The sequence below is a fragment of the Galeopterus variegatus genome, unplaced genomic scaffold, assembly GCF_000696425.1.
Source record: "Galeopterus variegatus unplaced genomic scaffold, G_variegatus-3.0.2 Scaffold189, whole genome shotgun sequence".
Classification (NCBI taxonomy): domain Eukaryota; kingdom Metazoa; phylum Chordata; class Mammalia; order Dermoptera; family Cynocephalidae; genus Galeopterus; species Galeopterus variegatus.
In genome coordinates this window covers 786,852-858,940 of record NW_007726300.1, presented here as the reverse complement: position 1 = coordinate 858,940, position 72,089 = coordinate 786,852, and the positions used below count along the sequence as shown (strand labels likewise).

At 36.8% G+C, this 72,089-nt stretch overlaps 3 protein-coding genes across 3 annotated transcripts; 1 reads left to right on the top strand and 2 right to left on the bottom strand.

Moving 5' to 3' along the window:
- Positions 1-14,137: 14,137 nt before the first annotated feature.
- On the bottom strand, positions 14,138-22,877 carry LOC103583328 (chromosome unknown open reading frame, human C2orf47). Its single transcript, XM_008564676.1, has 5 exons — positions 22,437-22,877; positions 18,567-18,638; positions 17,996-18,122; positions 16,567-16,714; positions 14,138-14,538 (listed from the first exon to the last, which is right to left on the bottom strand). Exons 1-5 carry the CDS (start codon positions 22,875-22,877, stop codon positions 14,460-14,462), a joined length of 867 nt encoding a protein of 288 aa, XP_008562898.1. The 3' UTR covers positions 14,138-14,459.
- A 157-nt stretch (positions 22,878-23,034) lies between these two features.
- TYW5 (tRNA-yW synthesizing protein 5) lies at positions 23,035-45,141 on the top strand. The gene is made up of 8 exons (XM_008564669.1): positions 23,035-23,289; positions 28,680-28,834; positions 32,669-32,738; positions 35,692-35,736; positions 36,638-36,775; positions 38,565-38,652; positions 39,117-39,233; positions 41,201-45,141. Exons 1-8 carry the CDS (start codon positions 23,212-23,214, stop codon positions 41,455-41,457), a joined length of 948 nt encoding a protein of 315 aa, XP_008562891.1. The 5' UTR covers positions 23,035-23,211; the 3' UTR covers positions 41,458-45,141.
- A 2,683-nt stretch (positions 45,142-47,824) lies between these two features.
- LOC103583305 (chromosome unknown open reading frame, human C2orf69) lies at positions 47,825-58,533 on the bottom strand. Its single transcript, XM_008564663.1, has 2 exons — positions 58,201-58,533; positions 47,825-48,869 (listed from the first exon to the last, which is right to left on the bottom strand). Exons 1-2 carry the CDS (start codon positions 58,531-58,533, stop codon positions 48,042-48,044), a joined length of 1,161 nt encoding a protein of 386 aa, XP_008562885.1. The 3' UTR covers positions 47,825-48,041.
- Positions 58,534-72,089: the final 13,556 nt, after the last annotated feature.

Below are 72,089 nucleotides of genomic sequence, written 5' to 3'. Positions count from 1 at the left end.
GTCTTCAGGATCGGCTTTCAGCACTTGGAGCCTGGGGCCAGGGGAAAAGGAGGGAGAGGGGAAATTAATTCAGAAGTTACCATCAGGAACTGGATAAGCGTTTTCACATATGCTATTACATTTAATTCCTAAAGATTCCTTATTATCATTATTATTATAAACAGAAGTAACTGAGGCTAGGAGAGGAAAGTTGTCACCTGCCCAGGGTCACTCTGAATGAATGGCTGTGCGGGTTGGGGTGGGTGGGGAACCCATTTGCTGTCCAATCTCTGCCACCAGGGGCAAGGCAATAAGGTTCCCTTGGCAGTGCCCACTCACATTAGTGCAGCGTTCTGCAGCCTAATGTCTGGTTTGAATCCGAGGCTTCACCAGTTACTAACAGTGAACTTAAGCAAGTTCATCAATCATTCTGTGCCTCAGTTTCCCTATCCTTAAAATGAAGATAAAAATAGTGCCTATGGTAAGGGTTGTTGTAAAGATTAAATGTAAAGCCTCTAGGACAAGGCCCAATACCTGTAGGCATTCAATAAATGATAGCTATTATTAATCTAAGACAATATTGCCTCCTGGGAACAAAAGCAGCAACACAGCAGCTGACAGTCTGAACCAGTACTTCTCAATCACATGCAATTTTGTACCTCAGAAGACATTTGGCAATGTCTAGAGACATTTTGTGTCATCTCTCCTCCAGGGTGATGGAGACACACAGGATTACTCAAAGCCCATTTCTTCTGAGCAGTGAGAAGCCCCAAAGGGGTTAATTTTCCAGGAACCCTCAAGAGAGAGGCATTCCTCCTTGGAAAACAACACCAACCTAGGGTCTTCTCTCAGTATTTATTTTCCAGGCCAGAAAGTTACAGAAAAGGAACATAGGTGGTTACAAAGAACAGTAAGATAATTGTCATGGCAACAATCATTAGGTTTAGCTGCACCAAGGACATCTGACCTTAATGCCAGCAAGTTTGCTGTGTTACAATTCTTTCTCTACAACAGAGACTTTAGCCTGGGGAAAGTTTCCTGCCTTTGACAAGCTTAACATCTCTATGTATAATTTTTAAAAGTTAGGCTCGGGCCGGCCCAGTGGTGCACTCAGTAGACTATGGCGCTTGGGAATGCGGCGGTGCTCCTGCTAAGGGTTCAGATCCCGTATAGAGACCGGTCCGCTCACTGGTTGAGCACGGTGCGGGCGCGACACCGAGGGTTGCGATCCCGTTGCCGGTTGCGGTATGGGCGCGACACCGAAGGTTGCGATCCCGTTACCGGTCACGAAAAAAGACAAAAAGGAAAAAAAAAAAAAAAAGTTAGGCTGTACCTGAAACTACAGGGCCTTGGAAGCTAGGCTCTGTGAAATACATTTGCTTTATAAATGTTAGTATACTCCACATTTTGGTTGTCACAATAAGAAAGTCATCTAATGGGTAGAGACCAGAGATGTTGTTAAATGCCGTACAATGCACAGGATAGCCCCCCACAAGAAAGAATTACATGTTTCCAAATGTTAATAGTCTGAGACCGAGAAACCCTGCCCTAAACTGAGCACCAGTGAAGTGGAGAATATTTTGCCAGATAAGATGAGGTGCTAAATTGAAACTCTAATGGCAGGGGGCAGACAATAAACAAATAAACAAACAAGAAGCTATTAGATGATAATAAATACTGTGATAAAAGCAAGACAGGGTAGCAGGATAGAGAGTGATAGGGTGGGCCTGCTTTAGATGTGGTGGTCAGGAAGGCCTTAAAGGAGTTAGCATTTAAACTAGAACCGAATGACAGGAAGTGACCAGCCACTGAAGATCTGAGCAAAGAGCACAGCTGGCAGAGAGAATTGTTCCTACAAAGGTGCCAAGGTAGAGACAATCTTGATATGACCGAGGAACAGAAAATGGGAGGTTAGAGAGCAGCGAGAGGGAGGAAGGGAGGGAGTCAAAATTCTAATAAGGTCTCTTGTGCATGGCTTTCTTTGGACAATGCCACTTCTTGGTGTACTCCCTAAGAAAAAAAAAATTCCTTCAAAGTGATTGAGGATAACTAAAATATGTGGTTTGTTATGTGGTATAATTTTAAATTGGTTTTAAAGTTGTTGGGGTTTTTTGTCTTTCTGTGTTTGTTTTTTTTTTAAGAAGTAATAATAGAAAGTTTCTTTCCTAGCAGTGAATTAGTTAACAAAGTCAATGACTGGATTTGGTTACCTCTGGTTGGAGATAAAAGCACATTGTGTCTTCCTGTTCTCTGGAGTATAGGAGGTTATTATTCAGATGCGGTATCGTAAGAGGAAGTTGAAAAGAAAGGAGACCAGAAAGCAGTCCCATTTTGCTCTGGTGAAGCTTTTCAGCTGCCCCGAGCTGGATGTGATATTGCAATGCATACTTCGAGAATCAGTAAACATAGGATGGGGGTGGTGGGGAGGGCAGGAAGGGTGTTCTCCTGAACCGGTACAGCTTTGCCCATAGCTACTCTACACCCATTAAGCCAGAGGCTAAGGAATGAGCCATAAAAGAAACCGACCATCTAATTCTTCCATTGTTCCTGGTGGATTTCTTTACATGACGGTAAAAAGTATAATTGGATACTTTGCCTACTTCTCACTTAAAATAGTAGTAGTGAGATAGTAGGATAGTAATTATAGGATAACCATGACTAACTCTCACACAAAAGTGAGCTAGAATTGCAATTTATTAAGCAAGTAAATTTTGCTAAAATGTCAAATAGACTGAAATAGGAGGAAGGGAGGAAGAAGTTTCTATTTTTGAAGATGGAATAAACTATATCCAGGGCCCTCCAGGCAGAAACATTTATATAGTGTGAACAACAGGATGTAAGCCATCAGAGATCTGGACATATCATTTGCAGCAATTCTTAAATAGCTCTGGAATCAAAACATTTTCTCTGGGTGTAATGTTTCATTTAAGTTTAAAAATTAGCTGGGCAATATTTAAAACTATCACCAGACCCAGTTAGAAACCACCATGGGGTCTCTAAAAGCTGGCTGTCAGTGAAGCTGGGGAAAGCATTTTGTCAGGGTCTTTTTGTCAGGGTCAGCATTGGTTCATGACTCAAGTAACCCAATCAGGGTCAATTGCTAGTTGCCTATACCCAGTATCCATTCTCCCCCTGCACTTTGGTTTTAGTATCCCTAGTTTTATTTGGGGCAACAAAATGTACTCAGCTAAAATAATATATTTCCCAGCCCCACCAAAAATATTTGTGGCCATATGACTAATTCCTGGTCAGTGAAATTAAGTGGAAGTGTTTTGTGTGACTTCTGAGAAAGCAGCATAGAAGACAGGTGATGTATATACCCTTTGCTCATTCTTTCCTTTCCTCCAGTCTGCTGCCTAGAATATGGATGTGATGGCTGGAGCACTATCAGCCATTTTGTACTATGGGGAAAAGGGTCATACCCTAAAGAAAATGGTTGTAATAAGAAGGAGCCTAGATCCCTGATAACTTTGTGGAGTTGGCATACCAGCCCAAAGCATCATATCTCTGAACTGTTAGTGTAAAAGAAATCAACTACTTCTTTATTATTTAAGCCACCATTTTAAAAAGTTTTTGTTTTATATAGTCACATCTAATGCTAAATGATGTACCAACCATTTGAATAATCTGTGCACATTATAAGAATAAATGGCTAAGATCAAATATTCTCATAAGCTCTTATTTTATCTAAGTTTTTAAAAAATTATTATTTTGAAACAATGAGCAATTTATAAGGTCATTGATATTATATAAGGTCTTATGTGATCAGTTTTGATTTCACCCCCATTAATCTAAAGGGTGTTTTAATGTACCTTGGTAGATCTCATCAAATGAAAATAATAAAATTGAAGTACTCTATAGTCTTTTACATTTAAATCTGGTTTAAGACATTTGCAATCATTGCTGTTCAGAAAGAGTGACTCTCATCTTCAAGGTCCTATAGCAGAGTAGTAAACAGTTCTCAGCTAAAAATATGTAACCAAAAGATCTAGAAAGTTCCTCCTCTCCTGAGCCTCCTGATCTCTTTGATGTAATGGTATGTACAGACTGTCTCTAAGGTAGCCATTCCTAAAATTAGAACAGGAGAAATAGTTGCTTTCTGCATGTGGTAATTATTATTGATAACTTCTCACTCTCTACCTCCCAAGAACATGGTAGAATTATACTCCTGTGGTTGAGTAGGGCCATTCTCTGGCTAATAAATTGTATCACTTCCAAGTTCAGTGTGTAATTGCTCATGTGAGACCCTTCATAGTTGTATTTTTCATTTGCCATACCATTTTGATGTACCAGATAGTGGCTGTCCATCAGCCTATGTCCAGGGAAGAAGATGAGCCACCATTGAGTAAGTACAGTCCCCAGGTGTCACTTACTGGACATGTAGTATAAACAAGAAATAAACCTTTTTTTGTTTCATTCCACTGAGACTGGGGGTCGTTTGTTACTGCAACATAATCTATATTATCCTGACTGATATACCACATGATCCAGAAAAAAACCTCCTGAGGATGGAAGTAATCACAGAGGCACTGAATGATACAAGCTATGGTTCCAGCAACCAAAAAGATGTGGGTGAAAGTCCCCTCCAGTTTGACCCATGCACTTAATCCTTTTAGCATCAACACATTATGTACGTAAAACTTGTGTGAAGTGATTTCCTGTAGTACATCTAACTACAAAAATCTGTGAGTTAAGTAAAGCAATCCTCCCATTCCTCAGTGGCTTAAGGCCCTATTGAATTTACTAATCCTGGCATTTAGATTCCATATGCAATTAGCTCCACCGTGTGGCACTTAGAAAAAATGACATGTGCTATCAGACCATAATAGCAAGGTCATATATCCAATAATACCATATACCCCTTGAGAGGGGGACTGTACAGAACAAAAAAATCACACGCAGCTTGCTGGAGTATCAAATCAAAAGCAAGAGGGAAAATGTTCTTATCATGTGAACTAGGAAGTTCAACAGAAGTGAGGCTCACACAGTTTTTTATTCATTCAACTAATACTGAGCTCCACTATGTACTAGATATTGTTCCAGGCCTTGGGGATATAGCAGGGAACAAGATAGGCAAAGTTTTTGCCTTAGCTGAAAAGACAGACAATGGAACAAATAATCAAAGCAATATATTCTACAATGTCAGATGGTGATAAGTGTTATAAATCAAAATAAAGCAGGATTAGAATATAGACAGTGATGGAGGAGAGATTATTCTAAATAAAGTTGACAAAAATATAGGCAAACTGTCTACATTTAGCTCTCCCAGTGTTCATTTAGATAAATGATCCAAAAATCTCAAAATCTCAAATGATCCAAAATCTCAAATACATAAATGTGAACATTCTCTTACAGACATAAATGTGAAGAGGAAAAAAAAAAAAACCTCAAGATGCTCAGATCCTGGTTCCTAAGCTTTATCACCCCATAAAGAAACAGGGAGTCTCATTTCTTGGAGAAATGGCTGATTCTAGGCTCAGGCAGGAAATGGACAAGAAGATACCGGGAAGTATTAGAGCCCCAAACACAGGAGCACTCAGAGACTGACAAGAGGGTCACGTCAGTCTTGTCATGCAGACAGACTGCAGGGGCTCTCCCTGGCAAAACTGGAGCGTATTTAAGCATCAACAAGAATAATAACTGTAATTGATATTGCATTGGATGAATAAAAATTCATGAGTTTGTAGTGATATTTAAGAAAAATAAAGGTACGGGGGCTTTGTTTTATAGAAGAATTCCACTAGAAGATATCATAGAATTAAAGAATCATCATTTTGCAAACTATGATGTAACACTGATTCATATACGAGGATCGTCTTGGGTATTAATTTCTTGTTGCTGATGTAACAAACTACCACAAATGTAGTGATTTAAAACAACATAGATTCATTACTTTGAAGTTCTGGAGATTAGAAGTCCAAAATGGGTCAGCACAGCTGCATTGCTTCTGGAGGCTCTACGGGGACATCTGTGTCTTGCCTTTCTAGCTTCTAGATGCTGTCCACATTCTGTGGCTCTCACAGCCCCACCTCACTCCAACCTCTGCTTCCATCCTCCCATCTCCTTCTCTCTTACTCTGACCCTCCCGCTTCCCCTTATTAGGACACTCGTGCTAACATTGGGCCCACCAGGATAATCTCCCCGTCACAAGACCTTCAGTTTAATCATACCTGCCTTATATTTTACCATGTAAGGCAACATATTCACAGGTTTCAGGGATTAGGATGTGGACATCTTGGGGTGTGGGTGGAGGCATTATTCAGCCTACGACGATTTGTGAAAGGTTGCTTGTGAGCAGAGCATTTATGAGGCATCAGACTGTCATCTCACAGATTACTAACTGTAAAGGGAAAAAATGACTTTTGTAACTAAGAGTTCTCATAATCACCATATTAAACAATGGGACAATGAGAAATTATATACTGCCTGATGTTGTATAATAGCATTTGTACACAAAACACTTAGAAGATATTCTTGCCAAAAATGTCTAACCTGAATCTAATCAAGCCTTTAGCCCTAAATTCCAGCTTACAAAAATTATACCATAATAAATAATCAAGGACATTTAGGGTATGGCACGTGCTGTATGTCTACTACCCCAGACTCCTCAAAATTGCAATGCTATAAAAAAGGATGAGAGATAGGCCTAAAAATATATAATAACCAATGCCATGTGTAAATCTTAAAAAGTCATTTTAAAGACAATTGGTGGAATTTTAAATTTGGCTTAAATATTAGATGATATTACAAAATTATTACTAATGTTCTTATGGTTATATAGGCCAATGCCCTTATTCTTTTGAAACACATATTAAAATATTTAGGATTGAGGTATATGATATCTGAAGCATACTTTCAAATGGTTTAGATAAAAACAGTGTGTGTGTGTGTGTGCACGCGTGATGTGTGTGTAGGAGAGAAAGAGAGAGAAAGGGCAAAAGACAAAGAGAGAGATGAAACAACATGGCACAATGTTACCATTGTTAGATCTAAGTAGAGAGTATATAGTTATGTATCATACCTGTGATGGTTAATTTTATGTGTCAATTGGCTAGGCCATAGTACTGAGATACTGATCAAACATTATTCTAGATGCTTTAGTGAAAGTATTTTTATGAAATTAACATTTAAATCACTATATAAATGTTAATTATCTCCATATATAATCTATAGCTATATAGAGAAATAATACAGATATATATGTCTCTCTCCATATCTATCTAGATAGATAAACGGATGGACAGATAGATGGATGGATGGAAAGATAGTTTTGTTTCTCTGGGTAACCCTGACTAATACAATACCTTTCTTTCAACTTTCCAGTATGGTTAACACTCAGGAATTTTAGGTGCATTATTCTGGGGTTCATAGCTATGCTTCTAGAAGAGAAAATTAGTCCATATGGAGAATAGTCTGAGGAATCTAGTCAGACTAAAAATATGCATCACCTGTCAGCTTGCAAATATTTTGGAGATTTACTATGTTGGGGACTATGCTCAGTGCTGGAGAGTGGTGAGCTACCCAAAAGTAGACCTTGCCAACTTCCTCTTGTGGCATTGCATGCCCCATGCTTGGCAGGCCAAATTCACTGGGGACAAAATAGAGCACATCCACCAGTTCTTGGTTTTAGGAGAGTATATGGGCTTTCTGATCCAGGAGGTTTATATTGAAGATATACCCACTTCAGCGAACCTGGCTCTGAAAGCCACATCATCAGTGAGTCTCATACTTTAAAAGTCATAGAACTTGTGGCAAATTTACTCCAGTGAACATGATATAAACTCTTCCTCTGTAACCAACACAAAACATGCTTTAAAGGCTTATAAAAAACTTATCAAGTTATCAAGTTCTGCTTTTGGCCATGATAAAGAGGACAATCTTTACCCTGATGCCTTAAACACTAGAAAATTGGACAAATTACTTGAAACTACTGTTCAAACACTGGACAACAGGAAGCACAGCACTGTAATCCATGGAAAAAAGGAAACAAAGAAAGCAGGTTCTATGATTACCCCAGATTTCTGCTTGGGGTACTTTCTGGCCCACACAGCAAGGAAGGAAATTCCAAGCAGAACATGGTAAACCTGCTGAGTTGAGGAGACAGAGATGGGAATCCACAGAGTCTGAAGAGACTGGAAGATGTAAGATTAAGTTTCAGAGAGGAGTAAGCTACGCAGAATAGAACTCCAGAAATTTGTGTAGGGATTCCCTTGAGTTTTTAGTGAATACAAATCATGAAAACATAAGGTGAGACTCTATGAAGTCAAGGAAAGAGTGATGAAGAGCTGTGAGCCGAAAAATTCCCAGATATCTTATAGTGCTGGAAATTTATTTGAGCTTCCTCTAGTCAGCATGGAGGGTCCTGTCTTGCTGGATTGCTCAGGGCATCTGGTAGAGACCCCATAAAAGCTACTCCTTAATTATGAAGCTAAACTTTCCATAGAGTAAAAGCTACTGTAGAGAGACACGAACAAAACTTAACAAAAGCCTCATAAAGATCAAACTGAGCCATAAATGTCTTCACTGCCTACCAGAACAAAGCTCAACATTCTTTTCAAGGAGTACAATACCCAGATATTCAATGACATAAAATTTACAAAGTTCAGCATCCAATAAGTGTTACTAGACCATCCAAGAAACAGAAAAATGTGACTCATAACCAAAAGAAAAAAATCAGTTACTTAAAAAGAGATTTAAAAAATGATAGAAATGGTAGTATTAGCAGAAGAGAGCTTTAAAACGACTATTATAACTATGCTCAGGAAGTTAAAGGAAAACGTGAGCATAGTGGAGAAATGGAAGATATGAGAAAGAGCCAAATGGAAGTTCTGGACACAACAACTACAGCATCTGAAATAAAGCTGACATAAACCCACTCCTGCCTCTTTAGCACAACAAACTCTTCCCCCAAACCCTCTGTAAGACCAGTGGTTCGCTTTGCTCAACAGGAGTGCGTCTGACCATCACAGCCCTCCCTTACTTAAGTAAGCAATAAATTCAAATGGGGTTTAATATTGATTTCAAGTGAGAGTCTCATGTCTTGACAATTATGAAGTTCCATCACGGTTATTTTGAAAACCCTAACTTTAACAATATTCAGGTGGGCTCACCAGGCTCCTTTTCTCCAGATTTCATTTATCTTTTGGATTTGCTCCAAGTGTTTCCATCTCAGTATTGATCGCAGTTCTGACACTTTCCTTGAGCACTCATTGTTGAATTTATTTTGTTATATAAGGATTCCTATCCAAATAGGTGTGTGTATGGGGTATTTAGAATTTTTGGTTTAGAGATAAATTCTTTCATAAGTATTTTGGCCATTAACTTCATGATTCTTTAACTGTGTGCTTATTTTGTTTTTAGTGCATTTGTTTATACAAAGTCTTGGCTCAAGACCTTTTTTTCTGTTGTTTTGTTTTTGATAATCTTTATCTGTTGGATGTATAAGTGGGCTCTCCATAGGGAATGAATGTAAAAATAGGTCCATTAAGTCTCTAATTCAATTCAGCCCAAGAACTATGAGTTGGAGGTCCACTAGACAGTGACAAACTCATGATCAAACTTTGCCTTTTGTTCCCTAAAAAACCTTCATAGGGACACTTCTTCACTTATCATTTAATGAAAGGGCATTTTGTTTAGTCCATATACCAGGATAAAAATCGTCAGGTCATTCATCATACAGTCCCTTCTTAGCCTCTGGTTGGTTGGATAACCTGAGACACCATTCTTTAGGATATATTTTAGATTGACTATAGTGGCTTCTTCCTTGTTTGTCATGAATTTTTCTAAGTCAAAGTCGTAACTTCTTCCTGGCAGAACTTCTGCTTCTTAAGTGAATTCTCACTATAGTACTAACTCATGTGCTCAACTTGGTATGCCAAAAATAGTTTCAGTTTAAAATAGGAATTGTTACTTTGGGGAAACTTGTAACATTCAAAATTAATACTTTTAAACAGAGCTCTAGAAAAATAAGGAACACTAATAATATTCACGATTCAACAGTCAACTTCTTTGGTGTGCAGAGACCTCAAAACAAACACTGAGTCTAAGATAGTCTCTCTCAAAGATTCTCTAGTTCACTATCATTCAAACCTTCTGAAACTACCCTCCATGTATACATATATAGGGAGGGTAGTTAAGTTAACCTAGAGCTGGGTTAAGGGCTGTAACTAAAGAATTCTTTAAGCATCAGAAAGACCAACACAAACTTGCTGCAGAATTTGGGATTTTGTTACATATGTATTATCCTGGACTATCTAATTTATATCATTAGCTTGCTTAATTGCTAGCTTCTCAAAAGGGAAAAATGCTTAAAATCAGCAGGATGGGAAACAGCAGGAAATGTACACAGCTCAGCTATGTATAGATAATGGCTTTGAGAGGAAAAATATATATACAAGGGTACATTAGAAAGTTCATGGAAAAATTGAATTAAAAGATAATACAGATCTTTTCATTAACTTTTTGAAGACTCCTCAGGTGTATATATACAGATGAAATGCACTACATAGGGACAGGTAGTTTTTCCTTTTTTGGTAAGTGAACAAAGATTCAAAATTGTAACTAAAATAAAGATGAACTAATCAAAGACTTTAAAAGTGGACTACAGGAAACCTTCTGTAGACAGTGTGAGTAGACAGTTGGATGCATCCAGCCACCAGGCCATCCCCAGTAAGGTGACAGACACTGAGTAAAGCCATGCTGAATCCTCTACACCTGCTTAGTCTTCAGCTGAATATCCCCACATAACCCCACTCATTGTCACATGGAGCAGAAAAATTGCCAAGTCAGTAAATTCTCAATAGATTCATGAGTAAAATAAATGATTGTTGCTTTAACTACTAAATTCTGGGTTTGTTGTGCAACAATAAGTAACTGAAACAATTTTGTTTATGAAAGGCATGATAAGTGTATGACTTTTAATCCTTATCAATTTTTAGAACAATAAAATGAGTTAATGCCCTGGAGACTTCCAAAGTTCTCCAGTGTTTGTTTGGAGTTTGATTAGTATAGTGGATTGAATTACATCGCCCCCAAACTCCCTGAAGCTTGAATTGTGTCCCCCAAGTTTCATGTATTAGAAACTTAGCCTTTACTGTGACTAAGTTTAAGAGGGTGGGAAATCCTATTATGGTAACTGAAAGGTAGAGCCTTGAAGAGGTGATTGGATTGTAGGACTGTGCTGTGGTGGATTAAAAATGGTGGTCACGGGTGTGGTTCTGAGGGCTTTAAAAGAAGAAGAGAGTCTCTCTCTCTCTCTCTCTCTGCTCTCTCTTGCTTCCTCTCACCATGTGATCCGCTTGTACCCCCAGCTACCTGTACTTTTTGCCATGAGTAGAAGCAGCCTGAGGCCCGTGCCAGATGCAGCTGTCCCAGAATCGTAAGCCAAATAAACCTCTGTTCTTTATAAATCACCCAGTTTCAGGTATTTTGTTAGAAGCAACATAAACAGACTAATACAATTAGGAACTGGCTTTTTAAAATGTCATGTGTTTCAGCTCATGTAGCCATTACTCTTACATTGCTCATATTGGCCCAACTTATCCAGTTGAAGTTCTTTCAAGTTGGGCCCTGTGTCCTTTCAACATACTATATTCCAGTTATCTTTGATAGTGTCCTTTCTTTCTGACCCAAGAATATCTCTCAGGCTAATTTTATTTTCCACACAGACCTGGAATTGCTCCCCAAGCCTAGTTTCTTTTACTGGGAAACCACATGCAAAGACCACAATTTGAGCATCAGATGCTTCCCTTCCCCTCCCACCCCAGCTTTTTTGTGCTACCGTTGTTTTTGGCAGCTGACCAGTATAGGGATCAAACACTGGACCATGGTGTTATCAGCACCATGCTCTAACCAACTTAGCTGACTGGCCAGTCCTCCTTGCCCCAGCTTTATAGACATATAATTCCCAAATAAAAATCTACACTGATTCTAAATTGCACAGTCCCTATTTAAAAATCTTTGGATTGGAGACACATCTTAAAATTGATGGCAAATGATAGTTTGATTGGCTGCATTTTTCTTTTTGGTAATATGTGTCTCAACTATTATCTGTTTCATCTAAGAAGTATTTCATTTAAGATTAGATGGAATTACATAAAGATTAGATCTAAGATTAGATGGAATACAGATTAGCTTTTTTACACTTTATAAAAATAGAATCATTTCAGCTTATTTTTCTGCAACTTTTCTTGCTAAACATGTGCTAAAATTTTATTTAGGTATAATTTGCATAAAATACATACAATATACATATAATTAAATGCTCCCATTTTAAATCCAGTTTGATGAGTCACAACTGTATAAAGCTATGTAGCCACCACTAAAATCAATACATACAATTTTTGTCACGCCCAAAACCTCCTTTGTACGCCTTTGTAGTCAAACCCGTCCACCTCACTCCCATTCCCACTACCCTCTGCCTCAGCCCCAGGCAACCACTGGTTTACTCCCTGCCATTAGAGACTAGCTTTACCTTTTCTAGAATTTCACAGCAATAGAATTATGCAATGAGTGAAATAAGTACTTTTTTATGGCTGGCTTTCTTGACTCATTTGTATATCCACTCATCTACTGAACATTTGGGGTCTTTCCCAAATTAAGAAAAAAAGCTGTTATGGACATTCATGTACAAGTCTTTATGCAGTTGTTTGTTTTCACGTCTTTTGGGTAAATACCTAGGAATAGAATTGCTGGTAAATGTATATTTAAACTGCCAAACTTTCTTCCAAAGTGGCTGCACCATTTTGCATTCCTACGAGCAATGTATGAGAGTTCCAGTTGTTCCATAGCTTTACCAACACTTGGTATTGACAGTTATTGTTCTTATTTAAGCCATTGTAGCAGATTTGTAGTGGTATCTTGTGGTTTTGCATTCTTCTAATGACTAAGGGTGTTGAGCATCCGTGGCAATTTGAATACCTTTTATAAAGAATCTATTCAAGTCTTTTGCCTGACATTTACTGGGCTGTCTTTTCATTATTGAGCTGTAGCATTATTTATATGCTATGGATATAAGTTCTTTGTCAGATAAATGCATTGCAAATATTTTCTCCCAATCTGTGAACTGCCTTTTAATTCTTACTGGTGTCTTTCAAAGAGTTTTAATTTTAATGAATTCCTATTTATAAATTTTTTCCATTATGGTTCATGCTTTCCATGTCCTAACAAGTCTTTGCCTATCCCAAGACAGCAAAGAATTTCTCCTGTTTCTTTCTGGAATTCCTGGTTTTAGCTTTTGTTTAGGTCTATGATTCATTTTGTAATCTAAATTTTAAATTAAAATTGTGTAGTGTGAAGTAAGAGTTGAGGTTCATTTCCCATAGAATATATAGTTATTCCATTTGTTGAAAGACCGTCTTTTCCTCCTTGAAATACCTTAGCAACTTTGTCAAAAATCAATTGTCCATATACGCATGGATCCCTTTCTGAAATTTATTGTTCATTGCTTTGTAACATTTCTTATCAGATCTGTCCATTATTAATTAACCCTCTCATCTTTTCTCTGTCTGAACAAGTCTTTTCTTTTGTTCATTTTTGAAGGATATTTTTGCTGAAAATAGAATTCCAAGTCAATAGATTATTTTTTTCTTTCAGCACTTAAAAGATGCTATGCCAAGGTCTCTAACTTGTATAGTTTGAAGAAAAAATATAGTCATTCTCATCTTGGTTCCTCTGCATGCAATCTTTTTTCTCCAGCTGCTTTTACAATTTTCTGTGGTTTTTAACAATTTCATTATGATGTACCTTGAAGAGATTTTTCTTTAATGTGTTACCTGTTTGTTGAATTTCTTGGATTCATCAATTAGGAAAATTTCCAGCCATTATTTCTTAACATTGTTTTGTCTATCCTACCCCAGTCCAAGTGTGTTAGAACAGTTGATATTATCTATCAAGTGTGTTAGAACAGTTGATATTATCCCACAGGCGGCTGAGGCACTGTTCTATTTTTTTTCTCCTTGTACCTTAGTATGCTTCATTTAGTTCTGCTGCAACCAACTGCTGTAATTCTATCTGTTCCTTCTCATCAAGCTAGTAACCAAAGAGGACCAAATAGCAGCAGTAATTTTTAAAAATAAATCTTACACGTACTTGGATTAATGGTATAAATGTATTGGTCACAGATAAAATACTTCAGGAGTGTTAAGAAATGTGTAAATAATTTTTTCAATACCTTCTTTATTATATTTATAAAATTATAGTTTGTATGTGTGTCTATATATGTAACTCAAAACTGATACTGAATATGACACCAACAATGTGGTGGTGTAGTTTTTTTGCTTTGACCTCTTTAAAGAAGGTAATAACCATTTGTGGAAAATGCTTTATTGTATCATGTCAATATGCTTAAAGTAGTATTTCATAAGAATACAAAAGTAATCTACAGACTTGATTAAGTGAAGATTAAATTATCCAAAAATTTTTCTTCCATAGTTTGTCACAGCAATTGCTAAATGTCCACAAGATCATTTTTCCAAGAAAGGTTATTCTAATAACTTTGAGTGTTCAATCCGTGCAATGGTCCAGTCCGGCTTTACTCCTTGTGTAAATTCCCTGTGAAATCTAGGGAAAACATTACAAATAATGTGAATCTTATGTGAATCCAAATACTTTTTGGATAACTATGTATTTTGCAAGTGTATGTTACAGGCAATTTTTAGCAACAAACTAATAGTTAATGGTAAATCGAAATCAAAACAAAAAAAGTTTAAACCTACCACTCCAATTACAAAAATATACCAAAAAAACTGAAGTACATTCTCAGCCAAAGTGACTATTTTTAATGAACTGATCTACATTCAATATCTGCCAGCACCTGAGAGAAACTTGGGTATTACTGTTATTAAATACAAGCTACTACACATGCCTAACATGAAGAGAAATGAACTGGACTCTGGTGATGCAAACAGCATTTAAAATATATAACCTAGCACACAGGAAAAACTGTTTTTCAAATAACACCTTTACTAATTTAGGATTAAAACAGAATTTGGTTTATACATGGTAACTCAATCTAGAAAATAACAGTGTTTATGAGCTGCCCGTGGCTTAGTAAGGAACATCAGAAGAGACAAAATTTAGTATTTATGACAATAATCTTTAATCATAAACAATGTCTTAAAAAAGAGACAAGTAGATTTAAATTAGGTAAGTATTTATATAGAATAATCTGGGTAATTACAAACAAAGCAAAATTTTCAAAAGACACATTTTTTTCAAAAAAAGTGAAAAAATGAGGATGTAATTTTCTTTTAATTTAGTGTAATAGAAAACATTTTCTTTCTTAGGTCATTTTTGGGATTTCTTATTTTAAAGCAAATGTGTACAACTTTGGCAATATAATAATAGTGCTCTCTCTCTTTTTTTTTCCTTTTTGTCTTTCTTCGTGACCGGCAACGGATCGCAACCCTCAGTGTCGCGCCCGTACCGGACTGGGACCGGCAACGGGATCACAACCCTCGGTGTTGCGCCCGCACCTCGCTCAGCCAGTGAGCGGCCGGTCTGTATGTGGGATCCGAACCCTCGGCGGGAGCGCCGCCACACTCCCAAGCGGCGCACTGTAGCAGTGCGCCACCGGGCCGGCCCCATAGTGCTCTCTTTTTAACAGATATTAAATTGTCTCCACTGACTTGCTACAGTTGTTCACTCTTCCCAATTTTATTAGCACAAAAATATAAGATAATGTCTCTTTTACACAGTTTGCTAACTTCCTAGTAGATAGTATATCTCCTTAAGGGCAGTGTCCCTTCACTTTTGTATCTAAACCCCTACTAGGACTTCGGCATAGGAGATTACCAATAAATGTCTAGTGAATAAAAGGTCCACATGCTAATTACGGCAGATCTTATTTTCCAAAGATGGCCACAACTGCACCTCCCAGCCCATGTACTCTTCAGCAATATGACCTTGCTTTTTGTTGCCCCATAAAGTGGTGGAGTCCTTCCACATCCTTTAAACTGTGCAGATCCTGTGACTGCTTCAACCAGCAGACTATGGTGAAAATGACATTCTAATTCAGAGCATAGCCCTTTTATTGGTCTAGCAGCTTACATTTTTTGCCCCTTAGAATCCGCCCACCATGAAAAAGATGTGACTAGTCTAAAACTATCACAAGCCCAAGCCACAAAGAGAGACTCTGGACAATGAAATGTTATGTATAGAAGCCAAGGAGCACCAAGGTGCCACACATGTGAATAAAGAAGCCATCAAGGAAATGAATCCTCCAGACCCCACCACCATAGTTGGTGTCAGGTGACGCAGAGAAAACCCCATAGCTGAGCCTTTTCAAAATTCCTGAGCAGTGAAATAGCAGGCAAAAAAAAAGGTTGTTTGAAGGCAATGAGTTTTGGGGTGGTTTGTTATGCAGCAATACATAGCTGAAACAGTTTAATTAAATTCAGTAATATTACCTCTTTCTAATTTTCTAAACACTTTTGTTTCATATCCAGTGTATCTTTATGATCTTTTCTCTTCATAAATAACTTGTCAAATTTCAATCCTTTTCTTCCTAAAGCTCCCTTTAGTTTTCATACGTTCACACTACTTTCCATTTTCTAGAGAAAGGAAACAATGAATTGTAATTACACTTACTCATAGCTTGCACTAAGAAGTTGTTTTGTTTCAACATTCTGATCTCCCAACTTAACCTGGAATACGTTGGCTCCCCTTAAAGTTTCACTGGGGATGTTGGCACTGGTTAGATACCAAAAGCACATCAGGATGTTAACAAACTTCCTTCCTTAGAGAAAAAATATACACAAACACACAAATACAAATCATAATAATCTATCATCCATATATCCAAACTGAAACAGAAAACAGCAATAGTTATACAGTTGTTACAGATCAAATTTTGTGTTTATTGTGTTGTAACTTAAGATACCTGTATTGAAACTTTCTTATTTTTAGAAAATTCTCTTAAGGTTTATGACTCACTTGCCCTCTTCTCTACAACTTAGTAATAAAGCTACTGTTTATCAAGCACATCCTTTTAAGTGTATTACATGAATTATTTTTAATTTGTGGCATTTTCTAAAATTAGAGTAATCTTATAAAAGACTCCTGTTGTCAAACCAAAAATGATGGGGGGAAAAACACATTTTTGCTGCTACATAATTAACTTAACCCCAACTAACAGAAAAAAGTAAGATTTCTACCCTAATGCACTTTGCTATGCTTAGTGATTCTGACAACGTCTTGTGTAAAAATCAGTTAGTGACCATGGTGCTGAGATGCAATTTGAAATATTAGGGGAGAAGAAAACATCACTAAAATCACTAAAAATACCCTTACAAATGTTTCAAACTAACATACATATAACAAATTTTCTAACCATTACGAGTTCCCTATCAGAACTGCCTTGGGTAATGTGTAAGCAGAGGCTACATTCCCGTGTGCCTTGCACATAATACATATGCAAATATGTGTAGAAGAAATAAATCAATGAATTTTCAGGAATGCCATAGGGAAAATGTATGCATTGAATAAGGAGAGGAACCAGATCACCACCAAAGTTCCTTCCAACTTTTTTCATTATCCTCCCAAAAATCCAATTTGGAAGTTCTACAGTTAATCTTATTTTCAAATCAGTCTTTAGCTAATACTATCTACTTCGATTTTCTCCTACTCCTTCCTTATTCCTTCCATATAACTTGCAGCTGGAAATTTAAAATGCTCAATTTTTTTTCCTTCAAGTTAGGAAATCTGAAACAAATACTTTCAATTTGAAACATGGGAGCAGCTCCTCCTAAACAGACTGTTTTCATCAATGTAAGTGATGATTTTCTCTCCTGTGCATTAAATAGTAGTAGGAAAAAGTTCTAGATAGAAAGGCATAAGAAACTATTACCATATCTCAACTCTTTCAGAGCTAGGTCTTTAAAAAATTTGTATATCATTTTCTTTGAGTTCTATAAATATCCCTTTTACAGACAAAACCCCACTATTTTGTGATTATCTACTACTTTAGCTTATCTGGATAATTAAAGATCATTTAAAGTTGACTATGCTCTGGTATTACCTTTCTCATCATAGTATATGGAGATGTCTCCTGTTGATGTATATACAATATCATCTATGTCAGCAGCGAGGGCATTTTTATGGTTGTCAGGTAGTGAAGTAACCTTTTCTTTCAATACCTGTAACACCTAAGTTTGAAAACAACAAAGCATTATTTCACTAATTCAATTTTTGAAAACATTTCAAAAAGTGATCTTTTATCATGGAATGAATTTTCTAAAGCTATTTTTAAGTTTACTACCATATTTACTCAACCCCAAAAGCAAGGCTGACAGGCATTTCCTCAAAAGCAAGGATGAAATGCATCTAATTACTCAACTAGATAATTCATAACAGAATATTCTATGTAAAAGCAACTGAAAGACATCGTGTTTACTAACTTATGCCTTAAGTAGCAGAAGTCATTCCATGCTCTGATATGACCCAAAGTACCTGTAAGGACAGATACATGAACCCTACTTTGGCTGCTGGCATACACACTATTTTTAAGCATAAATAAGGAGAATGTATATCATTCTAGTGCAAGAGAGTAATACATTTATTTTTAAAGAAAAATTAAAAGTATACTACACCTCTTTGGCCACAAGTTCTTCCAACAGATCAAATTTACACTGTGACAGCAATCTGGATACATGAACAAAAGCCTTGGAAAAAATAGTGGGGGAAGCATGGTGATTATTTCAAAATATCATGCAAAGTACCATACAATGCTCATACTTACATGATAAAATATAACAAAGACTTATTTTATGGTAAAGGTGATAAACAATGTCAAATACTAATATATCAGTATTAAGCACAACTCCTTCAAAGTTGGTCGGCTTTTCTTATATGGCCTTCCCATAATTTAGTAGTGAGTGAGCTGATTGCTAATTATGTATCTACTCTCAGGACCGGGGAAATGACACTGTGTGGTGTATACTCCAGATCTCTTAATAAGAATCCTTTTGTATATTTTCTTTTAAGATAATGAAGAAGTAAACAACTATCTCTCTGATATATGACCCACCTCTTCAGTATGCATAGATAGCAGTTGGAAAGTACTCCAGTCTAGACTGTATTGGGAGTCTGGAGATCTGGGTTGTAGTCTGAACCTCTTTAAGAGACATAAGGTAGGTTTGGGAAAGTGAAAGATAACACGTCTATACAGTCTAAATAGTGGATCCCAACTTTGAAGTATGAGATTCTATTTTAAAGGGGGGAAAACCCAACTGCAATTCTCTCCATTCCCAGCAATGAGAAATGAAACTGTGAATTAAGACCCTTACCTGTCTTCAAGGAGCTCTCCATCTACTGGGGGAGGGAGACAAGTAAACTGACAGGTTCAAGAACTATGACAGGGGTAAGAACAGGGTAATTTGGGAGCAAACATAAGAGTCACTTAACCTAATTTGGGAGGACCATAAAGGGCTTTCTAAAAGAAGTAACATCCAAGCTGAAATCTGAAGAACTGGCAGAAGAAAGGAAATACACAGGCACATTACACAGTGGATACTGCATAATTGTCATGTGCCTCCCTCCCAATTTATATGTTGAAGTCTTAATCCCCAGTACCTTGGAATGTCACTATACATGGAGATAGGGTCTTTAAAGAGGTGACTAAGTTAAAAATGAAGCTGTTAGGATGTGGCCTAAACCAATCTGACTGGTGTCCTTATAAGAGGAGGAAGTGTGGACACATAAACAGACACCATGGGCACACACCCTGAAAAAGACCATGCAAGGACACAGAAGACAGCCATCAGCAAGCCAAGGAGAATGGCCTCAGGAGAAACCAACCCTTTTGATATTTTGATATTGAAATTTCGGTTGTTTAAGCCACTCTGTCTGTGGTACTTAGTTATGGCGGCCCTAGCACTAATACAATAGTTGAAGTCAATTTTGAGACAATGAACATGTTCAAATGGATTCAAGGACTCTTTGCAAACACTTTAGAGGCACTCAAGGTTCAAAGATACTATATGTTTTGGTAAGCCTTCGAGTGCAGAAGATGGGTGATAATTTGGGCAAAAGAAACAAAGATCATAACCATCACATTGAAATTCATCCAAGGAAGATCACACATGTGCAAATTATCCTAAAAGGTAAATTAGGAGGCTGCCCTGATAAGGCCTTGATGACACAGGAGTGTCTAACCTCCAGAAGCTTCTTGAAAATAGCCTTCTTTTTCATAGGAAAGTCTATAATGTACCAGCAAGATATAAGAAAACAAACAGTATATGGTTTGATGGCAATAATAGGGAAGATATGTCACAGGTATTTATCAATGGCAAGCAGGGTCTATGTATCTAAGGCTTGTACAGCATTAGTCCACCTATTCCCCTGGCTCATGTGATGAACAAAAGCTTGCCTAGATTGTATTTAACCATCTCAATTGCCCGTGACTCTGGAGAATCAACACTGCTTGTAGAGTGGGTCACAGGACAGTGAACCTCAGCATTTACTAGCTATGCATCCTTGACCTCATTGTTTCACCTTCCTGGAACTTGGTTTTGTCACTTGTAAAGGAGGATTAGACTAGAAAAGGTGTCATTTCGTTTTCATATTCTGTGACTAAAAAAGAAACCTTAAAGAACATGATCTAATTGATATTCATAACGCTAGATAACATCTTATAGTTGGGTGATTAGACTAAGGAGAAAAGAGAAGAGGAGCCCATTGCATGTAAATAAAGTAGCTGATGTTGTTGCACCAGATTATTCCCAAACCCTAGAATTATACAAACACAAGGGAAGGTACAGTTGCATCATGAGAGTTAGCAGGGAGAGGTTTTTTTGGCCATGTCCTTATACATCTTAGGTGTTGAAGAACTGATTTGCTTGATCTGAACAGTATGTTCAGTAACCACTGGTTTAGGAATTGCTAAATATTTGCCGTAGATGATCCCTGTCATTCTTTTTGGAAGTCAGAATGGTTAACTGCACAAAAATTGAGTAAGAGAAAGGAAAAGTGCATACTGACTAGCTGATGAAGAGATGGAGATACTACCTAACAGCAAGGAGGGAAGCTAAAAACAGCTGGAGGACCACTAAGATCAGCTAGTGACCCAAACAATACTCCAAGCTCCTCTATGTGTTCAGAGGAAACAGAGACTGAGGCCTGATTCCTACCCATGGTGGGGAGATGATTTCCATTTCTTTATGACATATAAATGACCTGATAGTCATATATACATTATGAGGTGGACAAGCTCCTATGTCATCAGCAGGCATTGTGGAGAATAGTAGGGTCACAGCAATTTACCTGTGTGTGGACAAAAGATTTTGAGAATTGACATGAACAGAGGTTTACTCCTTAATTACGATGCTGAGTGCATATTAATCAATTTTACTCTTTGCTTTCTCATAAACACATATAGTAGTCAAGAGCTGATTCAGGGAAGCAGAAGTAAGTAAAGTTAAAAACGTTTAATTTATAACTGATACAAAAGTCACATAAATAAACATAAATGAATGATTATTGAAATAGTCTGAAACAAATTAGGAGTAAAAATACTAATAGTATACAATCGATATTGTAAAACGATTACACTGATGGCGTGATTTTAAGGTGTATGCAGGTATGAACTGAGAAATAGACTATGACTCCTATTGCTTATAAATAGTTCTGCAATGTTTGGAAATGACAAACTTTCTAAGAGAGTCAAAAGAAAGGTATAGATGGCCCTTCATCCTAGAAAAATCCATGTGCACACAAAATTTGCAAATAATCTCAGGACCCAGAGTGACCATTATGTGGCAAGGATAGGGCACGGTATTCTGAGCCATTCAGAAAGAGGGACATAACTGACAAAGTCTGGGCTATGAATCACCAAAGGTTAATTACTCTCAGTGTGCAGGGTGCTATGCACTTAGCGACCAGGTAGTCTCCGCAAATTCTTTGAAAGAGTAAACTTACTCATCTCCAGGTTATTCTTTAAGCAGTATGATGGGGAAAGAGGAGCAACGGAGCTCTGTCACAAAGCTGGCAGGAAGTTCTGCCTTTCTACCCCAAATCACATTATAGTACTTTGGAAATGTTATCTCATTTATTCTTTACAATAATCTTATCCACTCATTAATTCATTCGACAAACACTTATGGAGTGCCTACTATGTACCAGGCATTGTCTTCCCCATTTTGCAGATCTGGAAAATCATGCACAAAAAGGTAAGGTCCTATATCTTTAAAGGGCAGGAATGTGTTTTGAATCAATTTCTGTCTGATTCAAGACCTGTAGAGAGTGAGAAAGGTAATTGAAGGACTTGACCCTGGTCTCTCAATGGAACCTCTCCTCCTCGGCGACCATGCAAAGACACCCCGAAGCTTACTTTAAGAAGTACCCAGAGAGCTGTGTCTGGGCCACTACCCACGTGATAACTTAGGACCCTATAAAGAAACCTCAGCGCTAAACAGTTTTGCATGATGAGAGGCGGACGGCCGTCAACCAGGGAATAAACAAACCTGCTTGGCCCCCTGAGAGAACTCTGCGATGCTGAACTCTCTGTCGAAATAGGCCCAGATAAGGAAGGCGTAAATTCGAGTCCGAACCCAGGTGATGGGGTTGGAGAATCCCAGAATGATCATCTTGGTTTTCTGGCGCTGCTCCTCGGTGCTGTAGTTGCGCCGAGGGCAGGCAGGGAAAGAAGTGAGGGCTGCGGGGAGTCCCAGAGGCCTGACCAGGGACCACCGGGGGCTCCAAGCAGGCAACGCCGAGGCCACCGAGGCCCAAGTGCTCCGAGGACGTGGGGCCGCTCCCGAGCTAAGGCGGCGGCGGCAGAAGTAGCAAAGCCCGGCTAATGGTAGCCTCGCCTCGGCTACATTCACAGTCCGGAGTTGGGTGGCCCCGCGGGGCAGGGCCCGACATAGCAGCAAGCGAGATTGCAGATGAGCGGCCAGCGCCATTTTCGTGACCTTTCACCCCCTCTGCTCGCCTGTGCTGTAGGAAAGGAAGTCGGTGGGAAACCACCGCCGCGGCGTCGGAGGAAGAGCCAATTAGAGAGCAAAGTTGGCCCGTTGCTGCCACCTCTGGTGAGTCCTCCCCAGCCCCGCTCTCCAGCACACAGCGCACGCAGAGGACCTTCGGCTCGCCGCCCCGCGCTTGGAACCAGCCACTGTCTCGGGCCCGTCGGCCCGAGGACCTTTTCTGCCCGGGTCGTGTTTCCGAGCGGATCGCGCGCCGTTGAGCGTGTCGGAGCCGAAGTGCCGAGGCCTTGGAAGAGTACGGGCGTGAGTAACCATGGCCGAGCAGCGCCTGCCGGTACCTCGGCTCGAGGGCGTTTCGCGGGAGCAGTTCGTGCAGTGTCTCTACCCACAGGTGAGGCCCTCGAGCGGGACCCAACCTCAGGAAGCCAGGGCTGGCCCGTGCCTACAGACGGGCGGCTCCGAACTGGTTTCTTACGACCCAGAGTGTAGGGAAGAGGCGGCGGGCAGATGACTGGTTGGCACTTAGGTCAAGGGAGAGGGCACGAGGGGGACATCAACGGGCTCATCTATTAAAACAGCTCCACGTTTCTGGGGGCAGGATGTCCGCGGAGAGCTGAGTGCCGGAGGCAGTTTGCCTAAGTTCTTTACTCTCTGCGGAGAGACTTCTATTAAGACTTCTGCCGTTATTATGGCAACGAAAGCCCGTTTATTCCCCATTCTCCCCACCTCCCCATCTTCGGCCCGGTTTCCGAAAATTTAGTGCAAGATGCGCGGCCCCCCACGTGGTGCGAACGACACCTGACAGTCTACTCCCAGTGAACGGATGTGGAGGCGCAGCTTTTCACTCCACTGAGCCAGCAGGAAAAGCAGTCGGCCTCCTCCGGGAAACTGCCAGTGGTCTTGGATTTTTAACTAACCTGGGTTCTAGTTCATACGTTGGAATCTTTTATACGTGTAGTTCGAACCTTAGTTCTTTAAAACTCACAGGGAAATATTGAGAAAAAGCATTTTTACCTGAAGTGCTTTGCAAAGGTGTCCAGACTTAAGAAAAACAAAAATACTCAGCAGGTATTTACAGGAAAGAATACACGAATTACAGTAAGTCTGTTATGGTGGACCCCTCCACCCCAGCAATTTTCTTACCTGATATGTACGTCCGTAAGAGTGGTCATAGAGCTACAGTTCTGGGTATTACAAATTTTAGGGATGAAATTTTTTCTTTTAGTAGTTAGCAACCTACAGGAGATGATTCAAGCCTTCATTTATGTGAGGGACTAACTAGTTAGTACTTGACGGGTTGTTCTTGCCCTCCCCACCCCCATTCCCCCATCTCTGGGTGTGTTAGTCATAAGATGCCTACAGGGAAGTGTTGTGAAGATTGAATGATGTATGTGGAAGATGCATAGTAAAAGGTGTTTCCTAATCTTCCCAGATAAGACATGTCTTATCAGAAAGCTTCATAAACAGTCACTGAGTTTTATAAACAATCTTCTCTGGTTATGGTGCAATAAAATTAGAAATTAATAACAAAATTGAAAGAAAAAGAAGAAAGACCTTTCTACCTGGAAACACTAAAAAGAAAAGTATGAGGGGATGTAGTCCTATCAGATTTTTAACGTATTCTAATAACTCCATAATTAACACTGTATGGCACATGTGCGTGAATAGATAGACCAGAAGAATAGAAAAGTCCAGAAATACCTCTCTCTCTCTCTCTACACACACACACACACACACACACACACACGGAAATAGATTTCCATTCATGTGAAAATACAGTATATAATGGACATGACGTTTTAAAAATCGCTGGGGCAAAAATTGACTTTTTTCTTTATAGACTATTTTTTAGAGTAGTTTAGGTTCATAGCAAAACTGAGTAAAAGGTATGACAGAGATTTCTCATATACTTCCTTCCCCCACACATGCATAACCTCCCCCATTATAAACATCCCCCACCAGAGTGGTACATTTCTTACAATTGGTGAACCTATGCTGACACATCATTTTAACTCCAAATCTATAGTTTACATTACAGTTCACTCTTGGTAGTGTATTTTCTCTGAGTTTGGACAAATTTATAATGACACACATTCACCAGTATAGTAACATACCAAGTAATTTCACTGCCCAAATGGTGCTGGGACAACTGGGTAGTTATTTAGAAAATGATAAAATTAGATTTATATCTCATACCATACACAAGAGTAAATTCCAGGTGGATCAGAAAAATGTAAAGAAATAAAACTTCACAAGTACTAGAAGAAAATATGGGTAGATTCCTCTGTAATCTAGGTCTGTGGAAGGCTTTTCTACCAATGACACAAAAATCAGGTGTAAGAAAAGAAAAGATTAAAATTTGAGTACATAAGGACAGAAGCAGTATAAGCAAAATTGAAAGACAAATACAAACTGGGAGAAAATATTTGCAATATAGATCTCATATAAAGGGCAGTAAAAGCCGTTGTATGTAAAGAATTTTTAAAGGGGGGATGGGGCAGAAAAACTAATAGGAAAATAAGTAAACAATTGACAAAAACCGATAAAATGGCCTTTAAACTTCAAGAGTACAGGCCAGGAAAAGATGTTCAACTTTACTCATAAGAGGAATTAAAGCTACAGTGAGATACCACTTCTTACTTATCATATTGGCAAAATTAAAAAGCTTTGATAGTCCACTCTTGGTGAGGCTGTGAAGGAACTGTCATTCTCGCACTTTATACCAAGTGGTAGAATTCTTGGCATATCTAACAAAACTGTGTGTGTGTGTTTACTTTATGACCTAGAAATTCCTTGATTAGGAATTCTTTGAAGATATACCTCCAGAAACATGAAAATATTTATACGGTGTTATTGTACTTGCAAATAATTGGAAATAACTTAAATGTCTATACATAGGAGAGTGATAGAATAAATTATTGCCCATTTATACTGTAGTGTACTGAGCTGTGAAAAAGAATGGAGGTATCTCAACTGATAGTAGTGATTTCCAGGATATATTTTAAATTTAAAAACAAGTTATAAAAGAAAATATATAGTAAGCTATTCTTTATATTAAAAAAAAAGTGGGGGGATAAGGAAATATTTATGTTTTTGATCACTTTGCAAAAAAGAAATACAAGAATGATAAGTCAGAAATTAAGGAGATTGGTTATCTGTAGGCACTGAGTAAGTATTGAGGTGAAAGAATTTGGATGGGGTGACCTTTTTGTATAGTTTTGTCTTTGGGGGTCACTTTAATGTTTTATATTTCTAAAGTAATAATAAAATCAACAAGGATGAGGTATAATTAAAAAAATACAAAACCCTAATATAGAATGTAAAAAGTAACAAATGAACCTATCTAAGGGTGAGGGAGAGAAGTAAACCAAGTCACTTTTTTTTTTTAACACAGTACAGTGGGCTCTCCATATCGTCGGGTTCCACATCCAAGGATTTAACCAACCATGGATGGAAGATGTAGTTAGGCCTATGATGGTTGCCTCTGTACTGAACGTGTTTAGACTTTTTTTTCTTGACATTATTCCCTAAACAATAAGGTATAACAACTATTTACATAGCATTTACATTGTATTAGATATTATAAGTAATCTAGAGATGATTTAGAGTATATGGGAGGATGTGCATAGATTATACGCAAATACTACACCATTTTATAAGGATCCTTGGATTTTGATACCGTTTGGGATCCTGGAACCAATCACGTGGCTGTGAGGGATGACTATACTTTGATTAAATGTCTTTAGTATAAAGACAAAAAGAACTGAAAACAAACTGAATTCTAGTTAGTAGACTTGTTTTTTACAGCAGTATGATCTACCAATTGTGAAAGTACTTTCTGTGAATTCTGGAATTTTGCAAGTGATTTAACATTGAGGATCATGGCAACTAGGTTTCTCACTGGTGGGGAAGGGAGTTACAAATATATAAACAATAAGAACTAGACTAGAATGAACCTTGAAACATGTACGGCTTATAAATATGTCCATTAGATATATGTGTGTGTATATATGGCATATATGTGACCATATATGGAAAGAGAGATAAATAGATATAGGTATATACATATTCTTGTATGGGACATGTGTATTTCACATTATTTCCTAGCTCTGTCCACTGAGAAGACAGAAGTAATGATATCCCGTTAAACATTCCCCACTAAAAGGAACCAGAGCTACTTGAAATGAGTGATTGCAGGGCTCTGGCAGAGAAACTAAAAGGATGCTAAATTATGTTATTTTGCCATAAATTAGGGAAGTACTCAGATTAAAAAGTCACAAGAATCAGCTTGAAGGTGCCTTACAGACCAAATCGAGGATAATTTGAGCCTCAAAATTATATCAGTAGATGATTGCCCAGTTAATAAAATAAATAAATGGAGATGTTAGAGCTTATTTTGCTATTGGGATGCTTACTAATAAATGTAGAAGAAATGATGAAATTTTAAAAAGTCATTATTTTTGCACTCATCATAGCAGTTCTTGATTCAGGCAGTAATTACTAGTTGATCAAAGTAAACACCACAAGTTCTAGAGCAAAATATTCAAACATTCCTTCTGTGATTCTTTCTTTCCCCCAAATGCATAACCTGAATCTAACTATGAAGAAATATTAGGTAAACCCAAATTGAAGGGCATTCTATGAAATAACTGGCCTGTACTCTTGAAAAATGTCACAATCATGGAAGACGAAGAAAAGCTGAGGAAGTATTCCAGATTAAAAGAGACGTGACAACTGAATGCAGTCAGTCTGTGACATCACAGATTGAATTCTGGGCCAGAAAAATAAATAACTCTTAAAGGAAATTATTGTGATATTTAGCACAATTTGAATATGGATTGTGGGTTAGATAATCATATTATGTCAGTGCTAAATATAATTTTGATAATTACTTTGTAATTATGTAATAGAATGTCTTTGTTCTCAAGAAATATGCTTAAGTTTGTAGAGATAAAGGAGCGTGATGTCAGCAATTTAATCTTGAAATGGTTCAGAAAAAATTAAATTATGTTAATAAAGTGTGCCTCTATACATACATAATGTGAGTGAGAGCAAATGATAAAGCAAATGGGGCAGAATGTTAAATTAACAATTGGTGGATCAAAAAGAGTATATGGGAATTCTTTGTAATGGTCTTGCAACTTTTTTATAAGTTTGAAATGGTACCGAAATCTTGATTATATACAAAATATATATGAAAAATATTTGACTATAAGGCACAAATTTTAATCATTTATATTTTTGTAATAAATAACACGAAAATACTTTAATCAGATTTCTCTTTATTATATATTGATGATAATACTGCTGTTTTGTTTTGCTTTTTTTTTTTTTTTTTTGTCTTTTTGTCTTTTTCCGTGTCCAGCAACAGATCGCAACCCTCAGTGTTGCGCCCGTACCGGACCGGAGACCGGCAACGGGATCGCAACCCTCGGTGTTGCTCCCGCGCCTCGCTCAGCCAGTGAGCGGGAACCGGTCTGTATGTGGGATCCAAACCCTCGGGCGGGAGCGCCGCCGCGCTTCCCAAGCGGCGCACTATCCAGTGCGCCACCGTGCCGGCCCTTGTTTTGCTTTTTTAATCATAAATTTTTGTTCTGGGTATATTACATGGGTCCTCTTCCTATTTTAGTGATAGTATGGACTGTGAAAAGCTTTGAGTTCGGATATGTTGGGATCATGAATCAAATCTTGTTTTTTTTTGTCCCTCTATTGTCAAATATAGCTACTAATATATTATTGTTTTCATGAATTTTTTTTGTTTTATTTTTGTCCCATTTATAGAGAAAACCTCTTGTTTTGGAAGGAATTGATTTGGGAGCATGTACAAGCAAATGGACAGTGGATTATCTAAGCCAAGCTGGAGGGAAGAAAGAAGTAAAGATTCATGTTGCTCCAGTTGCACAGATGGACTTCATTAGTAAGAATTTTGTATATAGGTATTTTCTTCTGAGGTTTACTCTGGGGATACAAATAACTTTTTAAAAACTTTTAAAATATTTTCGCATTATTATAGAAAGACCATATGGCATTTCATCTTTTGGCTGGTTTGATGTAATCATGGAATAGCTTACTGATTTTTAAAGAGTGGCTTTTAAAAGACAAGATTCTGAGTTTACATAATTATACAAAGACATTTCCAAAGACCATTTTTTAAAATAGGGTGTATACCCAGTACGTTCTGGAGTCATGGAAGGAAAAGAAAATTTTTATAACGAGAGTTAGATTACATCTAAAGTTGGGTATGCTGTGTTCATTCCAATGTTTGATTAATTTATTGATCCTAACACATTAGTAAATGTTATCTATGATTGGGAATTCTAAAAAGCTCATGGTTGGTTTTTTTTTTTTTCTCCTCTCTCCAGAAACAAGTTATGTTTGGTATAATTTTTCGTCATCTTGGGTAACATTAAAGAGTTACACTTTATTTTCTCTCTTGATAAAATAACCTTAAATACCTTTAATTTCTCTCAAGGTTGCCATTTTATGCAGTGGAATTTTTAAAAAGTAAATAAGAGATCGTCAAAAGCTGCTAAATGTTGAAACTTGAAAGCTTTAAATGCTGTCATCTTGCAGGTTTCATGTGCTATGTATTCCCATGAGTTTCATTAAAAATGTTAAATTAAAAAACAAACAACTTTCAAATTGTAAGCATGTTCAGTTCCCAGCAAATTCAATCAATTGAAAAACCATGTCGTTCACAAAGGACTTCAGTTTAGAGATGAGTTAAACAGAGCTTCCCAGGGCCATTCCTTTCTTAGTAGAGTCTTCCAAGCTCATATAGCAGCTGCCAAAGCATTTCTCAGTTTTTGATCCTTTGAATATTTATCATTATAATTTTGGTTTTTAATAGGCCATGAATTGAATTTAATTGCCATAAGTTTTTCCACGTGTATGAACTTTTCATTTTTTATTAAATTAAGTAAATAGAAGAAAGTGCTGGAATGCTGAGTGTTTTTCAGCCTGCAGCTAATGATGTTTATTTCCCAGAGAGTTCAATGCCATAATAAATTGGTGTTGAAACTTCACCTTGAATTGCCTTGACATTTTGTCATGTCTTTAAAACTTTTCAAAACTTGTTTTTGAAGCACATGCATTATGTAATAGTTCCTATCCCAGCTTCCTTTAAGCCTTTCACTAGAGCTACTAAAAAGTTGCAAGATTATTTTTTTTTAGAGTATAAGAAAAAAAAATTGAAAAAAAATTTGGTTTAGTCATTTTCAGCATTTATTAGGCAGTAAGAAAGAAGGGAGGCATTTAAGTCAAAAACAGACAAGAGAGTAAGAAATCCCACACACACATATTTCATTATTATCACTTCAGTCTGAGGGTGCTTTTCTGCTTTATCAAAATATTTGGAAATCGATACATTAACAAGTTCAGTATTAACTTTCTTCTTGGTAGTTCTCACTGTTCCTTCCAGAGTCAAGATACTATGGACAAGAGAACCTGATGTGGTGAAAGGATATTGTTGGTTATGTTAGTCTATTTTCTGTTGCTTATAACAGAAATACCTGAAACTGACATCAGTGCTGCTCACTGAACCCACAGTCCATAACCTGGCTTCAGACTCACTTAGCTTTGCAGAATGATACAAGGCAGGAAATAGCATTCTAGCAGAATACTATTAGTGGGAGTCTTTACATGCTTCCAGGGCCATTTTTGTCTCACCAAGTGACGGCTTAGTTGTAAGGGAATAAGACTATGGAGGTAGTACAGAAAGACCCTAGCTTAGGCGAACCATGTGGTCCACAGAAATCACTAGCTTAAAACTGCCCATGAACTTAGCTTCTAGTTTCCTCCTAGGGATATGCTCAGTTATACTGCAGACAGGAAAGCCATATCCTCTGTTTCCTAACAAGTGTTTATAGTCCATTCACAGATCTTCTAGTGCAGACAAAGCATACCAATTAGGGGTCATTTTTAATAATAAATGGTGTTACCTGATATCACAGCTGACATTCCATCTTTATCTTTACCCGTTATGTTTCTAGGAAAACAGTGCTGGGAGAAAGTAAGCCAGCCCAAAGTCATCTTCTTGTAAATAAGGAGAAAAGTTTTGCTGACCCTTTCTCCCCACCTCCTCAGTACGGATTTCAAGTAGAAAGTAAGACTTGGTAGTAAGACTGAAAAGATTACAACTCTTAATCAGAGGTTTGGAGGTAGGAGTGCGGTGGGGGAACAGAGGAGAGGTTTTAGATCTAGAGGCTTTTGGGGAAGGCATTGTCTTGTTACTAATACAGTATCATCCTTATGTATGTGGCAATACTTTTGATTCTAGAAAGTTGGCAGGACCTGGAAGAGAATCCTCTAGGCTCAAGAGTGGGAAGTAAAGCAAACAAACTGTTTCTACAGCATCCAGCCATGTTCAGGATAGAAGGAGACAGGCATTTGGGCAGAAATTTTGAAGAATGAAACTTAGTCACTTCACTGGAATTCTTGAGCTATTCCTCAAAAGCCTTAAAGTGACAGAGGGTGATACAGGAGGATGACAGCAGTGTTATTGGCTTCTGTGTTCTGCTGTAGTGCCAAAAGGCAGGAAGATGGGGGGAGGAGGAGACAGGGGAGGGGGGATGTATCTTCATTGGACTATTGTCTACTGTCTCTTCCAAAATATCACTAGTAGGGGCAGGCCCATGATTTACTTGAGAGAGTATGGTGCTGATAACAACAAGGCCGCGGGTTCAGGTCCCTACATAGCGATGGCCAGTTAGCTCACTTGGGAGAGCGTGATGCTGACAACACAAAGTCAAGGGTTAAGATCCCCTTACCGGTCATCTTATTAAAAAAAAAACAAAAACAAAATATCACTAGTAGTTTGCCCCATTCATCACAAGATTGGTTTTACCATAACACTTGAAAACAGGTAGCAAGCAGAGTCTAAAGTTTTGTGTATTTTCAAAGGTAATCAGACACCATAGAAACATTTTTCTATCAGTAACTTGGAATAGAAGTGTATTGACAGATGAGAAAGATCCATGTGTACCATAGATTTAAAAATCCAAAATCTCAGACAACTTAGGTCTAATAAACATATCACTAAATGACTTAAAAATTTAGAATTCCATGTAAGAATTTATAATAAAAATTATAGATATTATAAAGCAGAAGATCATACCCAACTCCAACAAGCCTGTATGTATGGTGATTATTACTTGCTGCTTTGTGTTGCTTCGCCTTCCACGGATTTATCACCCCGCTTCCCTTGGGTGATGGAGACGCAAAGGATTACTCAAAGCCCGTCTCTTCTGAGCAGTGAAAAGCCCCAAAGTGGTTTACTTCCCTTGGGAATGTTTCAGCGGGAGGCATTCCTTCCTTGGGAAATTAACCCCGAATTGGGGTTCTCTTTCTGCATTTATTTTCCAGACCAGGAAGTTACAGGAAGAGACATAGCTGGGGTTATAGTTTAACAATATAGGCTGGTAACTTTCAGTGAAACAAGCCAGATGACATTCCAGTAGACAAGTGGTCCTATCAACAAAGGCTTGATCTTAGCAAACATTCCTTCTTACAGCAATTTCTCAGTATCTTTACATAACAATCAGTAACTAGTCTGTCCTTGAGCCAGCAACCTTGCTGTGTTACAAATCTTTATCTTACACCAGAGACTTTATAGCCCGAGGAAAATTTCCAGTCCTCTGCAAGATCAATATTTGAAACTGCAAGGCTTTGGAAAACCAGGCCCTGTGAAGTACATATGCTTTATAGTATATTCCACATTACTAGTTGGTCTGTTATTATTAAGTTCAAGGATTCTTTTATGTTTATTTCAGAACTTTACCTTTTGACAAGTTGGTCCAGAGGGCAGCCGAAGAAAAGCATCAAGAATTCTTTATATCAGAGGTAAATTGCTTTTAAGATTTTTTAAGAAGGCATTAATATCTATATACTAAATGGATTTTCTTATTAAAAAACATTAGATATACTAGAGCTGAAACCTTTTCTGGTAGCCATTCTTAAGCGTTAGTCAGATATACCGTAGACTCTAGCTCTGCTGCTTATTAGCTCTCAAACCTTGGCCAAGTTATTTTTCTGTGCCTCAGTATACTCATCTATAAAACGAAGATAATAACTACCTATTTCATAAGGTTTTTGTAAGGATTAGCTAAATAAAATCTGTAAAGTACTTAGTGTGCTCTGATACGTAGAAAATACTGATTAAATGTTAGCTATTTATATTACTTCTTTTGAAAATGCTGTGGTCTGATATGCCAAATTCAAATGCTAATGGATGATTTTCATATTGTATTGGCTATTAGGCTGTTTACATATTTTATTATTGTAAGTTATTATCAATATGATTTCTGTTGTGTGTATTTGCTATATCATTTGTTCAAGATTAAATGCAGAAGAATTTTACCTGTCTACATTATAGTCCAGCTTTAAATAATTCAATTTAAATACCTTGAGCTCAGGCATTGAGGCATATATATAAATACTTTTTAAAAAATCCACCGTGTTACCTCAAAAGCACATTTAAAAAATATATTGAGCCAGCTGGGTTGGGCATTTTGGTTTTAAAAGGTATTTGTTCTCACAGTTCTCTCATCAGATGATGGTTACTCTAGATTACCACCAAGATCCCTAAAAATTCTGTGGGTCTGTAATATGACTCGAATGTCTTTTAAAACTGATTCCATTATCTGAGAACTGTTTTTTAACTTTATGGCCATGCTCTGAACACATATATTCAGTTGCCTTCTGGTACTTTCTAGTCTAAGGGTAATGAGTGGCACAGATTTTAATAGCTATGAAATGTGAAGTAAAAGAAACACACAGGATAAAGTATTAAAGTCTAAAAATTATGTAAAGTTTGTAAACAAGATGAACATAGACTGTCAGTTCAGTCCTCCATAAAGCAGGTGCTGAGATGGAATTAGGAGTAAAAAAGGTTTATTAGGGAATAATACCTGTGAAAGAAAAGGGGAGGAAGCAGGATTGGGTAGGGGTGGCCATTAGATGGACATACAAATCTGAAATTCTCTGCCGGCTCATTGTGGAACTCCTGAGCAAAAACTTGCCTGTCAGAAGAGTCCTGCATTGGATGGCAATGTCTAGACCTTTTACCATCTTACTCAGTCATTGGTTGGGGCTACCCCAAGATGAGCATGACCTTGGTTCAAATGCTGAGGTGGGGGCCAGCCCGTGGCTCACTCGGGAGAGTGTGGTGCTGATAACACCAAGGCCACAGGTACAGATCCCATATAGGGATGGCTGGTTAGTTGACAACACCAAATCAAGGGGTAAGATCCCCTTACCGGTCATCTTTAAAAAAAAAAAAAAATGCTGAGGTGGACCTGATAAAGTTAACAGCTGGCAGGTCTAAGTTAATCACATTCCTTGCAACTAAGTGATTCCTTTCTTGAAGGGGGATCTAAGCAGTGCATCTCTGTGTCTGCATGTCCGAGTGTGAGCTAACAGTATAATGCCCACCAAACTGAAAGCTATTGTGAGACCAAAGAATAAAGCAGACAACTTCATATAGTTTTCAAGGAGTTTATCATTATAATAATGATAATGTTATTATTATTATAATAATTATTATTATTGATGGGTGGTTACTTAAGGGATCGGGTGGAGTATCAATCTATCCAAGTGCTGTGCAACTGCTATGCACAGAAGTGGACAAAAAGGGAGATATGCCAAAGAGAAAGGCTGCAGAAGTGCAAGATTCCCAGGCTCTCCACAGCCTCCTGTTGCTTATCTTTGGGGTTGCTGGCGTCATTGCCTGGTGTCACTCCCATTATTTTAACATAGCTGTCTGCTCCTGTCCCTTCCTCAGTTGTAAGCAAATTGTGCAGGGGAAAAATTGCAACTATTGAAGCCAAAGTTAGAGCCCCAAAGGCCACAAGGATAAGGGTGAGTTCTAACCAGCATTCCTATACTGCCACATGAATTTATTTTTAAATCCTGAAACATTAGAACTGGTAGAAAACACTTAGAATTTAAGAACATTATTTGTAATCTAATTAGCCAGTAATAAATTTATAGAACCAATCTGATATAGCACAAGCTAAAAATATAAAAACAGGAAACCTGGGGCCGGCCCGGTGGCGCACTGGATAGTGCGCCGCTTGGGAAGCGCGGCGGCGCTCCCGTCCGAGGGTTCGGATCCCACATACAGACCGTCTCCCGCTCACTGGCTGAGCGAGGCGCGGGAGCAACGCCGAGGCTTGCAGTCCCGTTGCCGGTCCCCGGTCCGGTACGGGGACAACACTGAGGGTTGCGATCCGTTGCCGGACACGGAAAAAAGACAAAAGACAAAAAAAAAAAACAAAAAAAAAAACAGGAAACCTGAGAGTTCAGTTAAATTCATAATCATAGATTTATAATATGCTTTTATTATTAAAAGTTATTATTAAAAGTGTAAGGTATTTTATTTATCTTTTGTTCTACATTTGTATTACCTCAAGAAGTTTGTTGTTTGCCTTCAATACTACTTTGAGATCATATGTGCTATGCAAACAGGAATTCTCTTATTAAATAGGAAGACACTGTTAAAACAGTCTAAATAATTTGGAGTATAAAGTCTGAATCAGTATGGCTTTAGATATGGTATTTGTGTGTTGCCTTTAGAATTTATTTTACTGAATGTTTTGTGGATCCAGTCATTATTATGAGCAACATATAAAGACATTTCTTCATATGGCCACCAGAGCGCATTAGTAGAACGGGTAAGATTACTTTTTAGAAAACTACTTAACTGGGTCAGATTTTAAGATTTGCTTCCTTCCTTTTTTAATTCCTAATATTTTTTAAATGAATGGTGATGTTATTTTTCTTTGGGATGTTTAAGGATGAGAAATACTACTTACGGTCACTTGGAGAAGACCCTAGAAAGGTAGGAATTCTGAATTTGAAACAATTGCTTAAAACCTAAATGAATGTATGTATATATGTTAACTGGTTCTGTAATTTTTACACTTGACATTTAAATTTTTGCCTGACATTTAAATTGTTTTATCCTTTTCCATTCTTTTCTCAATGATTTGTGCCCTCGAATAAGAAGTAAGAGTATTAAAAGTTGATTTCTTAGTTTTCAGGTAGGACCATAGAATCTTAGTGTTTAAAGCCATCTAAACACCACACAATAAGAAATTCTTTTATTATATGTTTTATAGCTAATAAGATACTAATCCAAAATAATTATAAAGATACTGAATAATTCATTAGATAGGCTTTGACACGTATTCATAGTCAAATTAATATGGCTACGGAGATAAGGAGTGGTCCCTAAAATGATCAAGTAAAATGATATTTTTACCCTTTATGTCACCGTTTAGTTCTTTACCCTCTCTTTTATTCTCCTCCTTTAATAGAACTAACAGGTTTTACAGAGTTGATGATGTTCAAGGTGTTGACTCCTGAATTGAATAATTCTTAATATTACAGTGGATTACAGTTGTATAATTCTTGCTTAAAGTAGGAGGAACCTTTGTATTAATGAAGCATATGGAGTTTAACAATAGTGTCATTGTTGAATCTGCAATCACATTACACAGCTTTTTATTCCTTCATTTGATAGTATTTTAAAGTAGTGAACAATGTTTTGCCCCATTCCCTCTCAATATCGTGGGGTCTGTTGGCAGCCTTAGATAAATAAGCATTATTTAAATTTAATATTAATATTAAATTAAATTAATATTAAATTAAATTAAGCAGTATGCCAATATTGTATTTATTACTAAAATTCTTTCCTGATATTATTTTTATCTAATATTTTTATGTTTCTGTCAATGCAGGATGTTGCAGATATTAGAAAGCAGTTTCCTTTATTGGAAGGAGATATTAAGTTTCCAAAGTTCTTCAAAGAGGAGCAGTTCTTTTCCAGTGTTTTTCGAATTAGTTCACCAGGATTACAACTTTGGACTCACTATGATGTATGCTATATAAATGAGAAATCTAAGGCTACAGTAAATCTTTAGCATTTACAGATCTAACATTCATGGTTTCAACTTTCTATAGGCTGCTCTAAAGATCTTTGCTGTGTCATTTGCTGAAACGTGAGTTTTGAAAATAGGTGCTATGCCATGTGGTGATATGGGAATGAACTATGTAGATAATGGCAAAGCCTAGTTTAGTTCCTTACATTTGTATTTCTCTGTGGTCTTGTTCTTGATTCATCATCATATATATATTAAGTTTAATGAAGTATTTTTTTGCATTTGAAAAATGGCCACCAGATAAGGGAGAAAATTGTTAACGTGGAAAAAGTGCTAAGCTTGTATGAGGATGTGTAAGTGATACACATGACTCTGGCTATCTAGAAACACATAACTGGCCATCCAGAGTTAAGTTATTCAAGAGAGAGGCAGAAGCTTGTGGAGAGCCATTTCCAGTTGTAAGAATTTGGGGATATCTGAAAGTCATAGGATATATGTCCCTTGAGAATGTCAAATGTCTACTATATTCATAGGGCAGCAAGATGTGTAGAGGATTGATCATGATTATTCTATGATATAATTTTATTTGTTTAAATATATGTACATATATAAGCATTTAAAAAAACATTAAAAATACTAGTATTGTATATGGTTTGGTGTCAGGAGGTAGAGACTTAGGAAGCTAATACAATACCTACTAGGTTTCCAAAGATAAAAAACAATTTTTAAAAGTTCTAAATCAAACTATCATGTTTTATACATGTATTTTATAATTCATTTGAGGAACTCTTGGGAGGATTTTAGTATGGTCAGTAAATCTGTAATTAAAAGAGATAGACATGAAATCTTATCATATTTTTTTAAGGTCTTTCATGAGTGACATGGTGAGAAAATGATGTGGAACTCAAATGTATTTTTAATTATATTCTGACCATACTTAAAATTTTAAGTAGTATCCTTTTTACCTTGAGTAATAATAAAATATAATATATAAAGCTTTTCTTAAAAATAAGACAGAGGAATGCTAGTTATTATTACATAATTACGGTTTCCATAAATAAAGGATTAGTGGTAAAAGGAGAAATGCTTAGGTAGAAGTGATATGTAAATAAACATGAATATCTTGCTTAGTGTATATCTTAATTTGTTGGCTGAGAATTATGTGGCTCTGCCTTTTAACATTTTTGACAGTCTGTACTAAGAAAATGTACCTTTATGCACTCAGGAAAAGTTAAGATTCCTCCATTAATAAGTATTTTAAGAAAATTTGCCAGATTATATTTATATTCCTATAGAAATAATTTGAGAATCAAGATACACATAATCAAATTATGGGTGGACATTTATTATGAGTTTAGCACTGGTTGCAGCATTACCTTGTATTTTCCTAACACCTAATTTTTCTAAGTGCTTTTAATCTGTTGTCTAATGTTGGCCTTGTAGCAGATAAGTAAAATAAATATTAACCAAGGGGACCATTAAATAGGTTTAACTGTATTCACTGACAGTTAGTGGTGGAGTAAGGGCAAATAGTTTCCTGACTCCAGATTTCCTAATTTGCCAATCCTTCCCATATTAAGGCAGTACTGCAGAAAGCTCTTCAATAAAGACACAGTTGTATGTGGAATACAAATCTTTTCATTGTTAGATTAGAATATAAGAGTTTTAGGTAATCTAAATCATCTTATTAAAAGATAGTGTTGACAATTAACTGTTTAGAATGCCATTGGTTCTATTTATTTGAATTTTAGATACTGCTTACTCATAAGTTCTTATTGGTCTTCAGGTAATGGATAATTTCTTAATACAAGTGACAGGAAAAAAGCGTGTTGTATTGTTTAGTCCTCGAGATGCCCAATATTTATATTTATCAGGTATGTTTTTTTTTTTAAGTTTATATTTCTAAAGTTTTTTCAGTTACTCCTTTTGATAAATCTCTAATCTCATAGAACTAAACATTTTAGGACTTAATCCTAATTATGATGTATTTGTATTCCCCATCGTGTATGTGTATGCATGTAATGATAGGCTATATGAAGCATGAGATTTTCGCATTATCTTAGTTATATGAGGTTACTTCAAAAGTTCTTGGAAAAATAGAATATAAAGATAATATGCATCTTTCCATGAAGACCTGTCCTATCACGTGGAATTGATGTCATAATTAAAGCGTGTGTCATTTAAAATTGTCTTAGGTTTCAGAATAGTTATTCTCACAGTATGGGTACAGTAAGTAATTATATAGAAAATAATAAATTTTCAAATTTATATTTGTGATTACTTTTTTTAAAATGCTAACTTTGCTAAACCTGTATTATCCCTGTTTGGAACTTTTCAGGTACTAAATCAGAAGTGTTGAATATAGATAACCCAGACTTGGCTAAATATCCACTCTTTTCCAAGGCTAGAAGGTATGAATGTTCCCTTGGAGCTGGTGATGTATTATTCATTCCCGGTAAGATTTCTAGATCTCAGTATTGTGCTGTTTGTAAAATCTGTAATCTGTCACTCAACTTTTATGTGATTTTTTTTTTTTAGTACAAAAATATATTTGTTATATGTCCTATACAAAATTGTTTTTACGCACAACTCGTATGTGTGTGTGTGTGTGTGTGTGTGTGTGTGATTATACCTGGTTGTTTCTTTTGAAATCATTTCATTTCTAAAATATTTTAGAGCTATGTCTCAAATGTTTACCAAGAAATGGTAAATATTTTTCAAAGTCAAAACAGCTTAAAGATTTTATTGAATATGAAAATGTTACAATCTCAGCACTTGTGATATTTTTCATGTGCATTATTTTTCTACACAGTCTGAATTCATATCACTTAATTTCTTTGTTCAATAAATAGGCATTAGTTTAAAAGTCCATAAAACTTCCATGTTGTTAGTAAACACAGTGATGTATTAATTCTTTAAAGTGAACACCTAAAGATTGTAAAAATCAAAATTAAGATTTAAGGACTGTATTAATAAATTCTTTTTATACACTTTTACTTTCCATATCTCAATTAATATACTATTAATATCTTTTTTCAGTGACAGAATTAAGTAAAAAAAAGTAAAGAAAAATATGGTCTCATTTGGGACTAAATTATAAATTCTTTGAGGACAAGAAACCATGTCTTGTTAATCTATGTATTCCTGAAAGGACCTGATACAATGTCCTTCATATAATCGATCATCTAAAAAAATTTGATATGTTGATTTTTTATTCTTATGTTCATGGAAAACGACTGGCACATTAGCCTTTAAATCCATTGCCATTTTTAAAATTTATATTTAAATTTTTGGTTTTTGTATTTTTGGAGCAAAGTTAAGGGCTATGCAATTTTCACTTATTGTCTATACAATTTTTTTAAAAAAGGAAAAAAAGAGAAATAGTGGACATTTGCATATATTTTGAAACAAAAGCAAAAGCCCCATCTTTAGATATAAATTTAACAGAATGGTTAGCTTTTTCTTCACATTATATTGAACAAGGAAAAAAAAGATTCTGAAAGAAACTGTAGTTGATATTAAAACCATATTTAAAAATCAGTTTTGTGAATCAAAATATTTTAAGATTTTTTCCTCGAGCAATCTTAGAAATGAGTTTATTTGTAAAATTTAAATCTTCCTTTCTCTCTTTCACAGGGCTAAACATTTTTTGGAGGTGATTAGTATTCCATCTTGGTCATATTGTAGTGGTGCTTTAGTATTCCTCTAGCACCTATATTTTGAAAACTAAGAAGTAAACTTTCCAGTGAAAGTAAAGAATTAATTAGGTATATGATGATATAGTTCACTCAACATCTCCACCACCAATACATATGCTGTAGTTTTATATACTTTTTATAAAGGAGCTGAAAGAAATATAAGACAATTATGACTGTATTAGAAATATAAAACTGAAGAGGCTACAATGAGTGCAAATTTGAGTAAGTTTAGAAAACTAAACTGCAGCTTGAACAGGAAGTCTTTGAGAACAAATGTACTGTACTGAATCAGAAAAGGTCAAAGATACTCTTCAAATAATTGAAATGTTCTTTGTACAAAAAAAAAAAACAAAACAAAACACTTTTGATGTGGTTCTGTGACTCAGGAAGTATAAACAAGTAACACAAAACACAGCCCCAAATTAGAGAACTAGAAAACAAATATAACTTTATTATGTCTTTCAAGTTAAAAGGAAAAATTGCTATTTCTAAAGGTTTTTAAAGTAAGGGTTGTGCTATTGACACTTTAAATTGGTTGGCAATTCATAAAAGTTAAAATGATTCTATTAAAAGCTGGGAGTGTGCTAACGAAGGGATCTGGTTACAAGAATTATTTCTTACATTGGCTATATGCAATTCGTGATATTTCACTGACATTTTGGTTTTTTTTTTTTTTTTTAACTGTAGGTTTTATTTTTAACTTGTTTTTTAAAACTTTCTCCAGCTTTATGGTTCCATAATGTAATTTCTGAAGAGTTTGGAGTGGGAGTGAATGTCTTTTGGAAGCACCTTCCATCTGAATGCTATGATAAAACAGATACCTATGGAAACAAAGATCCTATAGCAGCATCAAAAGCTGCACAGATTTTGGACAGAGCCTTAAAAACACTGGCTGAATTACCGGAAGAATACAGGGACTTCTATGCACGGCGAATGGTCCTACACATTCAAGACAAAGCTTTCAGCAAGAACTTTGAGTAAATAATGAAGTGAATGCAGTGATTGTAAACATTTTAATAAAATTTAGCTCAAATATTAGAAAAATATAACAAGATATAAAATTTTAAAGATTCATTCTTTGTTAACATAGGAAACATAAATCAGCCTCAGGTTTACAGATTAAGTATGAAAGGGTGTTTACGTGGTTTCTGCTTAATGCAGATTAAAGAATTCTTTACTGGCACTACTTCTTAAGGTTTCAGATGCAAACAACTAAAAATGCGACTTAAAATGACTTAAGCAATCAGAAAATATATTGAATTGTGATACATGGAGTCTACTGATAGAGAATAGGTTTCAGTGTTTCCAGTCCAGTGATTCAGTAATGTCATCAAGAACCTCCACAGTTTTTCCCCCCTCTCTTTTCAACCACAGTATATTGGCATCATCCCTAAGACTGACTACCCTCGTGGCCATGGGATGATTGCCAGCAGCAGTTGGGGCCTTGAGCGTCTTCATTTACATGCAGCTGAAGAGTCAGGCTGGATTCCAGGGGCCCTGTCTTAATAAGAGAAAGCTTCCCAGAATTCACTACCAAATCCTTGGGTCTCATTGCTTTAAAGTGGCTTAGACCTGTCCAACCCTGAGCTAGTTACTGGTGAAGGGTATGGAATAACCCTTAAGGCCAGTCAGGTCTACTGGTGGTGAGAGTAGAATCCTCTTACTTTGAGGCACATTAGCTATATATATAACTCATGAGGCAGAATGGATACTTTTTAAAATCAGGGTTCTGATAGGAAAGGAAAAAAGATGGACAATTAACAATGTCTGCTACATTTGCCTATAATCAGAATCTTGAGTTGTTTTAAACCTGCAAATGCCTAGGCCCCAACTTTGTAGATTTTGATTTAGTATGTTTGGGATTTGGTACAGTGTTTTGAAGCATAACTGAGAACCCCTGGATATAGTGACTAGGATTATTAGTTTTGTGATTTGCCCAAAACAAATGTTTGATCTGATTCTGGTTTTTCATGCCACCCAGTGTGTCAGGTCTCTTTTTTCAATTTTTAAATGTTAGAAAATAAATGTTTTTATAGCTGTGTCTAAACCTTAACTTAAGTTTTCCCCACTAAATACTTTTTCACCTGTCCCTTTTAAAAAAAAAAATTTTTTTTTAAAGAATGAATAAGAGATCCTAATGTTGTTATTGACAATGAGCCATTGTGTATGGATCTGTGCTGTTCTTTGCTTTGCACCTAGTAATTAGATTGCAGTGTAACTGCATAAAAACCAAATATATTTACTGGATACAAATATGCCCATCTAAAGCAATCTCTGCAACAATTTGGCACATTTTAATTATGGAAAAGATAATTTTCTCTATTGAAGATAATCCATCTACTCATATCCTTTGGAGTTGGATTAGTTTCAGGCATAAAAAGCAAATTACAGTAAATAAGAAAAGTATATAAAAAAAATTCTGAGTTTCCCAGCCATCTTTAAAAAGAGATATTTAAGTTACTCAGGTCAACAAGGTAAAAAAAAGTCTGGCAGAAGAGGAATTGTTTTAATATATCAGCCAGATCTAATTGTCAGATTTTGACCTTTGGTTACTTCTTAGGCTAAGCAAAGAACTTATTTAATGATTCTTTCAGGAAGGAAAAGACAAAACCCCTCTTAGTATTTATAAGTCAGCTTTTAATAAACCTTCCTTGGTTTTTTTCTTTTTTTCTCAACCAGTAAGAGAATCAGGGCACAGTGTAAATCCAGAGTCATGTAGAAAACTTGGAAGTAAAACATTACAATTTGCATACTGAATATTCATTTTAATTGTTTGTTTAGTGAGGAAGCAAACTGGATGACCTTTGGCAAGTTAAATAACCTTTATTAAGGTTATTTTCCTCATCTTTAAAACAACTAATGTATATTTCATGGTGTTGCTACAAAAATGGAAGAAAATAGTTCAAGGGCAGGCACATAGTTGATGGCTGGTGCTAAGAGATTTGATGTAGCTTCTGTTGCAATATTAAATTTTAATATTTAGAAAGGTAGAGATGAACCCTTTTTTACATTACTTCCGTGGTCATAATTTTTAATGTTAGGGAGGGTCTCTTTATTTAAAATACAAAATATTTTAATCTTCTTTGCCTACTGGGTTATTTAAGACCAAATGAGATGTTTCTTTTTAATATATAAAATACAGTATATGCTAGGCTGCAATTTCTCAGGAATTCCACCTCTTAGAATTTTATTGCTGAAAGGGATCTTAGAAACTATCAGTCAACCCAGATTGTTTAAATGATTGTACAAGTTCAAACAGCTGTGGGTAATAGAAGCTGGGGTTGTGACGACAATTATTAATTCTCCATTCTCTCTCCGTTATGTATTGCACATTTCAAATACTTCAGAATAGATTACATTGCTTTTCTTTGGCTACAGTCTGGGGGCCTCACGTGATGCACAAAGGAATGTTTTTTCTCCAACAACAAAACTCCTCACTGCACTGCTTGCTATAGACAAGGATTCAAAGTGAAACTAATGATGAACAGTAGACAAGAGAATGTAATACAAAAATGGAACACTACATAAAGAATAAGGCAAAGGTATATGTATTGGCATGGAATTTTTCCAATGTATTTACGTGAAAAAAGGTTTTGAAACTATACTGCCATTTTTGTAAAACAAGGTATGCTATATGTAAACATTTATTTGCATATGCATAGAATTATCTCTGCAAAGATGCACAAGAAACCAGTGATAGCGATTGCCTCTGAGAAGAGATTGAACAACTAGATGGGCAGACTAGAATCTGCAGTTTTGTATTATTTGAATTTTTGTTCACATTATTCTTTCGATATAACATTTAAAAAATATGTGTAGAATGTAATTTGCTTTTCGTGAACATAAAAGCTAATAATTACACTCTACACATAATATTCCAGTGTACTGGAATTCTATTTAGTAATTTCAAACTTCTCACTTTCATGAAATGTCCAAAATAAGGGGAACAAAGTCAACAGGCTTAATTTGTATCCTTCATCCTTTTGAGCAGCAGCTATGTGAACATTTGGAAAGAACCTTAGTAATGAGGCTTTTCTCTCACCTATAAAAAGTTGCCAACAGACACTTAAGCTGAATCTACGGAGATAACTGTCCCCCTCCCCCCCAAAATGCAAGAAGGTGAAAGGCAAGTCTGGATGGAATTGGAACTGTGCTCCTGTGACTTTTTCCCCCAGTGCTAAAAAAAATGGATATAGTCAGGAGGAATCAACGTAGATTGGCAGTCACCCACACATCTCTGGTGTTACCTTAGTCTTATTTCAAGCATATAAGCCAAGTGTTTGGGTGTCTTAAATATCCCCAAGTAGTCTCTCTGTTTTTAAGTTTCATTAGATGGGATACTAAAATGACCATCCTAAGTGACTTTGCCTACCACTGTTATCCTTGCTGCTTTTGTAAAGAGGAATATGAATTTACAGATGAGATCTACTGACATTCTCTAATGTATGACTCTTTTAAAGGCTCTTAAATGAAATAGAATAGCTCTTTTATGAATACTATTATTTGTTTCATATTTTGCCTTTTAAGTTTTAGCCTATTATAAATTTCCCTACTAACATGCTGGGACTTTGTTTTGTCTGTGCTATATACTCATTGCCCAGAATCTCCTTGCCCTTGGTGGGTGCTTGGATATTATTACATGAATAAAATGAAAAATAGATCACACCACAGTCTAACCAAGTCTCTCTCTCTTTTTTTTTTTTGTCTTTTTCTGTGTCCGGCAACGGATCGCAACCCTCAGTGTTGCCCCCGTACTGGACCGGGGACCGGCAATGGAATCGCAACCCTCGGTGTTGCTCCTGCGCCTCGCTCAGCCAGTGAGCGGGAACCGGTCCGTATGTGGGATCCGAACCCTCGGGCGGGAGCACCGCCGCGCTTCCCAAGCGGCGCACTATCCAGTGCGCCACCGGGCCGGCCCTAACCAAGTCTCTTAATAAGCTACAGGAATACAGATACCTGAGATGATTAGCACAGAAAAGGAAGAATTATTTGTTAGAAATTTTGTTCTCTAGGAAATCCAACAGAAGAAATGGATATAATGCAGTTTTTTATGGAACAATTTAAAAGGGAGAAAAAATGTATTTTTACAGAAAAGTTTCAAAAAGTTGCTCATTTGAAAAAACATGGACGTTAATAAAAACATACACAAACCCTTTAAACAGGCAAGGTGGAGAGAAATAGCTTCCTTTCAAATAACAGTCTGAAGTTTTAACAATGCTAATAATATAAAGCACATCCAAACAAACTTCTGTGGGTTATTAATTTTAATACAATTATACATTCATGCTTTGGTTTAACATTATTTGTTGGACAACTTTAACATTATTTGTTGGACTACTTTTCTCAATTGACTCTTTCATGACAAAGGCACAATCCAAAAGGTTACACTAACATTTACAATAACAGTATTAAACAAATGTGGAGAAAGGACCAATTTGAAATATTAAACAGAAAATATTTGAATATGGATCAACATGAATATATTTTCATTCCAAAAAATATTTTTACTTTTCAGCATTCTCATTTTGATGTTCTAGGTGCCCGCTGAGTTATTCTTAATATTCATTCAACATATAACAATTATAATTAAGCATTCACATAGCTGAAGAACCCAGATTTTTAAAGACCAAAGGTTTTTTAAATGAGTTTTTCTGCTGAAAGTCTTTTTCCATTTCAGTTAATACTATGAAAATAAATGTCTTTCCTTCCCCCCTCCTTAGAGCATTCAGTAACGGCTATTTTACATTAGCTGTTTGTGAATTTAACCAAGGATTATTAAACAAATTTTAAAAAGCCACCCAATCATAGAGCTTAAAGGCAAGGTAATATGTAAAATGTAAGAATCAGGCTGACTTACTTCCCTGATGGGAATTTTTGGTCTCAAAAGAAACAGTAGGTATTTAGAGAAACTGAAGCAATATAAAACTACTTTGTCTTTTAGAAAAAGAAAGAGAAAAAAGAACCATTTAGAGATATTGTTCTGTAGTTCATATAATTAAATGTTAAAACACCAAAAAGGGATTTTTATTTTTAAGCATTTGAAGTAAGAATCCTTTTTCATGAGTCTATATTTGGAATGTACTTATAGTCATTAAAATTTAATCCTGGGAAGAAACCAAAAAAATCAACATTTGTATTCTATATTTTATAAATTTAGGTCTTCTGGGTCACTAAATAGTTTTGGGGCTTTTTTGGCAGCTGGCCTATACAGGGATCGAATCCTGGACCTTGGTGTTATCAGCATCATGCTCTAACCACCTGAGCTAAGTGACCAGCCCCTTCTGGGTCATTAAGATATTAAGCTTCAGTGTCATTTTTTTCAGTCCTAAAGCTGCATGTTACTTCCCTGCTTAGTTAATTCATAACCTGCAAAAGCTAATTATTAATAAACAACAAAAAAGTGCTCACCTTTTATTGTAATCACACAGCTATGTTTCGATGTTGGTTGACGTTCATTAGATCTTGATTTCTCAAAATGTATCTATCTAGGTCAAAAAAAACGGGCAGAAGGAAACTTCACCCAAATTATGTAGCAGTGTTAAGCAAATTCAGTTTCTGAGCCAAAATTAAATCATTTGTATCTTCAAACTTTCCCTTGTAACTTTTCTTATAGCAATATAATTTTGCATTTTGGCCAAAGAGAGCTATTTTCTTTTGGCAGACAAAATCATACTTCTGGAGACACATTGATTTAGATCTGTAGAATCTGTCTCCTTTTCAATAGAGCACTAACAAGTAGAGCATTATATATTTATTTTACCTAAGCTGATCTCTTTCAAAAGACTGATTATAATGAAAAATTTGAAATCTGCTCTAGTGTATTTTATCCAATATACGTAATTATGCTCCATTTCCCAAAACAACTGATTTTTGGCCAAGATTCGAGAAACCACAAAATGTCTTATCTGAAATAATCAATTAAAAACTGTCAATTAAAAATTAAGCCACAGAGCTTAAGTGTAATATGTTTTTCAAAACCAAATCTTACACTATCGCATGTTCTTGTCATTTGGAAACAGTTTGACTCTCAAGAAAAAAAAATGGTGGCACATTAAAGAATGAGTTTCTAAAACACAAGAGGCAGGATACAGTTATTCCAATATGATGGAAAACATCAGTGTTCCTCTACTTTGAAGACAAATGAAGTGTTTCCATTCAAGTTTTGAGTGCCAAACTAGCTAATTACTGTTAAAATGTCACCAAAATTAATTTAAAACATTAGTCAGAAAACCAACTATTTCCAACAAGAACAACTGTAGTTACCTTTTATAAGCATTACATCATAACTTACTTTAATTCTTAAGGGTCTTATATCTACTCATAGGATTATCACAACCCATATTTTTAGATTTCAGATTAACTAATTCTAACCCAATCCAAATTAAAAACTGTTCACATTCACAAGCAAGGAATACTATTGCACATTACACTCATATTTTAGGAATGTGTGCTTCCCCCCACCAACCCCCAAAATGACAATGCATCTGAGTTACATCTCATTATCTGAATTTATAACAAAGTGCTTATGCTCTTCCACTGAACAAGTACGTTATATTCTTGTAGTCTCAAAATACTTCATGAACCCTGAAGTGATTCTCTATGGAAGGAGGTTCCTTTGTAAAATGAATTTGGCTAGTCACCTGCATACCAAAATCCCCAAGTATCTGAACAAATTTCTTGTGCTCCTTTCCAATCCAAGATCTCATTGGATCACGTACTTGGTAAGGTGTCACATGGGTTTGAACGGTAATTCCTGTTTGTGCAAATTCTTTTAAGACTTCTGGATAAGTAACCCAAGTATTGCTTCCTCCAGAGTGACCACCATCCAGCCAGTACATCGTTCTTATGCTTTTGATAAAAGTATCTATGTTCTTGTCTTTCTTGGCTTCTTTCAATTCAAAAAGCAACTGATTCAAAACAACACAACCTTTACTGAATCCAATCAAAGTAAAAGATGCACCATTTAGTGATGGTGGATAAAAACTCATGACAGACTCATCAAATTTTTCACAGTTCCTCTCTTTTTCTCCCTGGCAACCATTCGTAGTAGGAGAAGAACTAGATCTACAATTAGATGCTTTGGAGTCCTTATTCCAAACATTCACATTCTTCTTTGATAGCAAACTGTTTTGACTTAAGTTAAAAGCATTAACTAATAATGTATAAAGGTGCTTAAAAGCTCCAAAGTCAGTACTGTGTTCTGGGGCACCAAACATGTTGCACTTCACAAAATTGTCATAGCAGCTAAATTTGTGCAAATGCATTCGGGAACACTTTATCACCCAAATATAACTATTTGGGAACCGGTGGGCTAAAGTGGTGGCAACATTTTCTAGACTCCAGTTTTCCCACTGATAATTCTCAGGATGACGAGTCATAATTTCATGGTAATTCTGAAAGGTAAAAAAGATGAAATAAGCATTAAATACACATTTACATAAAACTATTTCCACAAAAGTTTCCATTTTTATTGTGTAGGAAGTTAGGATGTTGCAATGCCCTATTGTTAATGTACTAGGAATAAAAACTATAAATCTGTCATCACTTTCTGGTTATAATATTTTGAACAAATCACTTCTTCAGTTTAAGCCTCAAATCCATCAAGGGCCAGGGCAATAAGATATACCTACATAGGATAATAATAATTTAAAAAACAAAACAATTTAGAAGTATTATAGATATGTTTAATAAATTTTGTTTTGTATACATATGATTGAGTCTCCTAACACATCAACTAAAAATATAAATTTGGTTCATTAGACATACTTTTTTGAAACAGTTTCCCTAATAAGCTGCCATCCTACATGCCTCTTTAGATTCATCTAGCAACCTGAACATTGTTTGATTTTAATTTTGGTATTGACACCAAAGCTGCAATGAACACTACAGAAAATCTTTGTACACATCTGTGATGATACATACTTAAAAATAAATTCCTAGATATAGAAAAACTAAGTCAAAGAATATTCATAATTTAAGGTTGGTAATATACACTACAATATTGATTCCAGATAGGTATGTACAATTTTTCTTGGTTACATTTCATTGGCACAGGATAACTCATTCAAATTTGGATTTATCAAAAATTAAATGAAGTTGAAATTTTGTTCATACATTTATTAGCCATCTAGATTCCTACTCTTGCCTACTCATATCCTTTGTCCTTTTATATTTGGATCTTATTTATTTATAAGCATTCTATATATATTAACAACTTTTTGTTTGGGTCCTAGGACATACATACAAATTTTGCTTTTCTTTCAATTTTTATTCATAGTGGCTTTGATTTTTTTAAAAAGGGAGCAATTCATTCAAATTCACTCATTTATCCTATAAATTTTACCAGATTATCTACTGATTGGGCAGGGAACAGAACATATGGATACCCCTGCCTATGTGGAGCTCACATTCTATTGCAGAGATACATAATAAACAACTCCACAAGTAAATAGAGCAACATTGTCTAACAGAGATATAACATGAGCCATACAAAATTTTTAGTAGCCATATTAAAAAGTTAAGCCATATTAAAAGCCATTAAAGGGCCGGCCCGGTGGCACACTGGATAAGTGCACCGCTTGGGAAGCGCGGCGGCGCTCCCGCCCGAGGGTTCGGATCCCACATACAGACCGGTTCCCGCTCACTGGCTGAGCGAGGCGCGGGAGCAGCACCGAGGGTTGCGATCCCGTTGCCGGTCCCCGGTCCGGTGCGGGGGCAACACTGAGGGTTGCGATCCGTTGCCAGACACGGAAAAAGACAAAAGACAAAAAAAAAAAAAAGCCATTAAAAAGTTAATAGGAAAAATTAATTTTAATAATGTATTTTATTGAGCCCAATATATCCAAAATATTATCATTTCAACACATAACCAATATAAAAAATTACTAGGAGATTATTACATTCTTCTTACTAAATCTTTGAAATCCAGTGTGTATTTTACACTTACAGCACCTCTCAATTTAGATGCTAAATTTTCATCGGAAATATTTGATCTGAATTGCGATGTTATAAAACTTACAGTTGAAAAAGTAGATTCACATACCCAAGTTGTTCCAAATATAATTAAAAGTTTTCCAGGAACTGAATTGAGTACCAGTTTTTAAATTAAAATTAAAATTAAATACAATCAAAAATTTAAGTTCCTCGATTAGACTAACAATGTTTCAAGTGGCCAATAGCCACATGTGGCTAGAGGCTACCATACTGGACAGCACAAAAAGTATTAGATGGTGGTAAGTGCAATGGAATATAACATAAAGCCAGGGAAAAGGAATATAAGGTTTTGGAGAGGGTAATAAAATTATTATTTAACACAGAATGGTCAGGAAAGGATTCTCCAATCAAGAGGTAATTAAAAAGGACCTGAACGAACTAAGGGAGTGAGCCATGTGACCATTTCAGGCAGAATGAACTGCAACTGCAAAACACCTTGAGGTAGAAGCATGCTGCACATAACCAAGATACAGCAATGAGGCCAGTGTGGCTCAAGTGGAGTGAACAGGAACAAAAGTGAACACAAAGAAGGGCAGAGATTGTTGGAGAGAAGAGCTGATCAGGCTTTGTAAGACACTGTTAGGACTGGCTTTTGCTCTGAAAAAGTTTGGAGCAGAGGACTGATATAATCTACGTTTTGAAAGGATTACTCTGGCTCCTGTTTGCAAAGTGGCAACAGGTGAAACAGGGAGACTTGTAAGAGGCTACTAAAATATAATCCCAATGAGAGAAGAAGGTGGCTTGAACCAGAGTGGTAGAAGAAGTAGAGGTGCTAAAAACTGGTCAAGATTCTGAATATATTTTGGAGATACAATCAACAGGATTTGCTGATGAATTGGACATAGAGTTTGAGGGAAAGAGAAACAGCTACTGTTACTGGTTTTCCTTATTTCTAACAGTAATATACAAAATATATCAACTATAAATACACCTCTCTTTTGACCTTTTGATTTTAATTCTAGAAATTTATCTCACTGATATAGTTGTATACAGTCAGCCCTCTGTATCTGTGGACTCTGCATCTGTGGATTCAACCAACCTCAGATTGAAAATATTTGAAAAAGAAAACTGCATCTGTACTGAACATGTACAGACTTTTTCTTGTCATTATCCCTAAACAACACAGTATAACAACTACTTACATAGCATGTACATTGTGCTAGGTATTATATGTAATCTAGAGAGGACTTAAGTATATGAAAGGATGTGCATAGGTTATATACAAACCCTACACCATTTTACATCAGGGACTTGAGTATCTGTAGATTTTGGTATGTGTGGGAAGTCCTGGAGACCAATCCCCCATGGATGCTGAGCGATGACTGTAAATGCACAAATATGTATACGAATATTTATTTATGTTTCAGAAGAATGAGGCAGCTCTATGAGTACTCATATGAGTTGTAAAATAAGGGCTATGCATTTGTGTGTTTTTTAAAAATTTTTTTACATAAACATAGAATGTATCTGGAAGAATATTAGGGTACTTCAGAAAGTTCACGGAAAGATTCAAGTTATCTCTCAATTTTATTTTTCCATGATATATATATGAGTACCCTCATATATATCGGTAACAGGGGTAGGCTTGGGGAAGGGAAATGAAGAGACTGGAAGGAATGGGGTGAAAGAAAGACTTACTTTTCAATGTGTAACTTTAAATAATCTAAATTTTTAGCAATATGCACATTTTTTCTATTTAAAAATTAAAAAGTAATAAAAGTAATATTATAAAAATTTAGTCTATATACAAAGGTATAAGAAAAAGACCATAGTAAGCTACCAATTAGAAATAATTATTATTAAAATTTTGGTGTCTAGCAGTCCAGGTTTCTTTAGTATACATACACATAGACAAGTATGTATATAAGAAAGCATTCTTTACTTCTCCTCCAGCAAACCACAATAAGCTTATACATTGCTTTCACTTAAAAATATATTACAGGCATGATTCCACTTTAATACAGACTTGCATCATAATTTTTACACATCAGTAAGATCAATACCAATTTACTCTTCTACTGGAAGTAAACGAGACTGCTTGTTTTCCCAGTCCTTACTCATCCTTAATGCTAATGGCTATTAGCATTAATTTTTAAATATTTTCTACTATGATAAAATGATGTCTTACTTTTGATTTAATTTGCATGTTTTGATTCCTAATCAGGTTGAACATTTTTCTATGTTTAATGGCAATTATCACTTTTTTCTTTTGTTAATTTTCTCTTCATGTTCTTTGATAATTTTCCCACTATGATGCTCAACTCCTTCATAACAGCATATTTCATTAGTATTAGTATTTTGCCTTATATGTTAAAAAAATGTATTCCCAGAAGGCCATCATTTGACTTTTTATGGATTCTGCTATTGCTTCTGCACGTCCACGTTTATGATATATACGATTATCATTACATCATAGGAGCTTAGATCCAGAAGGAATCAGCTACCTCTTTTTATAGTTAAGGTACCTGAGGGTCCTAGAAACTATATAGTTATTCGAATTATAAAGTTATTTAGTCAATGAGCAAAAAAGAACCCAGATTTTAAGATTTTCACTTTAGTCTCTACCACATAGAAGATAATCTCAATCTAAAAACTTCCTATTTTCCTTAATTAGCCCCAGGTTACTTAATCAGAGGGGGAAAAATGCTTATGCTAAGGAACTGTGTATATCAAAATGTAAAAACGGTATTGTTACTGTTGTGTCAAAGCCCAGATCTGAGAACAATGGGTAAGTACTTCCATATTCTAAAAAGAGGCACCAGACATCCCCATGGGACTTGCTAATAGGCAGACAAAACTAGTTCTGCAACCTAGGCTATTACCCATGGCCAATCCACAGGAAAGGTTAAAGACTAAGGGAAGATAGGGCTTTCTTTGGGGAATTTTCATCCTAGTTGGCAATGCAATGCACTTACTATCGTTGTAGGAGGTAAGTGTTGAAGGTCATGCTTCTTCTCATGCCTAGAAAAGCAGGTGGCAAGAGAATCTCCTGGAGAGATTAAGGAGCACTTACCACTCCACAGTTAGATGCTTGGTGACCTGCAAAACTTTGTAAGCCCACATCGCACTGCTATTGAAATAAGGTGTAAAGGGTTTTTAAGAAAACTTGACATATATCTCTAAGAGTTTAAAAACACTCATAGTAAAGTTTTAAGCTAGGTGGTCTACCCTTAGAGCAGAGTGAGAGCTATATTGGGTATGAGCTGTACTTCTGCTATGGTTTAAAAGTATCCCGCAAAGTTTATGTGTCACAGTGTTGACAGGTGGGACCTTTAAGAGGTGATTAAGTCATTAGGGCTCTGCCCTCATGATGATTTAATGACCTTATTGCAGGAGTAGGCTTCCTGATAAAAGGATGAGTTTGGTCTTGGTGTCTCTCTGTCTCTCTCTCTCTCTCTCTCTCGCATGTGTACTCTCTCTCATGTGTTCTCTCTCTCTCTCCCGTGTTCTCTCTCTCTCATGTGTTCTCTCTCTCTCTCTCTCTCTCGCATGTGGCCTCACTTGCCCTTTCATCTTCCGCCATGGGATGATGCAGCAAAAAGCCCTTGCCAGATGATGGCCCCTCTATCTTGGTCTTCCCAGCCTCCAAAATCATAAGCCAAAACAATTTCTGTTCATTATGAATTAGCCAGTCTCAGGTATTCTGTTATAGCAACACAAAATGGACTAAGACAACTTCCATCAAAAATAAGGCAAGGATGGGCCGGCCCGGTGGCGCACTGCTACAGTGCGCTGCTTGGGAGCGCGGTGGCGCTCCTGCCGAGGGTTCGGATCCCACACACAGACCGGTTCCTGCTCACTGGCTGGGCGAGGTGTGGGGGCAACGCCGAGGGTTGCGATCCCGTTGCCGGTCCCGGTCAGGTACGGGCGCGACACTGAGGGTTGTGATCCGTTGCCGGACACGAAAAAAGACAAAAAGGAAAAAAAAAAAAAGGCAAGGAGACATTTTTGGCCAAGCATGAAGTACACATCCAAGTAAGCAGGCTAGAATGATCAGAATAGGATCCAGCCTAAAAAGGCTGCCTGATAAGCAGAGGAAGTCCCAGGATACATGGCCAGGACATAACAATTAGGAAATGGTCATCTATATATCCTAGCCTTTAGAAAGCAAAATATCTTAAAATTCACCTTTTAAATTGTAAATGACCCAAATGTTTATGAACTGCTAAATAGATAAACAAATTATATACACATACCTTGAACACTACTTGGTAATAAAAAGGAACAAACTACTGATATAACAATAAGGATGAATTTCAAAAGCACTTGTTAAGTGAAAGAAGGCAGACACAAAAGACTACATACTACACGATTTCAAATTAATGAAATTCTAGAAAAGGCAAAACTATAGTGAAAGAAAGCAGATCAGCAGTTGTCTGGGGCTAGGAAAAGAGAACTGACTGTAAAGGGGCATGGGGTAATTTTTAGGGTGACAGAGATGCTCTACAACATGATTGTGGTGGTCACATAATTCAACACTTGTCAAAATTCATTAGACTGTACTAAAACTTAAAAAAAGGAATAAATATATTCTATATCCTAAGGCTTTAAAAAGTAAGATAATTTAAAATTGGAAAGCACCTGCTTAAAAAAAAATCCTGATCTCCCTCCAAAACCATTACTGATAAAGACATAAAGAGACAGCTAAAGAAAAATGAATTATGATAGCCTCAGTTTTCCTGTAATTCGAATGATGAAGGATATGTACACGATAAAAAAGGACATACAACAAAAGATGACTGCAAAAGGAACATCAAGAAGGTAATGGTAATTAGGAGGATTTAAGATTATATGGACAGCCAGTTCCAATTGATACCAAATATTGAATCAGTGTCAAAATGAAGCAAAGCTTCTAATGGTATCTTACAAAGTTCTTTCTGTTTGGCTCTATTCTGTTCAATATTTATTCAAATTAAGAATAAATAAAGCTATAAAAAGAGTGCTTATTTAATCTGTATGTGATACAAACCTATATAAGCATTCTAAAAGGAACAGTACACTAAAAAGATAGGCTGTATATAACAGGAAAAAATTCATAAGGATAAACATTAGGCTCAAAAGAATCAACTGTAAAAATATAGATGAGGAAATCTCACATAATAGTATTTTATGTAATAACAGCCAACACCTATCAAGCACATCATGCATTGTTCAAAGCAACTTACATGTATTCATTTATGCAACAAGTTATCTACTGAACACCTAATACATGCCAGTCACTAAGCATCAGATATATCAGTGAACAAACAGACATGAGCTTACATTTTAGTGGTAGAAGACAGACAAAACCCAAAATGAAAAGGAATATAGTAAGTGAAATGTATAAAAATAAAGAAGTTGAGAGGAAGCCTGTGTATACATATGATTATTAAAAATGGTCAGAAAAAGCATCACTGAAAGGGGGACTCTTGAGCAGACTTCAAAGAAGTCAGGTAATAAACCTACAGATATCTACAGGAAGTCTGTTCCAGGCAGTATGCACAATATTTCTGAGGTGAACTGTGACATGTTTTGAACACAAAGAAGGTCAGTGAGGCTGGAGCTGAATAAAACAGAAAAAAGAGCCAAAGTCAGAGAGGTAACAGTGTGGGAAAAGGCAAGAGATAGCAAAAAGTCTTGCAGGCCATTGAGAGGACTCTGGCTCTCACTGAGTGACATGGGAAGCCATTTGAGAGTTTTGAGCAGAGGTGTGGCATGATCTGACTTACATTTTTAAAAAGGGGTATTCTGATCACTTTAGATACATTGAGAAAATGAAGCCACTGGTTTTGATGATGGATTAGATACGAGATGTGAAAGAGAGGTCTAAAGGATGACTTCAAGATTTTTAACTTGAGCAACTGAAAAGGTTTCCATTAACTGATATAAGGAAGACCATATAGAGGTAAAGATCTAAGGATTTTAGGTTTGATACTACTTAATATCCAAAAGGAAATAATCATGCATACATTTGGTAAATTTAAAATTCAGGGAATATGTCTAGGCTAGATACACAAATGTCAGGGGTTGTCATGGTACACGTAGTATATAAAGCCAGTAGACAAAGATCACTAAGAGTGAAGGTAGATAGAGGAAAAGCCCAAGAACAGAGTGCTAGGGTACTCCAGTAATTTTAAAAGTCACCAGAAAGGTGAGAAGGGATGGGAACTCATTGAGTATTCACATATTTAATCTCCATGGATACCATACAAAATATTTTTCCCATTTTATAGTTGAGGTAGCTGCAATACAGAGATTTAACAACTGGGCAGAGATTTCAGAGCTAGAAAGTGCAGAATGAGGGTTCAAATCTAGGCAACCTGGGCTCAAAAGTCTTCTGATGCATTTCCTTCTTTTTCTTCTCTAAAAAAACCTAGGATTTTTAGAGCACTGCATACTCTGCATAAATTAACAGTATATCATTGTCCAAAAAGCTAATGGAATCTCAGGCTACATAAAGAAATGGATCATTTCAAAACAAAAGGAGATAACTCAAACGTATGTAAAACTTTTTAGACCTCATCTGAGACTTATACTACATTCTGGCTGGCAGACTTTGAAAGCATTTGATAGGTGCTCTATAAATGTTTATTTATCATTACTATCATCATGTAATTAATCCACAAATCTGTAGAAGTCATTGTCACAAACGCCACCTGTTGTTTTCCCAATCTTAGCACAAGCGTACCAATTGAGTAAATTAAGTTTCATCTGTTAAATCTACTAGCTTTTTTTTCCCATAGTTTTTATTAGCAGTAAATTAGATATATCTTTATCATTATTTGACAAGGCACAATGTTTAAGTGTATTATTTTAAAGCATTCATTTCAAAAACAATAAACTAATATTGTTTCATGGTATAAGAAACACACCTAGCTATATTTTAGCTTTACCTATCTACACTAGTGCTAATAGAACTTTCAGTGAAGATGGAAATGTTCTAGGGAAATTTTTTTTATCTGCGCACAAGCCATTTGTAGCTACTGTGCACTTGAAATGCAACTAGTATGACTGAGAAACCGGATGTTTAATTTTATTTAATTTTAATTAATTTAGACAGTTATTTATGGCTAATGGCTACCCTATTAGATAATGCAGTTTTAGATTAAGATCAAGCTTCCAGGACGACATAAGCACCGATATTTGCCTGCAGCTATAAAATTAATACGGTCAAAGTCACACACAAAAGCAAAAGTATAGAATCTACGTGAGCATCAACATATTGACATGCTTAGCAATTACTGTCCCTTTTCTTCCGCCCTCCCCCCAACCTTTTTTTAGGATTACTGAGTCATACCTTTGTAATGGTTTTTGTGTTTGCTTGTTGTTTAATTTCTGCCAGCGTTTTCTGAGCCCTACGTGATAAGTTAATTTAAAAACCATCTCTCGGTCCTCTGCCCAACACACACACACAGTCCTCTAAGAAACCAAGTTATAGAATGCATATACATTACGTGTCTCATTCCCTATATGTTTCAAATTCCATCCCCCCCAACTCTGCACTGACAACTGGCTCTTTCGACATCATAACCTTCCAACGACACCTTCCTCTTGGGGCTCTAGGGGGAAGGAAGCTGGGGTGTGGAAGGGCCGGTGTTGGATTTCTTGGCGTAACGGAAGTGCCACTCCCGTGAGTGCATTTGTGGGTGTGTTCAGGCGAGGCAAGGAACCCGGCAACACCCACGAGGGAAGAATCTGGTGAATGCGTGTATACACAGGAGGGGACAGGTGCCCAGGCAGGCTCCGGGTTACCTGCACATCCCCGGGGAAATAGAGGACGTGATGCTGTGGCGGCGATGGCGGCTCCTCCTTCGCCCGGTCCCCAGGGAGATCCCGCCGCTCCTGTCCCTCCCCCGCCGCCGCCAGCAGGAGTAACTCGTTGCTGCGCTGAGGATCGGCTCCCGGCACAGCAGACAGCTGCAGGCACTGCTGGCGGCGCCCCTCGGCCGACGGGGAACATCGCGCACCGCCGCTGCCGCCCGGGTTCATGGTTCCGGCCTGAGAGCGCGATGAGGCGTCTCTGATTCCGAGCTGCGGCAGCAGGAGCAGCAGCGCCGGCGACCGCAGGAGCCTGAACCCCCACATGGATCGCCGCCACAAGAGCGGTTCAGAGGTGGAGGCTGGGGCCTGAGGGAGGGACTTCTGCAGGCCGCCCCAACGGTCGGCAGGAGCCGCCGGGGCGGGAGCCGGCGCGGGGGCGACGACGGCGTCAGAGGCCGACGTCCGCGCGCAGCGTGCGTGAGAAAAGGAGGGGTGTGCGCGAAATCGGGCTCGGGATCCCGGCGCGGGCCATGGGGGCGTGGCACGAGGAAGGACGTTTGTGATTGGTGGGTTGTGCTGCGGCCGGGAAGTTCGAAAGGAAATCTGGGGAAGAGCCGGATGAGAGCACAGGCTCAGGAAAGAACCCAATACTATCCGCAGGGGGCGGGGGGGCGCGGCAGTTTTGGCGCATGCGCAGCGGAGGCAGCGGCCGAAGGTCTCTGGATAATAATACGGCGTAGAGATTTTAGTATAATTCCTCCCCGTTCCGGTAGGTTCACCTCCCAGGTGAGGTTTATCTAGTCTTCCTAAGTAGAAGTGGAGTAATTATTTTCTGTGGAGCAATCCGTAGGAAGTCTTCTACCTGCCCTAGATGAAGGGAAACATTTCTCATACCTCGAGTTTCTTGAGTAAAATTAGATATACGAAGATTTCTAGGATTACGGGAAATTCGTGCTTATATATTAAGTCTAATGGAACTCCGCTTGGCAGTGGGGAGCAGAGCACGTGGACTAGGACAGGACAAATGGGGGCGAGGCATTACTTGTTAACACATTGGGCTGTGGCTGGTGTTCCCAGCCAATGAGGTTTTCTATTTTAGGGTTTTCAGAAACCAGTTTGAACAGTGTTGTAAGTCTTAGGTGTCCAACAACTATCTTGTGGCCAGTTGTATAGGGATAAGATTTGGCAAAATATATGCTAAAGACAGGAAAGAGGGGTAGGGGTGAGGGCAGGATCCAGTATTCCAAATTCAAGTGCTTGTGAAGCAAGGCACTGTAAAGAACCTTCTGAGAAAGAATATTAGTGAGAATTATTACAGGGCCGGCTGTGGCGCACTAGGGAGAGTGCAGCGCTTGGGGCACAGCACTCCTGCCGCAGGTTCGGATCCTATATAGGGATGGCTGGTGCGCTCACTGGCTGAGCGCGGTGCGGACGACACCAAGCCAAGGGTTGCGATCCCCTTACCGGTCACACACACACACACACACACACACACACACACACACACACACACAAAGAATTACAAAAATTACAGCCAACGTTTATTGACAGCTTACTATAGGCCAGGTCTCTAACTAAGCACTTTATATATAATTGTTCTGAGTCTACGTATGTGTGTATTTAAGCACATGTACTAGTTTCTTTGCTCCACATATCAAAATGTTAACAAATAGCTTGGAATAAGACCACAAATTAACAAGTTATAAAATATAATTTTTTATATATATACTTAGTGACTTCATAGAGGTGTAATATGCTAACCTACTCGGGTCTAAATTATTGAATTCTATCTGACATCATGAAAGTGTAACCAACCAATCAAAAATTGTTTAATTACTACGTAGATCTGCTGCTATGTAATAGTAACTGGTTAAAAAGAAGTAGAAGTAAATTTTACAATAATGAGTATATAACCACATTTAAGCAACCAGCCTTCACTCTGTTTTACAAATTGCATACATGTTACTTGCCCTCACTAGGTGGAGGATTGCTGAAATGTAATCTAAAAGTCCAAACATGTACATGTATCGCAAATGCACCTTTTGACTTTTGTGGTCTTGTTTTTAGGTTGATCTTGTAATGAAATCTATCCCTATTGAAGGGGATGGAGAATTCTTATATTTTAAAAAGAAAATTAATTGTAGCAAATATTAAGTAATACTAAGTTGTCTCAGTATAACTAAGATAGTTGAGGTCTTTGAGAAATAAAAGTAAACATTTAAAGAGCAGAGTAAAGAAACAGACTGCAGTAAGCACAGAATTTTTCCCACAGTCAAGGATTTGTACAATCCTACAGGAGATACTGCCAGAGAAAGTAACAGCTCTCAATTCATTAATTGAGGTATGTATGTCATTTATGGTAAGTCACTGACACTGCATTTCTTCCCACAGGTCCCCTGGATATTACTGTAATACCTATTTTCTCTCTCCACCTCCTCTGTCTTCTTTCAGGAGACCAATTTTGTAAGTTATGGTTTTTCTAACAAACAGGGACACAGATAATTCAGTATTTCCCCCTTTTTATTCTTTCTCAGAGCTGGGCTTTCCATTCCAGCAAGAGGTCTTACATATCTAAAGTTCCTGTAACCAGTTGTGTGAGTTTTCCCCTCTTTTCTAACTGATAGGGACCTCCACAGTGATTTTATTATGTTTATAGTGCCCCAAAGGCTACGGCTCATCTCTGGACTCTTGACAATTCTCAAGGGATCCTGTTGGGCTCTCAGAACTTTTATTATGCTACTCAATATTGTAGATAGAAAAAACTAGAAAATTGGAAGGAATCTGAAAAAGTCTAATTTACTTTGGAAGGGCGACATTAAAAGACATAAACTCCCATATCTACAGAGGCCAGTTCTGTATCACAAGTAGTAAAATTGGCCATATATAGAACAATAGGGAGTGGTAAAGATTGTGGCAAACTAGAAGGACATGTTATACTTGAAGGAGAGAGTCACTATTCACTACCAGTTGTAAATAAAGGCAACATTTTGCCATACCTCTAAATTTTTCAAGAGAAATCAGATACACAGATTTGTATGTGCCCTTTGCCAACTTATAAATGTTGGAACTAATTGTTTATAAAACATTGTATCAAATTAAATGCATGCATAGGCCAGATTTGGCTTACAGTCCACAAATGTGCAACTTCTTTACTAAAAAGTAAAATGAATGAATACAGGAAGGCAGGGGATAGGGAAAAAAAAAAAACAGGACAAATGTCTTTAAATGTGGCTTCTTGTGAGAGACTGAGAGGGAAAAGAATGGGGGAAAAAGTCTTAAAGTTCTACTGTGGTATTTGAATTGGATCCCATTTGGTGTTCTTTAAGAGATTCCAACAAATGTTTTAATTTTTTTCAATTATTCTTGATTTTTTTGTGTGTGTGTGACCGGTAAGGGGATCACAACCCTTGGCTTGGTGTCTCCCGCACCGCACTCAACCAGTGAGCACACCAGCCATCCCTATATAGTATCCGAACCTGCGGCCTTGGCGCTCCCAGCGCCGCACTCTCCCGAGTGAGCCACAGGGTTGGCCCCAGTTATTCTTGATTTTAATCAGGTGTCTTTTGTGTTGTAATAAGCCTCTGTGGCAAAACTGGACCTTGGGAGGAACAGGCTGTATATGAGGTATGCCACTCTAGCGTATAATTTTGCCTTCAAAATGTCTGATTAAGCAAAATTAAAGAATAAAGCCATTTGGGGATTTGAAAGTTTATGTTTTGGATAGTTTCACTAGCTAGGTGATATGCTTTACACTGCTCCTGTAGTATATGATTTAAACACATGCTTCAGCAAAATACAAATCAGTACATGTCAAGGTCTTATATGAATAGATCATCTTTAGCATTCAGTGAATCCTCAAATCCAATGATTAGCTACCAGTGTTTGCATATATTGTACTTTACCCACTGTTAAAAAGTAGGAAATATTGAATTGATTAAAAACAATAAATCCTCAACAAAATACTAGCAAGCTAAATCCAGCAACATATAAAAAAATTATACACCATGACAAAGTGGGATTTATCCCAGGAATGCAAGGTTTTGTTTTACATCTGAAAATCAATTAACATTATACACCATATCAACAGAATAAAAAACAAAAGTGACTTGATCATCTTAACAGATGCAGAACAAGCATTTGACAAAAATCCAACATCTTTTCATGATAAAAACACTCAACAAACTAGGAATAAAAGGAACTTCATCAACCTAATAATAGGGCATTATGAAAAACCCACAACTAACATCATACTTAATGGTGAAAGACTGAAAATTTTCCCCCTAAGAACAGGAACAAGATAAAGATATCTACTCTTGCCACTTCTAATTGACATTGTAGTGGAGGTTCTAGCCAGGGCAATTAGTCAAGAAAAAGAAATAAAAGATATCCAGAGTGAAAAGGAAGAAGTAAAGCCACACAGGTGACACGATCTTGTATATAGAAAATCCTAAGGAGTCCACTAAAAAAACTATTAGAAATAATAAATGAGTTCAGCAAGGTTGCAAGATACAAAATTAATATGCAGAAATCAATTGTATTTCTACACACTAGCAATGAATAACCCAAAAATAAATTTAAAAAACAATTCCATCTACAATAGCACCAAAAAAATACTTAGGGACAAATTTAATGAAAGGAATGCAGAACTTATATACAAAAGCTACAAAACATTGTTTAAAGAAATTAAAGAAGACCTAAATGGAATGACATCCCATGTTTATGGATCAGAAGACTTAATGCTCTTAAGATGGCAATTCTCTCTAAATTGAGCTACATATTCAACACAATTAGTATCAAAATCTCAGCTGCCTTTTTTTGCAAAAATGTACAAGCTGATTCTAAGATGCATTTAGAAATACAAGAGACTCTGAATATCCAAAATGATCTTGGAAAAGATGATCAAAGTTGGAGGACTCATATTGTCCCATTTCAAAACTTATTACCAAAGCTGTGATAATCAAGACAGTGTGTACTGGCATACGGATAGACATAGAGAACAATGAAATAGGATTGAGGGTCCTGAAATAAACTTTAAATTTATGGTCAATTGATTTTCAATGGAAATACCAAGGTAATTGTCTTATTTTGTTTTCTGCTTCTATAACAGAATACCACAGACTGGGTAATTTATAAAGAACAGAAGTTTATTTAGCTCACAGTTTTGGAGACTGGGAAGTCCAAGAACATGGCACTGTCTTCTGGTGAGGGTTATCCCACGGTGGAAGATGGAAGGAAGAAGTGTGCACATGAGACACAGGAAATCGGGCTCATCCTTTTTATCAGGAACCCACTTCCACCATAATGGTATTGGATCCCTTCATGAGGACTGAGCTCTTATTGCTTAATCACTTCTTAAAGGCCCCACCTCATAATACTGTTACACTGGCAGTTAAGTCTCCAACACGTGAACTTTTGGGGGACACATTCAAACCACAGCAATAATTCAATGGGAAAATAAAAATCTTCTAACAAGTGGTGCTGGGACAATTCGATAGACACAGGCAAAAGGATGAAGTTGGACTCCTTTCTTACAACATACACAAAAGCTAACTCAAAATGGATCATAGACTTAAAAGTATGAACTAAAACTATAAAACCTTAGAAGAAACAATAGGAGTAAATCCTCATGACTTTGTGTTAGCCATAACCTTCTTAGATATGACACCGAAAGCACAAGAGTTAAAAGAAAAAATAGACAAATTGGACTTCATCTAAATGAAGTTTCGGTGCTTTAAAGGACACCAATAGAAAGTGAAAAAACAACCCAGAGAATGACAGAAAATATTTGGAAATCACATATCTGCTAAGGTACTTGTATCCAAGATGTATAAAGAAATCTTACCACTTAATAATAAGGCAATCTAATTTTTAAAATGGGCAAAGAATCTGAATAGACATTTCACAGAAGATGGCCAAATGCGCAATAAGCACATGAGAAGGTGCTCAGCATCTCTAGCCATTAGGGAAAAACAAATCAAAACCACAGAAGGTACTATTTTATATCCACTAGGACGGCTATAGTAAAAAAAAAAAAAAAAGATAATAAGTGCCAATGATGATGTGGAGAAGGTGGAACCCTCATGCACTGCTGGTAAGAATGATATAGCCACTTTAGAAAACAGTTTGATAGTTTTTCAAAATGTTAAATGTTTCGAAATGTTTACCACGTGACCCAGCAATTCTACTTCTAGGTGTATAATCAAGAGCAATGAAAACATATATCCATACAGCAACTTGTTCATAAATGTTCATAGCAGCATTATTTATAGTAGCCAAAAAGTAGAAACAACCCAAATATCCATTAACTAATTAATAAAATGTGGATAAATAAAATGTAATATTATTAAGTAATAAAAAGGAATGAAGTACTGATACATCCTACAACATGGATGAACCTTGAAAACATTATGCTAGATGAAATAAACTAGTAACAAAAGACCACATATTGTATGAATCCATTTATATGAGAGGTCCAGAAATATCATATCTATAGAGGCAGAAGGTGGATTAGTTGCATAGAGCTGGGGAGGTGGAGAACTATTTAAAAACTAGTGACTAAGTCTATACTGAAGGGAAGGAGAATTAGGCTCTACCTCTCTTGAAGGGAGGAGTGTCAGAAATCTTATAAACATATTTTAAATAGATTACACCTCTTAATGGGAGAAACTGCAAGGTCACATTGCAAAATACATAGATGTAGAGAGGGGCAAAGAATTGTAGCCAGTTTTATCATCTACCACAATCCACCCTGTGGCCACAATTATTCACATACCTCCTCATGATGGGGTTCAGGACATGCTACTCCAAAATATGATACCTTGGCATTTGAGAAAACAAGCAGGAAGGTCACTCCCATGTTCCCATCACTCTTCTACCCTGGAGCAGGCCATAAAACGTAGAATTTTCTGACCTTCCTCTGGAGTAGGTCATAAGACCCTCATGTGAGAGGGGCTCTCCCTATACCCAGATGAAAGGAACATCTTTATCTCTGAAGACACAGGAACACAGAGAAGAATCTGAACAAGTAGGCTTGCTAAGTGATAAGAATTTGGATGCTTATCCCCCCAAAGCTCATCTTAGAATCTGACCCCTAATGTGGCAGTGTTGAGAGGTGTTTGGGTCATGGGAACAGACCCCTCATGAATAGATTAATGCTCTCCCTGGGATGGTGGGGTAGTAAGTGAATTCTCATTCTGTTAGTTCCTATGAGAACTGGTGGTTAATGGGAGCCTGGCACCTCCCCTCCCTCTCTCTCTCTTGCTTCCTCTTACCACATAATCTCCTTGCATTTGCTGGCTACCTACTGCTTCCCACCATGAGTAGAAGCAGCCTTAGGCCCGTGCCAGATGCACCTATCCCAGAATCATGAGACAAAAACTTCTTTTCTTTATAAACTACCCAGTCTCAGGTATTCTGTTATAGCAACACAAAAATGGACTAAAACCCTAAGGTACCAGTTTGTTAGTACTAGATCATGCCTGTGTGCAATCATACTTCTCCACAACTATTCGTTTCTTCATCAAACAGAGTTAAAATGCACAGGTATCCCTGTTTTGTGGGATCTTTGTTCCTGAAGGTACCCATTTCAGGTAAAACTTAAATAAGTTTTTATGCTTTTCTCTTCTTAATCTGTCTTTTGTTGTAGGGGCCTCAGCCATGAACCTGGCAATGGATGAGAAAAATCTCTCCCCTACAGCCATATAAAAAATACATTCACCCCTATCCCAAGACACCCTAATTTTTATCTGATCATGTTTTCACACTCTTAACTTCAGAATCTCATGTTCTATCTCAGGTGCAGATGTGACAGATCCTCTTTATCTGGAAATCTATAAAGTAAAAAGACAAGTTACCTGTCCCCCATACACCCAATATTCAGTGGTGAAATAAGGACAGGTAAATCACATAAGTACTTCAAAAAGAGGAAGAAAGGGCAACAGAAATCAATTATTGTTTCTGAGCAATTCTGAAATTCATACTGTTACCATGTTCTCTTACTCCTGGGAAAAGGGATATTCTTTGGGGCCCAGCTCAGCTCTCTGGGAGTGGCTACCTAGTCCATTGTGTTCTTTGATTTTTAGTTTTAGATTCTGTGCAATATACTCTGAAACATCTTTACTTCTTCATCACCCTTTGGAAACATCTAAATAAGTAGCTTATGTTGGCAGCTGACTGGCTTTCTCAGCCTGCTTTCTTCCAATACCAGGGTACTTCAAAAAGTTCATGGAAAGATCTGTGTTATCTTTCAATTCTGTTTTTCCACATACTCTTTGAAGTACCTTCATAGAAAGTCAGGCATCCAAAGGCTTTTTTACATGTTTGAATACTCTCAGTTCTTTTTGGGATATGCTAACAGCTCTTTTACCTATACAATTTACTTAAAAGTTGTGTGTTTCCTTTGTATTTTTTTACTGTAGTCTATATACCGTGCTCCAAATGTTACAACTCATATTTACTTTTAAAGACATGCCTCTCTATATATAGGCTTACTTTTACTTTGAGAAAAGATTTCTGAGAGACCACGACTTTAAAATTCCTGAATCCTCTTCAGTTCAGCTGATAAGGTCTAGTAGTTATAATCTTAATTCCTTCAGAGACCTCTATGAAGGATCTTACATTTACACCCTTGATCTTATCTATACCGCCAGGCTATATTTTACATGGAGGGACTGGAGATGAAAAAGTTTTATTTTCCAACCCAACAAGTCCTGGACCCCTGATATTCCCTCTAAATTTTGCTTGAAAACTGGCCACTTTATATTTTAGCTTGTCTTTCTTTATCTTTTCATACACATTTAGGAGCTACCAGCTGATACTTTCAGCATCCTTACTTTAGAATTCCTTAGTGAGATACAAAAGATTATTAAATGCTTCTGGGAAGATGGAGTAGATAGATGTTTCCTTATTCCTCCTGCTAGGTACAACTAAAAACCCTGGACATCATTTATAAAAGAAACATAAGAAGACTCTGAAAATTGGAAAGAAGAAAGCAGACCAGCTAGGAACCTCAGGACTCAAGGAACAACATGGTGTTGAATACCCTGAGCTTTCTTTTTGCCTCATATATTGCAGAATTGGAACTGAAGTCAGCAACTCAGAAATGCCAGAGGGCACAAACAACAAAAGCCTCAAGAAAGCCCGCTCTCTCTAGACAAAGGACCAGGAAAGGATGAACATCACAAGACAGAAAACTTAGAAAATAACTTATTTTCCAGCTAGATATCACAGAAAAAAACTGTGACCCCACCCACACCAGTAAAAGCTGAGTGAGGAACCTCAACTTTTACTCTGATGAGACTGTAAGGAGGTGCCAAACATCCCCATCAGGGTGGCATTAGAGGAGACGAATTAGGGAGATTTCCTTCCCCTCATCAGAAACATGCCTCCCCCTCCCCCAGCAGTGGAGTGGATACCATATGGGAAGGCCAAATGGAGAATCAGGACTTTCAGTTTTGCCCAGCAGTAAGGAAGCCACCCCTATCACAGTGTCATTAGAGACCACGTGGGAAGCCAGAACTCCCATCTTCACCCAAAAGTAACAAGGAGCACCTCCCTTCCATCCAGAGTCAATGGAGGCCAACTGGAGAATCTGGACTTTTACCTCCACCTGGCAGTAACTAGTGGGCAACCCTTATTTTCTGCTGGAATGGTGTGAGAGAAAGCAAGTTAAGAACAAAATTTTAAAGAAGATCCATAGTCTCATAAAATAATATGAAAAATTCCAGGTTTCATTTGAGAACCACTCATACCAAGAACCAGGTAATCTCAAACTGAATTTAAAAAGTCAATCAATAGATGGTAGAATGATCTGACAAAGATTTTAAAACAGCAGTAATAAAAACGCTTCAACGAACAATTACAAACATTTGTAACAAATTTAAGAAATAAATAGCCTCAATAAAGAAATAGAAAGTTTCAACAAAGAAATAGAAAGGACCTAACTTAAACAAAACAAAACATAGTAAATGGGCTGAAAATCAAAATATAGGGAACAAAAGGACATAATCAATGCACCTGAAGATAGAGCAGTTACCCAATCTGAACAAGAGAGAGAAAATAGACTGAAAACAAATGAACAGGGGCTCATGACACTACAACAGAAGATCTAACATTTGTGTCATTAGCATTTGAGAGGAGAGGAGAAAAGAGAGCACGGCTGAAAAAATACTTAAAGAAGAAATGTCTGAAAAGTTCCCAAATTTAGCAAAAGACATAACCTACGGATTTAAGAAGCGGAATGAACCTCAAGCAAGACAAATCCAAAGAAATCCATGTCAATACACATCATAGTTAAACTTGTGGAAACTAAAGACAAAGAAAAAAATCTTGAAAGCAACCAGAGAAAACTGACACCTTCCCTATAGAAGAAAAATATTTAAATGACAGCAGATTTCTCATTAGAAACCATGGAGGCCAGAAGGAGGTAACATAATATTTTTTAATGCCAAAAAAAAAAAAAATCCCTGTCAACCCAGAATACTATACTCAGTGAAAATATTCTTCAGTAATAAAGGGAAAATCAAATGATTAAGGAACCCATAGGAAGGCAGGGAAAGAAGACAGCTAGGAAAAAGAAAAAACAAAAAAACCCAGAACAAACAGAAAAGATTTAAAATGGCAAACTGAATCACTAACAATGATATAGGCTGGTAGAAAGTAAAAGGATAAAAAAGACATATCACACATTAAAAGGGAAACAGGACTTGCTATATTAATATCAGGTAAAGCAGACTTCAGAGCAAAGACAATTACTTTAGTTCTGCAAGATGTTATCATTAGGGGAAACTGGGTAAAGGGTGCATGGGATCTCTATTATTTCAACAACTGCACGTGAATCTACAATTATTTGAAAGTAAGTTTAATTTTTAAAAATTTCGTTAGGCACATTTTTTGTCTTCTAAGTTACTGCAAGCAACAGTTTTGTCAGTTTTTTGCTGTCACATAACATGTCACCATTTTTTAAGCCTTCAGTACAAATTTCCTAATTGACTTAGTCAACTTTTACTTTATACCTGCCTATATCATTGTTAAGGATTCAGTCTGCCATTTTAAGTTTTGTTTTCTGTTTTTGTTTTTTTTTTTCCAACTGCCTTTTTTCCTGCTTTCCTATGTGTTACTTGAGCATTTGATTCCCTAGATTCCCCACATTGCCTCTGGCTTCAGATATCAAACTAGGCCTTTTTTGAGGAGTTGGGGTGGGGCTGTCATTATTCCTGACATGTCAAGAAAATCTGCCTGTTCACCAGAGTATGAAAATGTGAGCAATCCAATTCTCAGTTCTAGCTCCTGAAGCCTTGTGCTTCCTTTGTTTCTGGGAATTGCCATGGTAGATTCTTTTTTTTTTTTTCCTTGTCTTAAGGCACAACTTTTACATTATTATTAAGTGCATTAATTGTATGTATATTGCTTAGTGAATTTTTAAAGTAATAACTTTATTTCTAGAGCAATTTTCGTTTACAGAAAAATTGAGTGGAAAGTACAGGGAGTTCCCATATATAAGTGCCTCCTTATTCCCTCACCCCGGTTCCCCTATTATTAACATCTTCTACTAGTGTGGTACATTTGTTACAATTGATAAGCCAAATTAATTAAAGTCCATAGTTTACATTAGGATTCACTCTTCGTATTATATATTCTATGGGTTTTGATAAATGCATAATGCCATGGATCCACCAGTACGGTATTATACTGAATAGTTTCAGTGACCTAAGCATCCCCTCTGCTCCACTTATTCATCTTTCCCTCCCTTGGAAACCTCTGATCTTTTTACTGTCTCCATAGTTTTGCTTTTTCTAGAATGTCATGTAGTTGGAATTATATAGTACATAGCCTTTCAAATTGGCTTCTGTCACTTAGCAATATGCATTTAAGTTTCCTCCATATCTTTTTTGCATGAGAGCTCATTTCTTTTTATTGCTAAATAATATTTCATTGTATTGATGTATCAGAGTTAGCTTATTCATTCACTTATTGAATGACATCTTGGTTGCTTCCAAGTTTTTGCAATTATGAGTAAAATTGTAGTAAACATTTGTGTACAGATTTTTATGTGGAAATAAGTTTTGAGGTCATTTGGGTAAATACCAAGGAGTGCAACTGCTGGATCGAATGGTAAGAGAGTATGTTTAGTTTTGTGAGAAACTGTCAAACTGTCTTCCAAAGTGGCTATACCATTATGCATTTTCACCAGCATTAAATGAGAATTCCTGTTGTTCCACATCCTTGGCAGCATTTGGTATTGTTAGTGTTTTGGATTTTGACCATTCTAGTAGGTGTGTAGTGGTATCTCATGGTTGTTTTCTTTTGTAATTCCCTGATGACATATGATGTTGAATATCTTTTCATATGCTTGCTTCCATATGAGTATCTTCTTTGGTGAGGCGTCTGCTCAGATGTTTTGCCCATTTTTTAAATTGGGTTGTTTGTTTTCTTATTGCTTAATTTTTGAGAGTTCTTTATACATTTTAGATACCAGTCCTTTATCAGATATGTGTTTTGCAAAGATTTTCTCTTTGTCTGTGTCTTGTCTTTTCATTCTCAACAGTGTCTTTCACAAAGCAGAAATTTTTCCTTTTGACGAAGTCCAACAATCAACTTTTTCTTTCATGGATTGCACTTTGGTATTGTATCTAAAATGGCATCACTAAATCCAAGATCACCTAGATTTTCTCCTGTTATCTTCTAGGACTTTTATGATTTTGCATTTTACATTTAGGTCTATGATACATTTTGAGTTAATTTTTGTGAAAGATGTAAAACCTGTGTCTAGATTTATTGTTTTGCATATGGATGTCCAGTTGTTCCAGTCTCGTTGAAAGGAATATCTTTGCTCCTTTTATTGCCCTTGCTCCTTTGTGAAAGATCAGTCGACTATTTGTGTGGGTCTACTTCTGTGCTGTCTGTTCTGTTCCATTGATCTAGTCAGTAGTCTTCTAATAATTTCCCTTCTTTGCTTATTCTGATTTAAGCTGATTTTTTGTCAGTTGCAGCTGAAACATAACTGATTAATTCAAGCACTATGCTAATCTCTTTACATAAATTTAGTCACAACAGTCTTTTGAAATAAAAGAGGAAACTTGGACCTTATAAGGTTAAGTAACGTGTTCAAGGTAATACCACTAATAAGTGCCAGTGCCAGTATTTGTACACTAGTCTGCCTGCCTGTTTTTACTGTACTGCCTATCAAAGATGACCTGTTCTTCCTTACCCACACTAGCACAGTTACTCTAATAGTCTGCCTTCTGTTAATTACCACCTTTAATTACACTATAATGGCCTTTTAAATTAAATACTGCATCCTTAGCCAGAAGTTAAAGTCTTCTCTAGCTTTTTGCAGAATTCTCTTACATGCTCAGTGGGACTGTTCTATGATCTTGCATTACACCTGTTTTATTATATCAGGAATACCTTTATACTTGCTGCATTGAAATTCCTTCTGTCAGTCATATCAATTGCCATCTTCTCCCTCCACTTTTCTCAATTCCATATCCCTGTCTCACCTCAAAACTGGAATTGAGTGTTCCCTCCTTAAAATAACCAATGAATTTCATTTGAACTTCTTTTGTGGCATATCTTATGCCTTGTGTTTTAGTTATATGAATTTGATTTATCCTTACTACTAGACTGTCACCTCCTCGACATGTAAACCATCTAGGACCTGGCATTTGTTAAAAAAATTTTGAGTATATAATATTAATACCAAAAACTAATAAATGCTGGGGTTGCAAAGATAAAAGACATAGCTACTGCCTTAATAAAAGTTCACAGTCTAGTTGAGGAAGTCAGACCAGAAAGCAATTACTTTTCTGTAATTTAAGTTCTAATATAGAGGTGTAGGGGAGGGAGAGATCACCTCCAACAACAGGTTTGTTTATTCAGGC

What these genes read in the sequence shown, in the direction of transcription:
- LOC103583328 (XM_008564676.1), bottom strand. Translation starts at nt 22,877, where the DNA reads ATGGCGCTGGCCGCTCATCTGCAATCTCGCTTGCTGCTATGTCGGGCC. An exon ending in CATATACTATGATGAGAAAG is followed by an intron (nt 16,715 to 17,995) that starts GTAATACCAGAG and finishes TTTTTCTCTAAG; the next exon opens with GAAGGAAGTTTGTTAACATC. An exon ending in CTTCTTAGTGCAAGCTATGA is followed by an intron (nt 14,539 to 16,566) that starts GTAAGTGTAATT and finishes TGTTTTCCCTAG; the next exon opens with ATTTCACAGGGAATTTACAC.
- TYW5 (XM_008564669.1), top strand. Translation starts at nt 23,212, where the DNA reads ATGGCCGAGCAGCGCCTGCCGGTACCTCGGCTCGAGGGCGTTTCGCGG. An exon ending in AGTAAGAATTTTGTATATAG is followed by an intron (nt 28,835 to 32,668) that starts GTATTTTCTTCT and finishes TGTTTATTTCAG; the next exon opens with AACTTTACCTTTTGACAAGT. An exon ending in TTGGAGAAGACCCTAGAAAG is followed by an intron (nt 35,737 to 36,637) that starts GTAGGAATTCTG and finishes CTGTCAATGCAG; the next exon opens with GATGTTGCAGATATTAGAAA.
- LOC103583305 (XM_008564663.1), bottom strand. Translation starts at nt 58,533, where the DNA reads ATGTGGGGGTTCAGGCTCCTGCGGTCGCCGGCGCTGCTGCTCCTGCTG. An exon ending in ATTTCCCCGGGGATGTGCAG is followed by an intron (nt 48,870 to 58,200) that starts GTAACCCGGAGC and finishes TTTACCTTTCAG; the next exon opens with AATTACCATGAAATTATGAC.